The sequence below is a fragment of the Pinus tabuliformis genome, chromosome J (assembly GCF_031772625.1).
Source record: "Pinus tabuliformis cultivar Carrire ecotype Pingquan chromosome J, CPIR1, whole genome shotgun sequence".
In the NCBI taxonomy this organism is placed as follows: domain Eukaryota; kingdom Viridiplantae; phylum Streptophyta; class Pinopsida; order Pinales; family Pinaceae; genus Pinus; species Pinus tabuliformis.
The window spans coordinates 584,436,889-584,508,977 of record NC_142295.1 but is presented as its reverse complement, the minus strand read 5'-3'; positions in this window follow the sequence as shown (position 1 = coordinate 584,508,977).

Here is a 72,089-nt window from a genome sequence, read left to right as displayed (position 1 = left end):
CTCTGATATTATTATTATAAGTGAAAGTTCCATCCATACATACACCATTGATGACCACTAGCCCCAATAGTGGAACATTACAATCAAGAACACCTGCTCCTCCAAAGAAGTATACTCGCTCTATGCTATGGAGAAGCCAAGGCTCATCACAATACTCCCAAGCCTTTTCTAAGCCTAAGCCTAGCCAAAATATTGGCTCCCAAAAGCTCGTTCTATGAGTTATGAGGTTCTATTTATAACAAAGGGTGGGGTGACCCTTGACATTCCCCTTTGTGACTCTTTAACTTTCCTCATGACTCTTCAACTTATTTACAAATAACTCATTACATAACATGATGACCTTTCACATTCCACTAATGACACTTGGAATTTCACTTACAACATATTTACAAATAATATTACATTTTCCACATGTACCCATGTGAGACAAAATAGGCTAGAGACAACCTAACAAGACAAAACACTATGACTCTGAAGTTTAGGGAAATACCAACTTGGCAACCTCCACTTGGTGCTTCTCGGTCACATATTGATGCCAAGCTTGGTACTGCATGATGATGTCCCTAAACTGTTTGATTGTGTCTTTTTGATAACAAACTCTTGCCTTCATAGCATCCGGGTATATTGTCTTGGAACCTGTGTCCAACTCATTCTAAAGCATGTGCAACATGGTTCTTACCATGATGGGACCATCAATGTACTTCTGCATGTTATGTGCACTCAGCTCCAAGTCTTCCCTAGTGATCTCTCATCTTAGTTGCTCCATGTACTCATCGATCTCAGGCTAGACTTGGTTCTTGGGTTTAGACTTGGTGAGGGAACCGATTGATGGGATCCTGTTATTTCTCACCATGATATCCAGACTATTGTACAACCACACATATGAGGCATATATGTTGCTGATGAATGGGCCGAGCTGCTCATAGTTCTGGATCAACATTCAGACCTTCGCTTTCCCCAGCTCTACTGGTGGCTTCATCTTCTTCGCTAAGTCAAGAGGGACTCCTTTGTACCGCATTGTCCACTCTTTTACATGGGTGATGGAAAAATGTATGTTCTTGAGAGCTTGAAAAAACCCTTTGCTCTGTTGTTTTAGGCCATGCACACGAACAAATCCTTTATGCATGGTGACAAATCCATCATAGAGCTTCTGCATGGTATCACCAAGTGTTGATACTTCAACAAGTATCATTATCCTCATCTCTCCCAATGCGGAAAGTACATCCTGCTCTCATGCTCAGAGTTGCTCTGCCTCTTGCCTGGAAGACTACAAGTTCTTTGAGTTGTTCATTCTCGGCCATCAAGTGATGAAAATTTGAGCTTTTTTATCTTGCATTGTCCAAGATGGGTTTGGAAATGGGAGTTGGATGTTTCCTGGTGTTCAACTCTATCACCCTTTCCTTGATGAATGTCCTCCTCTACTTCTAGATGTTCCAAATATTCAACCTGTATGGGCGCTGTTTCCTCCGTCATCATGCCTTACCTTTGTTCTTCTTCCTGTTTTTGCTTCTCTTCTTGTTCTTTCTTCCTCAACTCCCGTTCTTCCTTCAGTTCTTGTTCTGCTTTCTGCGATCTCAGTTCTGCTACCTGCAAGCTTTGCTTTTCTCTCTTCCTCCACTCTATTGTCTGTGTCCTCTAATTCCATTTGCTTCTGCTGCCAAAGCCACCTACATGAATATTGAATCCACTTTCACTATGAAACTTTGTTCTCCCTCTATTATGTCATCAACTTCCTCTTTCCCTAATATTGTATTGGATTACTACTTTCTGCTATTGCTGTTGGACTTGCTGCCATGTTAGTGTTGACTCCTTTTCTATGAATAGTTGAGTGTTTACATATATTGGCAAGTTAATTGGCGCTTTCTAAACTACTTCCCCAGTACTTCTTTCAGTGGTATCTCTTGAAGCAACTCTATTTGGTGCCATGGTACAATTCATGCTGGAGAAAAGTGCTTCATGAGTGTGGTACCTGTGGGACAGAAAGGACACTCATGGAAATCAAACGTTATCTCTTACAAATTTAACTTCACAACATGATCAAGAAGTAATTAGGGAATCTAATGAGAGGGATTGCACAATTTTGACTGATAGGGGTGATTGACTGATTGTGGGAACTATGCACTGCGCAACCCCAACAGTCAGCGTGGAAGGTTGATGACTAGAACTATGCAATGTGCAGTTCAGTTTGGGCTAGGGCCTGGGAGAGAATAATCATTGCGCAATTTCAATGTCCAAGCTGGGAGACTACACAGTGCATAGTTGGAGCCATCCTAGGATAGGCTCGAACAATTCCAGAAGCCAAGGCAGAGTCCTTGAGCTCCCAGATTGCGCAGTGCATGCAATGAACTGTGAGATACGGGCAAGGGGACCCAGATCTGCCCATGGGGAGTGTGAAAAATAAGAATATCTAAAGGATGATGTGAGGTGGAGTATAGATCTGACTAAGTGTAGATGCATGCATGTGAAACAAGTCCAACATTTGATTAAACTGAAGGAAAGCTAAGCATGTGAAGAGAGTTGCCACAACGACGATCTTTGATGCAAAAACGGAAAAACTCATACGACACTTGGGAAAGGCAATCTATAACTTGAAACAACACTTATACAAGCTAAAAAAAATTAAAACACCATCATTCGTGCAACTAAACAAGTGAAACAACACTCACAAAAGCAAAACAACAAAAAGTGACATAAAAAGTGGCAAAAGTCGATAAAAGAAAAACTCACCTAGAAAAGAAACGACAATGTTTTGAAGTCTCCTTGATCTCCTTGGGAATGCTAGAGCTTGATGATCAAATGTAAAAATGAGCTCTAGAGGCATCCATTACATATAATTGAGAAAATTGGAATTTATGACACACATGCCTGAGATCAAGGACAAAAGCGACACTTGGCAGAAACTTCTAAGGATAGCAATGTGCCACCTTCGGGAAACTAATAATAGATCCCTACTTCCTAGGGATGCTTCTTTCCCTTTGGTTTTATTTATTTTCTGGGGGGAAACCTGTCGTGAATTTCCTATAAAGATTGCATAGTTTTGGGAAGGACTGGGCAACTCTCTGGCTCATGCACTGCGTAGTTTTTGAGCATAGTGGGTTCTGCGCAATTTCTAGGCTGAGTGGCTCTGGGTTGCCTCTCATGTTTGTGAAATTTCCTAGCTCAAGGCTAGATTCCATCCAGTGCTACGCAATTCCTGAGCTCAAGGCTCACTAATAGTCAAGACTGCGCAATTCCAGAGAGCAAGGCCAGTTTCCTTCAAGAATTACGCAGTTCTTTAAAGCAAGCCTATAACTGGATGAAAACCAAGTCAACATATCGGTTTGTGGGTTAGACAATAAACCAAGTAAGAAAACACAAGTCAATAAGAAAGGATGAGGCTCAATCAAAGCATAAGTACTTGAATCAGTGTAAGATGAGATACTGTGGTTTAAAAGGGAGGCTCCAAAACGAAGCACAGGCAAAATTTTAGAGGGTGGTTGTAGTCACTAAAATAGATTGCAAGGAGAAAGTTCTAATCATCCAAAAGGTAATGGTGGTGATGGGATAAAGCCTCCATCTCCACCTCCTCCTTCACCTCCATCTACACCTCCATCGTCACCTCCTTCATCTCATAGACGTACTCCTCCTCCATCTCCAAAAGGACATGCTAAGTCTCCTTTGATTAAACTTGATGTCAAGTTTGAATTTCTTATGTACAATGGGGAAGTAAATTATGAAAATTTGAATAATTAGGTTCATCAAATTGAAGTCTATTGGAGAATTCAAAATATTGATTATGATGTTACAAAGATCTAACTTGCTTCTATTGGTTTGGAAATTGCAAGCTTCATCTGTTGGGAGGCTAGAACCAAGAAGTTTTGAAGAAAAATGGTAAAATTATCTCTTCTTGGAATGATTTTATAGTTGCATTAAGAAGGAAATTTTATCCATTAGCTTACACACAAAAAGTAATTATGGATTGGAAAAATTTAAGACAAGCTAAAGTTCATAGTGTCCAAAGTTACACACAATAATTTAGAAGAAGAGCTTTAATCTTGGGTGTTGATTTGTCTTCACAAGATACTCTCCTTAAATACATAGGTGGATTACATAGTTATTTGAGACATACTATACTTATGTTTAATCCCACCAATCTATATGAAGTATGTGTTCAAGCAACTCATTTAGAATCAAGAGGCAATAATGTTCCTCAAGAGATTAGCAAGAAATCTTTCAAATTTGGAGACACAGGAAAGGAGAAGTTTAAGGTAAAGGCAAAAATAATGCTACATTCAAGAAAGAGGGAGAGAATATTACTTGTAAACATTGTTCAAAAGAAGGCCATGATGAAGACCATTGTTGGAAATTACATCCAAAAATGAGACCAAAGAAGTTCAATAACAAAGGGAAACAAAATACTACTGCTACAACTCAACAAGATATAGGATATGATTCAGGTGATAAAACCAAAATCAAAACCATGGGAATGAAAGATACAACTTATAATGCAAGTACCAGTTCTTCTAGCAAGCCCATTGAATCTCAAAATGATAAAGAAAGAAGTGATGTTTTTCATATCAGGGTCATTACAAAACATACAAAAGTTGATACATTATTTGGGAGTGGATCCCAAGTCAATCTTATCTCTAAAGAAACTGTCAAGAAACTAAATCTAGAAACTACACCTCATACTAAACCTTACCCTTTGGTTTGGGTATGTGATGATTCCAAATTACAAGTGACAAGAAAATGTAAACTTAAATTTTCCATCTCTGCTAACTTTATAGATGAGGTAGAGCTTGATGTACCACTTGATATTTGCGAAATTGTTCTAGGGAGTCCATACTTATATGACCGAAAATCCGTATTCTATCATCATGAGAACAAATATCATCTTTTTAAAGATGGAGTTGAGTATATTGTTAGAGCACATCGCAAGAAGATGAACTTATCTCTTGTTAGTGTTGGTAAGATGAAAAGGCTTGTAAATGCTAGTAAGAATTTTGTGTTGTTGATGATTAAAGCTAAAGATACTGCTGAATCTGAAGCTTTCACGGGGTGTGATTGAAACCTCAAGCATGAATTGGTTGAAGTTGTTAACACTTATGAGAATATGTTTAAGGAACCTGAAGGGTTGCCTCCTAAAAGAGGAATGCAACATGAGATTCAATTGCAGTAGGATGCACCACTTCAAAATATTGACATGTATACAATGTTAGTTTTGGAGAATGCAGAGATCAAGAAGCAAATTCAAGAGTTTCTTGACTAAGGAGTCATAAGGCCTAGAACATATCCTTGTGGGTCTCCTATTTCCTTGGTTCTAAATAAATATGGTACATTGCACATGTGTGTGGATTTGCGAGCTTTGAATAAGATCACGATAAAGAATGGCTATCCTCTTCCTCGTAGTGATGATTTGCTAGATCAGTTAAAGGAAATTGTTTACTTTACTAAGATAAATATGAGAATATGTTATCATCAGATAAGGATTTCCGAAGATGATATTTGGAATAATTCTTTCAAGAGAAAACAATGTTTGTTTGAATGGTTAGTTAGGTTGTTTGGGCTTTGCAATGCACCTGCAACATTCATGAGGGTTATGAATGATGTGTCATGACCATTCCTTGGTGATTATGTCATAATTTACTTAGATGATATTATTATCTTCAATAAGTCTCATGAAAAGCATGTGAAACAAGTTTTAAATGTCTTAAAAAAAGAAGAAGTTGTATTTGAAGATGTCTAAGTGTGAATTTGGGAAAACCTCTTTGGTTTATTTGGGTCATATTCTAGGAGGGGGTGAATTGAAGATTGATCCCTAAAAAGTTGATGTCATTGTGAACTGGCCTAAACCCAACAATGTAACATAGTTTAGGATATTTTGGGAGCAACCCAATATTGGAGAAAGTTTATCGCTAACTTCTCACTCATTGCAACACCATTACATTCTTTGACAAGTGTGAAACAAATCTTTCAGTGGGGAGGCAAGCAACATAAATCCTTTGACACATTGAAAGAGAAACCAATACAACGCCAGTTCAATAAATTCCTGATCTTAAGAAACCATTTGAGATTCAAGCCGATGCAAGTGATTATACTATGGGAGCAATTTTGATGTAACATGGTAAGCCAATTCGTTATCATTCTAAAACGTTTACCAATGTAGTAATTAAATATTCAACTTATGATAAAGAATTGTATGCTTTGGTACAAATCATGAAGAAATGGAAGCATTATTTGATGGGTAAAGAAATTATTATTCATATTGACCATCAACATTTGCAATATTTACAATCACAAACCAAGCTACAACAAGCTAGACATTTCATGTGGATGGGATTCCTACAACAATTTCATTGGTAATCAGGTATGAGAAAGGCATATACAACAAAGTTGGTAATATGTTATCAAGGCCTATTATTAATGCATCTTTCATTCTTAAGCATAACTCAATCATGCATGAAAGTTATATTGAACAATATGCTCAAGATGAAGATTTTAAAGATGTTTATGCAACTTTGAGTCAAGGAAATCATGTTGAAGAGTTGGATTATCATGTTCATAACAAGTTGTTGTATCATATTGGAAAGTTATGTGTTCCATAGGGTGAAAGAATCAATGTCATAAGGGAAGCCCACACTTATCTTATTGCTGGTCACTTTGGTGTAGGCAAAACAATTTCTCAAATTTAGAGGTATTGTTATTGGCCTCACATGAATGAAATTATTTCAAAATATGTAAGAGGATGTCCCATGTGTGCTACTAGCAAGCCAAACAATAGGAAATTGGGTTTGAATAATCCACTTCCTATTCCTTCTTGTCATTTGGAAAGTATTTCTATGGGTTTTTTTGGGGGACTACCAATGTCTAGGAAAGGTCATGATTATCTATATGTTTTTGTGGATCATTTTCGCAAAATGTATGTGTTTATGCCATGAAAGAAGCATGTTATAGTTGAACAGACTGCAAATATGTTCTTCCAAATTGTATTGGTTCACTTTGGGTTACCCACTTCTATTATTTATGATCGAGATTCTAGCTTTCCTAGGAAGTTTTGGTCAAGTTGATGGGAACTCATGGACACAAAGTTGAAGAAGAGCACTGCATTTCATCCACAAATCAACGACCAAACAAAAGTAGTAAATAGAACAATAGTGAATCTCCTTCGAGGATATTGTGGTAAGCATCCTAAAGTTTGGGATGATCATTTTCATTACATCCAGCATGCCTACAATCGTGCCAAGCACTTATCTACACAAGTATCTCCATTTGAAGCTTGTTTGGGTTATTTGCCAAAGTCTCCTTTGGATTTCATATTTGGTAAAGATATTGCAATATATGGACATGGTGATGTGGAAAAATCTAACCATTTAATTGAAAAAATTCAACTAGTACATCAAAGGGTAAAAGAACAACGAGTGAAAAGTGAAGCAAAGTACAAAGCAAGACATGACAAGCATCAGGTTGATCATGATTTCCAAGTGGGAGATCAAGTTTGGTCATACATAATCAAGGAAAGACTTCAAGGTGAAGGTAAAAAGCTCAAGCCAATCAGATATGGTCCTTCTAAAATCTTTGAGAAGATTGATAACAATGCTCTCTGATTATATTTGCCACCTTACATGCAAATTTATTCTGTTGTGAATTTGGAAAACTGAGCCCCCAATGATTGATGATCATGAAGAGAATGTTCAGATTCCATCTATAGAATATTTTTCTCCCGAATATTTAAATGAGTTGTAGGAAGACTCAATTCTTGACAGGAGGATAAGGAATTCATGCAGAGGTAATGTGGAGTATCTTCGAGTGGGGCTCAAAGGCACCAATCCAAGTAAATCAAGGTGGATTGAGATCAGGAAAGTGAGGGAGTTGTACCCTCACTTACTTTCTGAGTAAAAACAGAGTTTTGGTGGTCCAAAAGCTTCTAGTGGAGAGGAATGAACTAGAGGATAAAAAATATGCTCAAAAATTAAAGTGCTCAAATTCTCCCAAAATTAGTGCCAAATCATAGATCTTATCGTTTTGATTCCAACAACGCTTGAATTTCCTCAATTCGAAACTGTATGAGGAAGTTATCACGTTCTAAATTTTTGGCAAACAACTAAAAAGTCAATTTGCATGGTTGACTAGGTAGACCGTATGATGATGTGGCATTGACGTCAGCAGGTGACTATGTAGTATGGTTGTCAAATGAGCCAATCATGACGCGACACATGGAATGAACATACAAGTGCAGTTGGCGTGTTTTTATTGGTTGACAAGTTTGGTGTGGAGCCAATCAAAAGGTGCCATCTGGCCCTATGAGAGGGTGTAACGTGGCACTCAAAGTTTGTGTAATTTTTTTTTTATGGACCGATCGACTTTGGCAGGTTCAACCCTGCAATCTATGACAAGCTAACCATTCGCCTTACCACTACACCACACATTGTTCCTTGTTATATGTAGTGCATGAATTCTATTTAAAATTTAACAATTGGCAAGTTGGGGGGTGGGGGGGTGTGGGCTTGCAGGCTCGCTTGACCCACCTACCCCTAGTTCCATTAAATACAAAAAAATTGTTAGCAAAACCGATGGGAGGGGCGAGTGTGTTGCACCCTACCCGTGACCATATGCTACCTTACACGACCAGGAGTGAAGGGCTGGAGGGCGCATGGCCTCTAGCCTACGCCCCGGTCATATTGTATGTCATATTACTGACCTAGAGGTAGAGATTAAGGGACACAATTTCAAACTAAAGGTTCAACAATTTGCACCATTTTCAACAGATTTTTCGCCGAACCCACATGAATTTTTCGCTATGTAAGGCCAACAAAGATAGAATTCATTGCCAATTTTGAAAGAGGGTCACTTTTCTAGAACAATTAGTAGGGAAATGAAGAAGGAGGCCTAACTTGGCCATTTTCAGCCTTTTTGAGCCCAAGAAGAGCCTACACAGGGTAGAAAGTCAAGAATATAGTCATGGGACTAATTGGTTAATAGTTCAAATTGGTAGAGTAATTAGGGTTTCGTCTTTAACAATGTTGTTCACTGACAAATCATACTTATGATCACTGTGTGAAATGTTGTAGTAAATTTGAGAAGGTTTCCAACCAAGAGGTGATGAAGCAGATAGAACTCAATGATGTTTGAAAGACAAAACCTAATTTTAGAGTAGGTGTTTGAAGATAATTTAATTTCCTACGTCGAATAGGAGGCATTTGGAATATAAGTAGACATTTGGAAGACTATTCATTTCCTTTCTAAGCATTTGGTTATGCAAATGTCAATTCCAACTTTGAGTAAAAGACAATGATTTTATAAGAATATGAAACAAATGGATGTGAAGCATGAGAGAGAAACTTAATCACTTCAAATCCCTATGTTGGAATACAAAGAGACAATGAGTTATATAAAGATGATATTTTGAATGCAGAATAATTAGTTGATTGAATTGTTGTGGGAGGTGATTTGACATTTTACCTGGCAAGAGAGAGAAATACAAAGAAGAAGAGCAGATGTGAGATAGAGGAGCAAAGAAGATAAAGGCGAAGAGATAGAGTAAAAAATAGAGCCAAAGAAAAGGATTAACTTAGAATTCAAAGACCACGTAAAATAACACAGTGAATTTTTTTATTTTTATCAGGGGATTGGTGTCTCCTTTTAGGTAGTAGCCTGAAAAATAACAGGTTGAAGCCTGTAAGAAGGGTAAGTGGTTGATTTTAGCAAGTTGTAGCTTGCAAAAGAAAGGAGAGGTTGAAGCCTCTTATAGGAAGGAGTCTACAAAAATTGATGTAATAAATGAAAGTGGGTGCTTCTAGAAAGTTGTATCTTGCAAAAGAAAAGAGAGGTTGAAGCCACTTATAGGTATGAGCCTACAAAAAATGATATAAAAGAGGGAGTGGGTGCTTGCCTTTACATCATAACAAAATTCACAGTTTTCTCCTGTCGTGGGTTTCTACTTATATCTGGTGTCTACATGTGATGATCTTATGTGTTGCTTCACATGCTATAGTTTAATGTTGTTTATATGTTAGATCTACTATTCGTAGGATGTACTACTACTTATCTAATAGTTTAAATAACTATTTGAAAGAAAATTAAAAATGGGTAATTGATAACTGTGAATGCATTATACTGATTCACCCCCCTCTCAGTATAGTCAAGCTTCTATTATAGTCGGAGGTTCATACTTATGGAGGATGTTTCTCAATCAAATGGGGGGTGGTCCTTTTAAATTGTTCTCACTCTTCATTTGGAGAGACCCTCACGAGATCTCTTTGCTCATTCGATCTCCAACATATTGGAAGTTCCCATAAATTTGACTAGTGTAGAGTTCCCAAGTGATTGGAAGTTGAAATTTGATACTTTGTAGTAGGAAGTAAACTTCATAAACTTTAAACTCAATCAATTATGTGCCAACATGGATGTAATCATGGGGTTCATGACTATTTTTCTAGAGAAAAGTCAATGCTTGGAATACGAGGTTATTCATCTCAAACGTTCAATAGTAGATTTGGTATAAGAAAGAAATATGCAAGTAGAGTGGCCTGATGTGGAAGATTCAAATGACATCATGAAACCTTAGGACCAAAGAAAAATGAACCAACAACATGAGGAGTGGCTTCCAAATAAATAAATTTGAATGTTGTGATGAACTGCAAATTTTGTTTTTTGATAAGTGTCTTTTGGAGAGTATAATAGTGGATAAATTTTGAATAAATCTCTCTTCTCCAAGGGAGTGTATATGTCAAGAAATGATATATGATAGGTGGCTTCTGGATATTGGATCCATATCTTATGAAGAAACTCAATAAGATTGTAATTGATGTATATACAATGTGTCCTTTGCATAGTGGTTTTTAATCAATACAATATTCACGGTTAAGTTAAAAAAAAACAATAAGAATGAGGTTAAATGAAATTAAAAAGATTAAAAAAAAAACCAAAACCATAAATATAATAAGTAATAGATCCATCTACTTTATCATGTGTAATTCCAAATAAGAAAGGAATGTTAAGGAAAATATCCTTAAAATATGTCATAAATAAAATGGGAAAGTTCGTATCAAAAAATATAATTGAATAAGACTATTTAGATGGCTCTAGTTTTAGGGTTTGATGTTGTGGCCAATGGTGATTGACTCATTCCCAGATCTCTCCTCACAACCCACCTCTATGATAGAAAAAAATGGATGAAGAGTAGGTACATTTCTTAGATGATCCCTACGATGGGATAAGTATTTGGTCTTCTCCACATAAATTCCTCACTCTACCCCTATGCTTTTCAAACATGAAGGTTTAATGACTATCTAACAGTCTAAAGAATAATTCAATGATGGATATTAAAATCTTTCCTACTAAGATGACTCAGTCGATGACTGATTGTGGCAGAGACAACATGACAGGAAAGGATTTCAAGATCACGCTAGCTTCCCTTTCCATTTTAGGTGGATTCTAATATTTCCCCTCTCCCTCAACATCTACCACCTTATCATCACCCTGTTCCCCTCTGGATGCAATCCATACCATGTTGTGATTGTGGTCCCCCATTTTTCACCAATATATTTACCTCATCTCTCAAATCCCTCTTTCCAACTCAAGTTTGTAAATAACCTCCAAACATTAGACATGTTAACTAAAGGAAGTAACCTAGCACGAATGTCAACCTCCTCTCCCCTTTCTGACAAGGAACCTTCCAAGAAAAATAATAAATGTATCAAAAAGAAGGTGGAGGAACCAAGTCTCATACTTGGAAATGACATAAAACTCAATGACATACCCAAAATGGAAGAAGCAACAATAGTAGGTTAGTTTGCAAGAAAGAGAATGTCAATGGTGGTGCTTAGATCCTATTTTGAAGAAAAATGTATTCCTCTACTAGGCTACACACCTCGGTCCATGATATCGAAAAAATGTTAGCTAGGATGGATAGCCTCCTTCGATAGAATGCTTAGAAAATCCTTCATCAACACTACTAGTAAGGTACTCAGGCTCTATTTATCAAAAAATGGATTATAATTTTTTATGCTTGCCCTGAAAAACTCTTTATAGCTCTTATATGGGTTGGATTACTTGTATTTCCTCTCATTTTCTGGTATGTATAAGTATTAAGAGAAATATATAATATACTCACTTATTTTCTATGAGGTAAACTTGTCTTTCTAACAGATGAGGTATATGGGGATGGCTAGGTTCCTTGAAGGCTTGAATCGCTCCTCTAGAATATCTGATGTAATCTCAATTAAAACATTCCAGATTAATCATCATTAATCCTTAAATTATACGAGGATCGCTCTCAAATGTGAAATATGTCATGCTTAAGAACATTTAGGGAAAGACTGCCTCATGAGTAAGTCAAAGCAAAAATGGGTCAGAAAGGCACATGCAATGGTGGGGAAACCACATTCTCCTTCTCTACAACCTTAGGCTTCCTCCACAAAGTATGAGACAACTTTGGTTGCAGTGGATTACATCCTCTCCTATAGTGGAGGGCCCTCCCTCCACAGGTATGCATTTTATGCCCCAAATTTTTGATAATTCGCTTTATCCTTCTATGGATTCTCTTGTGATCTCTACTACAAGCACATATTTCTTCCTATATGAGTTCCTAGCCTCCCTCATGAGGCTATCTATGCCTTCTTCCTCACCCCTATTCCCTCTTGCCTCGTTGGAGTACCTTGCTCCCTCCTCCACCCCCTCTCTTCCCTAACCTTCCTCCTCGATTTTCACTTTTCCAAACCTCATCTGATTCCCCCCTCAACTCCTTACAATATTAGATTCTAATCATCTATGCCTCCCTTGTTGAAAATGAAGATCCATATCTTGTTGGTTCTAGATATAATGGGTGGTTTGGGGCCATTTGCAGAAGAAATCCCAAAAAACTCTAAATGGGAAAGAAAATCACTATTAGCCCTCACACAAAAATAAGCAAACACAAACATTATGAAGGGAAAAACAAAATCAATAGTTGGGGATCTTATAACATTTTCCCTTCTGAAGGGTTCCATATGAGACTCCTCTCATTAAATTACAAGGGCTTGGCCTCCACCTCAAAGAAAGTGACTATCAAAAGACTCATCAAGCTCTACTCTCCACACATACATTTTTTACAAGAAACCATGATGGAAGAAACCAAGACTATACTTTTACTAAAACCCAACCTTCTAGGATTGACTTTCCTCTCCATGGATGCCACTTGGAAAATTGGAGGAAATATTACTAATTGGAAGGATGATCATTTAAAATTATCTATTGTGTGGTCCGTTTGCTTGAGACTAGGCATTTTATGTGCTCATGGGTCTCAGAAAAACTCTTGATTTGCATAAAAAATTATGGGCCTTACTAAGATAAGAATCCTTTTCGGCTCAACGCTCTCCAGTTCCTGTGCACCTTCCCTAAAAAAATGGTCCTAAGAGATGATTTAAATTTTACTTTAGGGATCTTAAAAATTTTGGAGCCCTGTGCTTAAATAGATCCTCTAGCTAATTTTCTTATTGAAAAATTGGACATAACAAGTCTGATATAAATTTTACCTACAAAGTTGACTTCCACCTAGAGTAACAATCACATGAGGGAAGTGAGGACTAGGAAGAAACTAGATCATTTCCTTGTCTTTGAATCTGTACTCGACTAAAATATCAGTTCTCGTCAATGGGTGATGATAGGGGGTGATTTGAATCATCATTCTATCTTCTTGGATATTGACTCTCCTATTAGAAGACCATTTGGGCCCTTCAAGTTAAACACGCACTAGATTGAGGAACCTTCACTCTCGGAAGACATTAAGAAATTATGGCATCCTTACAACTTTTGCCTATGCAAATATCCCCCCATTCAATTTCAACAATCACTAAACAATCCAAAGATGCCATCATTACTGGGGTAAAATAAAAGGGAACAAGATAATAAAACGGAAGCTAAAGTTTAGATTCTTATGGAAAACTCCAACCTTGTCTTCACAAAGGACATGAAATCAGAGTTAAAAGTACTTGAAGGAAAAAACAACATTTCTCCTTGATAAGGAAAAAAATGGAGACTCAAAATCATAGCCCTTTGGCTTCAAGTTGAAGATGAAAACACAAAATACTTCCACTGTATTGCAAATTAGAGGAAACCCATGGACACCATCTGGGAAATCACAAAAGAGGATAGTAAAAAGGCAACTTCCTTTGAATATATTGGTAATGAAGGTTGCACTTACTTTGCCAAAATGTTCATTCAGAGCAATAGAGCCATAATAGATAATATCCTCTAGGTTGCAAATCACTTCCCTAGTTTTATTGATAGTGATAGAAATGAAGACCTCGTGGAAGAAGTGACCAAAACCAAACTGGAGAAAATTCTTCACATCTTTTAGAAAGGTACAATTCCAGGTCTCAGTGGTATTCCTATTGAGTTTTTCTTGGGATGCCTTGACCTTATTAGGGAGGACCTCATGGGGGTTATTTAATATTCTAAAACCTTTGGGAAAATTATGCCCCCTGTTGTAACATGCATTTTTTTTAATTGTTTATAACATCCATTTTCATTCAATAATCTCTTCAAAATACTTCAAAAAAGAGATAAAAGCAAAATAAAGGAGTAATAATGGTATATCAGGTATGTTTTCCTTGTAAAGGAACAAGTAAAATAGAAGAATCGACCCCGATATAGCCCAGGATGAAGCTAATGGTTATAAGGATGCATTCGTATATATATATATATATATATATATATATATATATATCGCAAATCATAAATACATTGAATTTACAAATAAAACAAGCATTAAAGTGTTAACACCGGACCTAAAAATATATGTTATATTTTAAAGTTTCGGCGGGGCCGCAGTATAACAGAGTGCCTTATTCATATATAGTTTGGGTTCCACCGATTGTGATTTGCGACGGGCGGAGCCGAAACGTATATATGCTATATTAGAAGCCCCGTCAGGTCCGCAATATCGTATAGCGCTTAATACTTATGTATAATACTAAGCCGATCGCGATTTGCGATTGTGGGCCAGACCCGAAATATATGCACTATATTTTAAAGTCCATCGGGTCCGCCTTTATGCATGTATGTTGGAAAAGCACCGATTGCGATTGCGATGGTCGGACCTGATATTTTATGTGCTATGTTTTATCCTATCGTCGGGTCCACCATATCGTAGAAGTATTAAGATTTAGGCTGATACACCGTTTAAGAGCGCTAATTTCTATTTATAATGGGAGGTCAACGCAGCGCTGAACAAGTGGATCTGATAGGTTTATTAAATCAGATTAATTCCTCTTCAGTTCGGCTTTATGTGTTTTGCATCAATTTTGCTGTGTAAATGGAAAATTAGTGTTAAAGATAATTTTAAAGGGAAAAGCAATCAGTTGGGTTTTTTCGTGTTTTGGTTAATTAAAATGTATCTGACACATGCGTAAGCCCAGGATTATAGAAGTCTAACACAATGCATTATTATTAAAGCAGATTAAGGCATTTACGGAGGAATTCAACAGCGGATTAGCAGAGCGAGTCAACCATTATTGTCTTCTTCTAAATTCAGTTGCTTTCTGTTATTTTATGTTCTTTGAGGTATCTTTAAACCTCTGTAAAATTCTGTAATATTTTATAATTCAGATAATTAGGAAAATAATTTAGTAGTTTGGCAGTTGCAGAGATCAACAATTGTTCCACAAATGCATAAAAGGAAGAAAATTTACAAAGAAATGGGGGCTGGTTTGAACTTTGGAGAACTCTAAGACGAGGCCACTGTATTCCTGGAGAACTCTAAGACGAGGCCACTGTATTCCTGATATCATCGTTGATTAATGAAAGAATCGGAAGTTTCCCTGAGTTGTTGCATATAATTTTGTAAGCTTCTCTGTCTTGTTTCATGTTATGTTTTCTTCTTTTCAAGTATAGTAATGAAGTAGCAGGTCTTTATTTTCCTATGTAAATAAGGTTAAAATTCCTTAAAGAGCGCTCCTATACTTGAAGTCCTCACTTCTTTTCTAAATTATAGTTTCTGTGAAAGATCAACATATTGTCCATGATTCAGTTTTCATCATCATAATTCCTCTAAGTTACAGATAGTAGTTTCTGTGAAAGATCAACATATTATATTTAACTTCCCCTTTGAACTTTCTGCATTCATCACTTATATCCAACAACAAATGGCATTCTGAGATGTTCTGGTCATACATGTATTAAGAGTTAAAGACCAAGTTTTCCAGGTCCTTCATTTGAGAACACAATAAACAATAAGTGACAGTAAGTAATATTTATTAATGTCTTAAGCACAATTTCTCCACAACCAGGAAATTGGTTTCTTAAGGAACAACACCCCCCTTCAATTCCACCTTCCTAGCACTTCTTCAAATTTTGAGAAGCCTTCCTCCTTTTATCTCTTTAGGTCCATCTCCCTCTGCAACACAATTTATCAAATCATTACAAAAATTATATCTTCCTGGCTAAAACCCTTCCTATCAGACTACATATCTCAAGAGAATTTCAGGTTTCTTTCGGTCATCAAATTCATGAGGCTGTTGGCTTGGCTCAAGAAAGACTCCACTTCATTCATACTCTCCATAAGAAATGTATCATCTTCAAAGTAAAACTCTCCAAGGCTTTTGATAAAGTAAAATAACTCTATATCGAGTCCTTGCTCCTACATCTAGCTTTTTGTCACTCTGTTACTTGGGTCCTAAATTTCATCAACACCTCCTCATTGGCTATCCTCATAAGTGGGTCAACATCCCCATTTTTTTTTCCCTCAGAGGAGATTAAGATAGGGCTGTCCCCTCTCCCCTCTTCTATTTCTTCTAGTTGCAGAAGGCCTTAGTCTCCTCATCTCACATCCAAAGCATCTATTTGTGCTGACTTGTATAACACTCTCTCCTTACTTTTTCTTGATGATGTCCTACTTTTAATAGAGGGGAACATGACCCAAATCTCAACCCTAAAAGATATCTTGGATCTCTTCTCTCTAGCCACTAATATGACCATCAAATTAAACAAGTCCTCTCTTTATGAATACAGACTATTGGAAGAAGAAATTGATCACATTACAAGACATATGACCATCCAACCAAAAAAATTGGGAGAAGACCTAAAATATAAATGTTTTTTCCTAAAACCAAACAATTAAATCAAAACTAATTAGAATTGGATGGTGGAAAAGATAGAAAAACAAACCAAATCTCGGGGAAACAAATGGTACCCTTGAGTAGGGAGACTAACACTATGCAAATCAATAATAGAAGTAATACTCGTATAATGGGCCTCCCTCTCATGGATTCAAATTTTCATCCTGCATGAAATCGCACAACTCTCCCTACAATTTTTGTGGGTAGGAAATTACAAAAAAAATCCCCTTTGCACTAACAACCTGGACATCCATCACTTTCCCCAAGTCACTTTGGGGTTGGGGGCTAAAAAACCTTCAATGATTCTTAAAATACATGGTTGCTAAGAGTGTCTAGAAACTAATTCAAGGATAATGTCTTTGGTCTCAGGTCATGCACCTCAAATATATATTTCCTCTATCGATCTTGGATTGGATTTGATCATTGGTAAAATCAACAAGGAGTGGATCAGTAATTTGGAAAGAATATTTTCATGCTTTTACTCTCATTGGAAAAGGACTAAGATGGAAGGTTGAAAATGGGATTAATATATTCACTTGGAAAGATCCTTGCACTGGGAGTCAAAAGTCCCATCCACTATCAAAAATTTTAATACAAAAAATCAACATTGAAGGTTATTAAACTTTAAACCAATTATCAGCTAGAACATCTATCAAGGAGCTCGTGGAGTGGCTCTCTCCAAATTATCTTTTGTTGGAGGGGCCTCTTGCTGAGGAATGGACTGCATATTCCTCATAATTAATGAAAACAATGGTGAATATCACCATGGAAGAAGACCTCTTAATTAGGGCCCCAAATCCTCAGGGAAATTACTCCCCTAAATTCAAATGTCTTTTTCAGGCACAAAAATTTATCCCTCCTAAGCCGCCTTGGTGAGGGAAAATATTATAGAATCTCAACATCCCCCTGGGAACAAAATAGTTCATGTGGCTGATCCTTCAAAACAAAGCACCAACATGGGATATACTTCAAAAAATATCATATAATGGACCAAGTAGATGCTCCTTATGCATATCGGATGTAAAATGTCCGTTTGCACAAGCGGTATGGCATGAAATAAAATATTGAGAAGGACGATCATATGGTTTGAAAGGATACACCATTAGGAATTCTTAAGGTCTTGGTTAGTTGTAAAAAATAAATCACAAAACAGAGTTCTTCCTCTGATTATAGCCTAGAAGATTTGGATAGAAAGGAACCACACTATCTTATATAACCAAGGTCACTCCTTCTGAAAAGTGGCACTAAATAGTTTGGTTTTACAAAATATCATGCTTTATCCACCTAACACATCCAATATTGTTCATTCCTTAAACACTTTGATTGAGAAGGATTGGGCCTCATATTTTTCAATGGTGCAAAAAAACTCTCACCCTCCATGGGAGGGGTAGGAGGGTTCATCTACTTGTTGAGCAAAGTTTTGTCATTGATGTAAAGTATAAAAAATTAGGGGGGTTTATTGAGAGTTTATTGTGATTATAACCTATATTTCAAGGAATTTTGTTTATAGATAAAGTGTTCAAACATAGATGCAAAGTGGTTAGATTTCCTCTAAGAGACCTTTCTAATGATATATGACACTCTGAAAAAATCCCAAGGGATCAGAGTTATGATAGTTTGAAGTTTGGCAGGGTTCTAGGGGAACATGGTTCCACACATTCAAACAAAAGGCGCAAATGGGTTGTTTCCTCTCAGTTAAAGTGAAATTTAGAATGCACCATGGAATTCTAGGTCAAGACACTTTGGCATGAAGAGCTATGGTCCCATGGTTGACAAAACCTACAGAACGAAAACTTTCTCGTCAATTGATGTCCATCATGCCATGAAGGTTTTGGATGAAGCACTTAATAAGGACGAGGCACAATGCTAAATATAAAGAATGAAACAAAGTAATTCTCCAACAAATAAGATTGGTAATTAATGTGAATTTAGTGCTTGACCCAAAAAATTTAATGATGGAAAACAAAAAAAATCCAATTACCTGTTAGGATATTCCGACACATAGGAAATAGTTAAGTACAACTTGGTCTAGTATAGAGTTAGGTAAAGTGTGTTTCTTTACTATGTACATTTTGTAACTTACAATCCGACGGTCACGATATGTAGTGATCCGACGGTTCATTCTCTCCTCGGTATTACCGACACTTGATCTGTGGCTTAACACCCGATTGGTCCATGATCTCTATTTAAAGAGCATGGAGGGTCATTTGTAGGGCAATCCGTCTATGAGAGAAGCATATGTAAATTTTCATTCTTTTATTAATAAATTGCCTGAAGTGGCCGCGTTGGCTCAGGCCGTGGACTGTTTCCCTCTTTGAGGGTTTTAACCACGTCAAAATATTGGTGTATTGATCTGTGATCTGTTTGTGAGCGGTGTCCTTTGGTGTTCTGTCTGAGGAAATTACCCTGTAAATTCCTACATGGTATCAGAGCTATTTGAGGGCCGCGTCCATTGGTGATCCAAATATGAAGCCGGTAGAACTACATCCGACAACCGTTTCCTAGATCTACTGTTTCTGACTGCTTTCGGGCCGAGAGGACTGCTCTTTTGTGTTGGGATCATCTGTTCCAGTGAGGAACCCCTTTCGTTTCATGTGAAAAGGTTTTCGGTAGCCCTAGCTGCGTCATTTTTAAGATCTGGAGGTATACAGTGTTTTGCAGTTTACAGTTATTTTCTCTCTGTTTATTTCGATTTTCGGTTTATTTAGATTTTTTTATTACCGGATCTATACCTTTCATTTCTACGTATGCTCTTTGCCTTGCGACTCTGTGCGATCTGGGCAAATTAGAAACAGAAAGGAAGGATTTTTCTCATGCGTATGGTCTTTTCCGCTGCGCCTTAGTGTGATCTTATAAAATCAAAAACATTGAGGAAAATATTTAGTTTCCGGCTAAAGCTAACTTCGAGCCGCAAGGTTCATTTTTTGAAAATATTTAGTTTCCGGCTAAAGCTAACTTCGAGCCGCAAGGTTCATTTTTTGAAAATATTTAGTTTCCGACTAAAGCTAACTTCAAGCCGCAAGGCTTGTTTTTTTTGTATTTCCCTGTTGGGTTTTGTTTTTTTTTGTTTTGTAGGGAAAAAGAGCTTTCTCAAAGCAAGCACAAAACCAAAAGCATCAACCCAACCCCCCTCTCTCTCTCTCAAACTTTCTCTCTCTCTCTCTCTCTCTCAAACTTTTTGTATAGCTCACTTGGTGCAAATCTAATTTATGAGAGTAGAGGTCTTGGGTTCAAATCTCCATTTTGTGGGGGTGGATTTTTCATTTCCGCACATTCCTGCACTTCGTCGGCGACTTCATCAAATTTTCTTCAAAAAGCCATAACTTCTTCATCCGGAAGCCGTTTTCAGAACTGTTTTTTTTGAAACAGCCTAATTTTTCAAGATCTTTCCATTGCAACACTTAGTTTCAGCATCTATAGCTTTAGTTTTTTTTTTTTTTAAACGGAAAGTCCATGCCAAGTTATTCTTGACAGCACCAACTACTTCCAAGGGTGGTCCTACATTATGGATTTACTTAGAAGTAAAGGTCTTTACAGAATAGCCACAGTCCAAGAGACCAAACCGAAAGATGAAGACAAGGCAGCTAAATGGGAAAATATACAAGACCAAGCACGTGGGTTGATAGGGATGTCTATTTCTCCAGATCTTAGATTCCATATTGCAGAACTTGATACTCCTGATGAAGCAATAAAACAGATTACTAAAGTCTTTGGAATTAAAAATGAACTTAAAGCCCATCAACTTCAAAATGAATTGCTTACATTGGACCCCAATAATTTTTCTTGCATTGAAGATTTTTTGTCCAAGTTCAAGACCCTTAGACTTCTCTTGGAAGGTGTTAAGGTTAAGAAAGAAGATAGTAGCCTTATCTACTCCATTCTTACTAAGTTGGGACCAACCTATTCTGTGTTTGTTTCCACCTTCCATTCTACAAGAGAAGCCTTCATTTCTCAAGGACAAACCTACAAGTCCCCTTCCTTTGATTCCTTTTGTGATTCTTTAATAAGAGAACAAGAAAAACTCTTACACCTTGGTCTTCTTCATCTTGGAAACTCTTCTAAGAAAGCGTTAGCCACCCGGCAGCAACCAAATCTAAAGAATCCTAAGAAGTTGTATCCTAAAAAGAATGGTCCTAAACCAAACAAGGGTCCTAAGCAATTTCAGCCTCAAAATGAAAAATCATTTCAACAAAATGATAAGACAAATAAAAACAAAAGGAAGAAGACTGGTAGACATTGCAACTTTTGTAATCGAGATGGCCACTTAGAATCCAAATGCTTTAAGAAGATGGAAGCCTTGGAAGCAGCAATGAAGAAGCATAACATCCATTTGGAGCACTCTTCAACTTCAACTTCATCTTCAGGAATGGAACTTTCTGCATGTGGTTGTCAAGCATCTCGGTCTGGCTATGCACTAAATGTATCTTCTTCTTCTCATTCTCATGAGTGGCTCATTGGTTATGGAGCTTCTTATCACATGGCCAAAAACAAAGCCATGTTTTCTTCTTTAAATGATTGTAACACCAAAAATATATATGTTGGTGATGATAGATCTCTTAGTGTTGTAGGGACTGGAACTGTTCATCTAGACAATGCTCAGTTTAATGATGTATTATGTGTTCCAACCTTATCTTGCAACCTTATATCTGTATATCATATAACCCATTCAGGTGAAGGTAAAATCGTTGAATTTTCACCTCACGATGTTGTAATTAAGGACCTAAGAGATCCTAGCCAGATTTTAGCTACTGGCATTGCTGATGATTCTACAAGGTTGTATAAGTTTCACAACTTTGGGTCATCAAATCTTCCCTCAGTATTTGTTGCTCATAATGATGAAGTGAGAAAACTTTGGCATGAGCGATTTGGTCACTTAAACTATCGCTCTCTTCAAAATCTATGTAAATAACATATGGTGACAGGTCTTCCAATGGTATCTTGCAGAGATGGTGTTTGTTCCGGATGTGTACTCAGAAAACATCATCGGGACAGTTTTGAAAAACGTGCCTCTTGGCACGCCTCAGCCCCTTTACAGCTCGCGCATAGTGATTTATGTTGTCCACTTCCAGTTGCTTCATTCTCTGGCTACAAGTATTTCTTAACTTTCATTGATGATTTCTCCAGACGCACTTGGGTATACTTCTTAAAACTCAAGAGTGAAGTATTTAACATGTTCTTGGCCTTTAAAGCCTTTGTTGAAAAACAATCTGGACATCAAATTCTTAAGCTAAGATCTGATAATGGTGGAGAATATGTTAAAAACACATTCATCAACTTTTGCACTAAGAATGGAATTCAAATGCAACATACTGTTCCATATACTCCACAACAAAATGGTGTAGCTGAAACGAAGAATCGCACCTTAAAGGAAATGGCTAATTGTATGCTTCAATCTAAAGGACTTAGTCTTAATTATTGGGCAGAAGCAATTAACTGTGCAAATTACATAATAAATCACACTCCTACTAAGGTTTTAAAGAATATCACTCCAGAAGAAGCATGGAGCTCAATCAAACCAGATGTAAGTCACTTTCGTGTTTTTGGAAGTGAAGCATGGGCCCATATTCCAGATGAGAAACATAAAGCTTTAGAACCTAAGAGTGAAAAATGTATTTTTGTTGGATATTCTGAAGATGTAAAAGGATATAGACTTTTTCCACTTAAGTCCAAAAATGTTATCATTAGAAGAGATGTAAAGTTTGCTGAAAATATATCGGCCTGCGAGCCTAGTTCGGCAGATGTGCCACCTCTCCCTATCTCTTCTACTTTTGAAAATATTTCTTCTTCAGATGATGAAAGCGAGGATGAAAATCCTCCCCACCTTCTCCGGATCCTCCTTCAGCTCCTCAGCTTCCAAAATGGGTCCGTGCTACTCGGGATGCAGCAGGTGATCTTGCCGGTGATCCTACAGATTAGCGACGTACACGTTCTCAGTTCGAGAGAGCCTCTTATTTATTGGCTCAAGCTTCAGTGAATTATGATCCTGACACCTTTGCAGAAGCTTCCGGCCATCTAGATTGGGAAGCAGCTATGAATGAAGAATATCATTCATTATTGGCAAATAATACATGGGATCTTGTTCCTCTACCAAAGGGACGAAAACTTGTTAGATGCAAATGGGTTTACAGAACCAAGTATGGACCAGATGGGAAAGTTGATAAGCATAAAGCTCATCTTGTTGCTAAGGTTTTTTCACAAGTTGAAGGCATTGACTACACTGAAACCTTCTCCCCTGTTGCCAAAATGAACTCTATCCGCCTTGTTCTTTCCCTTGCTGCTTCTTTCAAATGGGAAGTCCATCAGATGGATGTTAAATCCGCCTTCTTGCATGGGGACTTGCATGAAGAAATCTATATGGAACAACCTATTGGCTTTATACAAACAGACTCCAGCCTTGTATGTCGGCTTAAGAAATCCCTTTATGGTCTCAAGCAAGCTCCTCGAGCTTGGTATGCCAAAATGGATAACTTTCTTTTAGAATCTGGCTTCTCTAGGTGTCATTCTGACAATACTGTCTACACCAAGAAAGTGGGCAAGTCTCTTATCATTCTTGTTCTTTATGTTGATGATCTTATCCTGACTGGTAATGATCCAAACCTTATAAACCATGTGAAGTCTAGCCTTAAAAGGAAGTTTGAAATGGCAGACTTAGGAAACTTACATTATTTTCTCGGTCTTCAAGTCTTGCAATCCAAGGAAGGTATTTCCCTTTCTCAGTCCAAGTATGCCTGTGATATTCTACGCCATTTTCACATGGAAGACTGTAAGCCAGCCCCTTCTCCCTTTCAGTCTGGAGTCAAACTTTCAGTCACTTGTACTTCTCCTGAAGTTGATGCTACCTTATACCGTCAACTTGTAGGAAAACTTTTGTATCTAACCCATACTCGTCCTAAGCTTTCCTTTGCCGTTGGCCTTGTTGCTCGGTTTATGCAAAACCCATATGAAAGTCATTAGAAAGCAGCTAAAAGAATACTTCGTTATGTTCGAGGTACAGTTCAGTTTGGGATTCGTTACAGTGCCGAAGCAACTCCTCTATTGGTTGGTTTCACTGATTCCGATTGGGCTGGTGACCCTGATGATCGAAAGTCTACTGCAGGTTATGTGTTCACTCTTGGTTTAGGACCTATTACATGGGCTTGCAAGAAACAAGGTGCCATTTCTCTTTCTTCAGCAGAAGCAGAGTATCGTGGTGCCGTAGAAGCTAGTAAGGAAGCCTTGTGGCTTCGTCAGATCCTGTCAGAGTTTGGCTTTCAGCAGTAGCATCCGACTACACTTTGGTGTGATAATCAAAGTGCCATTCAGCTATGCAAAGATCCAGTCCAACATCAGCGCAGCAAACACATTGAACTGCACATGCACTTCATCAGAAAGCTCATTCACGACCATGTTCTTGAAGTGCAATATTGTTCAACAGATGATCAAGTTGCAGACATCTTTACAAAGGCTCTCACAGAGGCGAAGTTCACTAAACTTCGATTTATGGTTGGAGTTTAGGAAGTTGTCACTAAGGGGGGATAGGCTCTAGTGCCTCCTTCCTTCTCCTATTGTGTCATATTTGTAAATCCTTCAATCCTATCCCAAGTTGTTCTTAAGGGGGGATGTTAGGATATTCCGACACATAGGAAATAGTTAAGTACAACTTGGTCTAGTATAGAGTTAGGTAAAGTGTGTTTCTTTACTATGTACATTTTGTAACTTACAATCCGACGGTCACGATATGTAGTGATCCGACGGTTCATTCTCTCCTCGGTATTACCGACACTTGATCCATGGCTTAACACCCGATTGGTCCATGATCTCTATTTAAAGAGCATGGAGGGTCATTTGTAGGGCAATCCGTCTATGAGAGAAGCATATGTAAATTTTCATTCTTTTATTAATAAATTGCCTGAAGTGGCCGCGTTGTCTCAGGTAGTGGACTGTTTCCCTCTTTGAGGGTTTTAACCATGTCAAAATACTAGTGTATTGATTTGTGATCTGTTTGTGAGCGGTGTCCTTTGGTGTTCTGTCTGAGGAACTTACCCTGTAAATTCCTACATGACCTTGGGCCTTTCTTCCATACCAGGAGGATGTGGAGGCAGAGATACAAAAATACACGATTGGTAGAGGAAGGTGAGTTTGCATATAGGTGGCAACAACGTTAGCACAATGTGATGACATAGCATGGCACACCATTGCGTCGCAAAAGTAAACATGTACATGGAGTGGTGATGTATTTGACAAAGAAACATGACGAAGATATGTCATTACCAAACATGAAAATTTACGTCCCATCGTGGGAGGTTTAGAAGTCGCACACTATTGTGGCATATACTTTAGGAGACAGAGAAATCTTCATTAGACGACATGAATATTTATGTCTTATCGTAAAAATTTAAGAAGAGGCATAAATGAGGAGCACGTCGCGGTAGATACATGTAACACTGCCACCATACATTTACCCGATTTTTCAAGTCCTCCGGGTAAATGTGAAGTAGAGTGCCACTATGAAATGACTTGACCTCCAAGATTCAATGATGGAAGTGGGGTTGACAAATGAAAACTCACAAATATCCCTCAAGGATTACAGGACACTCAAGGGCCAAAGAACCACCCCAGGTGACCGAATATTGAGATGAAGCTATTTTTCTTTGACCTAACACCCCAACCACATGCACACGGCTAAAAGGGTGTGGTTATGACCCTCCAAATGCATGCACAACACTGCCTCCATGCGGTTGCAAGCCAAATCCTCTAGTTTAGAGGGTGCGGTCCTGAGATCTGAGCCACTTTTCTAGGCTAGCCTCCAAACCACTGCCCATAATTTTTGGTAACTTCTTAGAATGATAAATGACATAATGATGAATCAATTCATACAAAACTTGAACATGAATTGATTCAAAACATGCCCAATCCATAACAGACATTTCGTCAAACACATGGCTAACATAAGAGTTACAGGCCATGAATGCATATATGATCATAAGGGTTTGTGGTCCATATGATAATCATCAGTAAGGTCTAATTCCATCTCATATTAGCTGTAATAACACTTGTTAGTCCATGCATTCATCAACCATTCATATACTTATCAAATCTTGAACAAGTCACAGCTTGAGCACATTACAAATCCATGCTTATAACTAGCATATAACCATATTAATAACCATGCCAGAACATCCATCAAATCATCATAATAACAAGTACAAGTGCTCATATATGACAATAGGGAAATAACCCTGATTAACCTATACAAATTCCAACCAATTGAGGGACTTCCACATACCACCCAACCATAGATTGGGTTGAACAAAATTTTCTTTCAACCAATCACCCCTGTACCATATTCCAAGCATGAATATGGGATATCAAGACCTAAACAATCAGGGATTCCAAAAGATTAAACCACCTCCACCCTCAGGCTACTGCAATCACGCTAAAACTGATCAAGAGCTCACAAAGCCAAAACAAGCTTGGATGCCTCATAATTTCTTCACCATTACCTTGAGGAATTTTCCTGCCTCCACCCACTTGTCAAGGGATTCCCAAAGAAAACCATCTCCACCCCCAACCCTTGGGAATTTTCTTCACCATCTCCATCTTCACCATTACCTTGAGGAATTTTCCTGCCTCCACCCACTTGTCAAGGGATTCCCAAAGAAAACCATCTCCACCCCCAACCCTTGGGAATTTTCCCGAGACATCGTCACCCAATTCCAAAACCGTCTGATAATCCAAAGCGCAACCAAGAAATGAATCCCATCACACCATGGCTATCCAGGAAATGGCAATGCAAGGTTAAAACCACTGTAAAACCAGGGAAAACCCATGCCAATGATAACAAATGAACCAAATGAACAAATTCACGTACCATGCATTCACACCTCAACTAGGAAATCACACATGCAACCTATTACCTGAAAAATCCTCTTGCTAAAGCTACTTGATTGAACCTTCCTTTATTTTCCTTTTCTTTCCTTGTACTTCCTTTGCCTTCCTTTCTCTAATGCTAGAGTGCTCCAAGAATGCTCTATGTGTGCAAGAGTATGAGAGAATAGAAGATATCTCCAAAGATGATCTAATAAAAGATGTGAACTGATCCCCATAAACCTTTTTATCATTGAGGCCCCTATTTTATTCATTTTCATCTACTTTGTCTTCAATTTTCCTTCTCATGCAAATCTGTGACACTTCATCTCCCTTTTCTCCTATTTTCCTTAATTTTCATTAAGTAAATACCAATTAATACCTATTATCTTTCACAAAGCCTTTGGAAATTCCTTTGCCAATTTCCCTAGCCATAATAAACAAAAAATGATGCCAACTATATAGTTTTTCCAAAAATTAAACTTGGAATACTTGTCCCATGACCTTGGTCTTATTTAGTCATTATTATCCCTTTTTACATGAAATTTTAACTCGAGGCTATTACAAACCCCTCCTCCTTAGGGGAACACCATACTCAGTGTTCTATGACACCTATGACCAACAAAACCATTAAAAACCAAAACATACTTCCTATGGAGATTTATAACTTAGCTCGATGCAATGTTTACAATACTAACCTGTTGAAAAGCCAAAAAAAACATGACAAATGTGAAAAAATGACAATCATACTGCTTATTGGAGATTTATAACATAGCTCATCACAGTATCTACACTAACAACCATACATAGATATGTACATGTACCAAAACTCCTTTGCCTCAATTGACAAATAATGAAGGATACAAAGCCCATATCTGATCAACCATCTCCCATGTAGCTTCATCAGGCTGAAAGTGCTTCCACTGCACTTTAACTTGCTTGATTGCTCTATTCCAGAGCATGAGCTATTTCCATTACAATATGCACTGAGATTCCGGCTAGAATTCTGCTTCTGGTTCCACTTGTAATAAATACTGGTCAATCACATGATTAAAATCTTTCACATATCTCTTAAGTAATGAAACATGGAAAACATCATGGACTTTCACTGTCAGTGAAAGTGCAAGTTCGTAGGTCACGAGTCCAATCCTCTCAAGGATCTCAAAGGCCCGCAATACCGAGGTGCCAACTTGGCACATGACCCAATCCTCAAGGATCTCCTCTTGGGCTTGATGCGCAAGTACACATGCTCCTTAACTTAAAACTCCTTAAATGCTCTGTGCTAATATGCATAGCTCATTTCCTTGTCTTGTGCTATTTTTAGCTTCCTATTTATAACTTGCATTTCCTATTCCATCTCAACCAAAAAGTTTGGTCCAATCGACACCTTATTCACTAGATCACTCTAGCTGATGGGAGTATTACAAATCTGCCCATAAAGTGCCTCAAATGGAATCATCCTCAAGGAATTCTGACACCCATTATTGTATGCAAATTCTACCAGTGGAAGATACTCTTCCCACCTCCTTTGCTGATGCATGACATACATCCTCAACATGTCCTCAAGAATCCTGTTAAACCTCTCTTTCTACCCATATATATACATATGATAAGCTGTACTGAAATCCAACTCTATCCCCAATCCTACAAACAACTCCTTCCAAAACCTGGAAGTGAACTTGACATCTCTTTCTGATATGATCTTCTTAGGAACACCATGTAGTCTCATTACCTCCTAGATGAAGACTTGACCTACCTCACTAGATGAATTAGTATACTTAACGACAATGAAATGAGATACCTTACTTAACCTGTCAACCACAACCATAATGGAGTCATGCTTCTTTGATGCCCTCAGAAAACTTTTAATGAAGTCCATGGAAATGACATCCCATTTCCATTTTGGAATCAAAATCGATTGCAATAAACTACTTGCATGCTTGCACTCTGCTTTTACCTGTTGACAATCCAAATATCTAGCCACAAACTCAATCACTTCCTTTTTCAAGTTCAGCCAGTAGCAAAAATTCTTCATAGTTGTCCAAGTCTTTTGATATCCCAGATGACCTAAATACGAATTAACATAAAATTCCCTCAAGATAAGCTTCTTGAGTTCATTATCTGACACATAGATCCTATCCCTAAATCTCACCAAACCATCTGCCGTGAAATGATAATACACATCCTGATCACCTGTACTCTACTACTGTAACCTGTGCTTAAGCTATTGGTACCTGTCATCCTACTACCCCACATGAAAGATCTACTCCTGCAAATCTGTCCCATATGAACTCATAGCTGCAATGCGATTTACCTGCACTTTTATACTAATATCATCGCCAACACTGTTCTCTTTACCCTTAATGTAACTGATCTTAAATTCAAACTCACTAAGAGTGGCCAACCATCTAACTTGCCTAGAATTTAGATTAGGTTGGTCAAACAATATTCTCAACTCACTATGATCACTCATAAAAAAAAACCTCCTTCCAAGAAGATAATTCCTCCACATCTTCAATGCATGAAGGGTCACTTCCAACTCAAGATCACGAGTCACATAATTCTACTCGTGGTCATTTAGGTTCCTTGATTCGTAGCATACCACCTGTCCCTCTTGCATCAGGACCCCACCAAGTGCTCTCTTGCAAGCATATGTACACACCACAAACTCTTTATTTGGATCTACAATCTTTAGAACTGGAGCATTTGTAAGCAACTGCTTCAACTGCTCAAAACTAGCTGCACATTCCTCTGTCCATTCAAATTTATTTCCTTTTCTCTGTAAAGATATAATAGGATAGGAAATCCGTGAGAATTTCCTAATGAACTGCCTATAATAACTTGATAACCCATGAATGATTTGATCTCATCCACATTCCTAGGAGCTGCCCATTCCATGATAGCTATGATATTTTCCAGGTTCTCTCAGCAATCTTAACACTACTTCTAGGTGTTCTACACGCTCTTCATCATTCTTAGAATATATCAATATATCATCAATGAATACTATCACAAACTTGTCCAGATAAGGACGCAACAAATTAATCATCAAGCACATGAAAGTAGTTGGAGCATTAGTCAAACGAAAAGGAACCATAACAAACTCATAATGCCTATACCTGGTCCAAAAGATAGTCTTGTAAATGTCTTCTTCTTTGATGTCTACCTGGTGATATCCTGATCTCAAATCAATATTCAAGAACACTGTTGCTCCCTTTAACTAATCAAATAAATAATCAATCCTTAGTAACAAATACCTATTCTTGATCGTCACCATGTTCAACTGCCTGTAATCAATGTACAGCCTAAGAGTACCATCCTTATTCTTCACTAACAACATTGGTGCACCCCAAGGTGATACACTTGGCCTTATGTATCCCTTGTCAAGCATTTCCTTCAATTGCAACTTCAATTCCACTAAATTTGGAGTGATCATCTTGTAAGGTGTCTTTGATGCTAGTGCTGCTCCTGGTACCAACTCAATAGAGAAATCCAATTCTTTATGAGGAGGAAAATTTGAAATATCTACTGGAAATAAATCTTGAAACTGTTGCAAAATTGGATACCTCTTCAATACTTCTGCATCCTCAACATCCTTACTTTTTTCATTGGAAACATGCACTGCAAACAGTACACACCCTTTTCTGCAACTACTCTTTTCCTGCATAGTTGTAACAATTCTTACTAATGTAGGCTTCTTCTTTCCATACAAGATTCTCTTTTCTCCATCATCATCCAAACACACAATAGCCTTCTAGTAGAAATCTACCTTGGTCTTGTGAAGGTACAACCAATCCATTCCCAAAAGCATACTGTATGATCCAGAATTACATTTAGATGTGCTGATGTAGACATACCTTTCAACTCAATTGCACAAGCTCTCACCCAATGATGAACTATTTTCTTAGTACCTATAGCCAACTGCACCAACCAAGAATCTACATGCAGTTATTTTATCAAACCACACTTATCCAATAGCTTAGGATTAACATAACTATAATTATATCTAGGGTCAATCAAAATGGAAACAAATCGATCACATAGCTTACCTTCCATCTCAATAATGGTTGCTTGGTGAACCACCTGCTTGTTATCAAATGATGCATAGATCTGAGGAATGCTCTAGCCCACATCCCCGACTGTCTACGTCTCTTGAGCACTATAGATTTGAGGTCTTCCACCCTGATACAATGAACAATCCTTCTTGTGACGATCTTTTCCACAAATACAACACTGCAATGGTTCTTTGTCACTACCCTTATTCTGTTGCTCTCCAGGATAAGGTCCATGTCCCTTCTCTACCACATTAAACTTCTTGTATGGAGCAACATTTTCCTTCTCACCTGCATCGTGAGGTCTTGATCACTTTGGTGGTCACTTTCCTTTAGTCCTGTCATTCCCTTTCCAATTTTTCTTAGGCTCAAACTAACGCTTTGATTGCTCATAACAATGCTTCACGTTCCCAATGATTTCCTCCAATGACCAAGGCTCATCATACTTAATCTGATCCTTGAATGCTAATGTAAGTCCACTGATAAATCTACGAACCTTCTTATTCTCATCCTTAAGGTTAGGCACATACCTCAACAACTCCAGAAACTTAGTTGCGTACTCGTCTGTCATAGATCCCATCTTCAACTCATAGAACTCCTATTCCTTACTGTCATAGTATCATCTAACAAGTGCTTCTTTTGGAAGAGTCTTTTAAACTCATGCAAACTCAAATATTCTATCCTGATGCCCCTGACATGCTTTGCATCTTCCCACCAGGTGTTTGCATTTCCCTTGATACTAAAATTAACTATCCTAGCTTTCGTGTTATATATATAATCATGCAACTCAAAAAACTTCTTCATCCCAAGCAACCATGCCTCTGTATCTTCCGGTTTCTTCAACTCTCCATAATATCTAGGAGGGTTGGATTTCTTGAACTCATTCAATGAGTATCCCCTCTCACTCCTATTGTAAGGATGATAGCGATGATGACCATGATACCTATCTAAACCAGAACTAGAATATAACCCATAACACCATCTCATTTCAGGTGTATCCAAGAACCTACCATCTCCGACTATGTCATCCCTGTCCAACCTATGCCATCCATGAGACCTACTACCATATCCCCCATTATTCCTTTCCTCCTACCCATAACTGATCCATGGTTGTCCCTGTCTCTTCAAAGCTAATAAGCTCTAAAGGATAATTACATTGAGTTCTGCTTACTTTTCCTATGGCCTAGCAAGTATTTCTATTTTAATTAATTTCTAACAACTAGTATTAGATCCGAAGGTCTATTGATTGATAAAATCATAGGGAAGAAGGGTTCATGGTTCAAGTGGGAGCAATGGAGGAATATGGTAGGTTAAGGGTTGAAAAATTCAACGACTAAAACTACCAGCTATGGAAGATGCAAATGGAGGATTATTTGTATTAAAAAGATCTTTACCTACCATTGAGCAGAAAATCAAAGAAGTCGATGAGTATGATAGATGAAGAATGGGAGATTCTCGACAGAAAGGCACTTGGAAAAATATGGTTGTGTTTGAAAACGTCAGTGGCATCCAACATTTCAAAGGAAACGACAATAGAGGATTTAATGTCGGCATTGGCCAGATTATATGAAAAAATACTGGCCTCAAACAAGGTATTTCTTATGAAGAATTTATTTAATATGAAGATGTAAGAAGGTGGATATGTTGTTGATCATTTAAATGAATTTAACATGGTTACTAGTCATTTAGTTATGCAAGGGTGAATTTTAATGATGAATTTAGGGCTCTATTGTTTATGTGCTCATTTCTAGAAAGTTGGAATGGCTTAGTCATGGCTATTAGTAGCTCTTCCTCAGGATCTTGTACTTTAAAGTTTGATGATGTTTTTGGTGCCATCCTTAGTGAGGAAATGTGACGGAAAATATCCGGCGAGACATCTAATAATGGTTTGACTACAAAGACTAGGGGAAGAAAAATGGAAAGAGGAAGGAGCCCAAGAAATCGTAGTAAGTCAAGAAAAGGCAGATCCAAATCCATATTAGGGATAGTGTGTTGGAAACATGGGAAGAAGGGACACCTAAAGAAAGACTATAAGTCTTAGAAGGGAAACTAAAGAGACACACAACATGACAACAATCAGGAGGTGAATATAATAGGTGTTATGTTGCAAGATGCACTTATTCCTTCATTAGAAAATTGTTAGCAAATTATATATTACAGAGCAATGGAACACATAAAATATTACAGAAATATAAACATAAAAAATGCATAAAACAAGAGAGACACAGACATAAGTGGTTCACCCAGTTTGGGCTATGTCCACAGAGAAACAACCAGTCCTTCCTTTTATATTATCTAGCAAACTGAAGAGATACAGCCTACAACAGATCTGCTGTAATTCCCTCTTCGCTCTCAATCTCCTCTCTCTTCCTCACTCAAAATATAGATCTACATAGATGCAATACAATTCCCTCATATATAATGAAGGGTTTCCTTCTAGGGCAAAAAACCCTAAATTAAACATAACTTCTACTATCAGATCTCCGCCTAATGAACGACCCTGATCGACTATGAAATTACAACATTTTACAAGGCAATTTTACATCTATTTTTAGCTTCGGGGCGCTGCACCCGATCCCCCCACCACGAGGGGGCTCCTTAGAAAATTATATATTACAGAGCAATGGAACACACAATATTACAGAAATATAAACACAGAAAATGCATAAAACAAGAGAGACACAGATATATGTGGTTCACTCAGTTTGGGCTATGTCCACGGAGAAACAGCCAGTCCTTCCTTTTGTATTATCTAGCAAACTAAAGAGATACAACCTACAACAGATCCACTGTAATTCCCTCTTCGCTCTCAATCTCCTCTCTCTTCCTCACTCAGAATATAGATCTACGTAGATGCAATACAATTCCCTCATATATAGTGAGGGTTTTCCTTCTAGGGCAAAAAATTCTAAATTAAACATAACTTCTACCGTCAGATCTCCGCCTAATGAAGGACCCAAATTGACTACGAAATTACAACATTTTACAAGGTAATTTTACATCTATTTTTAGTTTCAGGGGCGCTGCCCTCGATCCGCCCACCAGGGGGGATCCCAAAGGTCGCAGTTGCCCCCCCGGACCCCTACTGCAGTGAATATTTTACGGGTGGCGTTGCCACCCCATTAAGCACTGGGGTCCAATGCGGCGATACATTTGGATATAGAAGATAATCAGGATCCACACCCAACAAAAATATTATTAATGTCTAGGTAGAAGATTCAAGGGCTTTATTCCATGCCACACTTGATAGAAAACATTTCCATGACTATGTTCAATGATATTTTGGACAAGTTGGTTTTGGTGATGATAAACCTTGTAAAGTTATTGGAATGTGTAAGGTTTTTATAAAACAACAGAATGGAAACCATATTGAAGGAGGTAAGGCATGTTTTAGATTTGATGAAAAATATAATTTCAACATGGTAGTTAGGAGGTGAAGGCTGTGTAACTACATTTACAAATAAACCCTGAAAGGTCACTAAAGGAGCCCTAATAATAGAAAAAGGAGAAAAGGTTGGTACATTGTATTTATGCAATGATATTTCTAATTCTGTTAATGATTTAACCTCCACAACAACATATACGACACCCTGGCATCATAGGTTCAGACACATGAGTGAGAAGGGGATGCATATTATTCACTCAAGGAATTTGTTGCCAGGTTTGAAGCATGTTGATTTGGATTTATGTGAGAATTGTGTTTATGGAAAACATAGGAGAGTAAGATTTCTCAGAGTTGGGAAAGAAAATAAGAATGAAAAATTAGATCTTGTGCATACAAATGTATGGGGATCTGCTCAGGTATCATCTCTCAGTGGCTCTTGTTATTATGTTACTTTTATTGATGATGCAGTCAGGAAAGCTTGGATATATTGTATTCAAAATAAATATGATGTCTTTGATACTTTTAAGAAATGGAAAGATTTGGTTGAGAATGAGACAAGAAAGAAGCTGAAGTGTCTCAGATCAGATAATGGAGGTGAATACTACAACAAGGATTTTGATAATTACTATTCAGAGCATGGAATTTGTAGAGAGAAGATAGTTCTCAGAAGACCACAAGAAAATGGCCTGTCAGAAAAGGATGAATAGGACAATCATAGAGCGTGCAAGGTGCATGAGATTGCATGTAGGATTTCCCTTACAATTTTGTGTAGATGCTGTAGATACTATTGTTTATCTAATAAATAGAGGGCCTTCAGGTTCCTTGGATGTGGCATTCTAGAGGAGGCATGGATAGGTAAAAAGGTAAACTACTCATTTCTAAATACTTTCATATGTGAAGACTTTGTCCACATTAATAAAGGAAATAGAACAAATCTTGAGGAAAAATAAAATAAATATACCTTTATTAGATATGGTGTTAATGATTTTGGTTATCGCTTATATGATTATGAAAATCACAAACTCATTAGGAGAAGAGATGTCATATTCAATGAAAAGGTCTTGTATAAGGATCAGATGCAAGGAAATAAACAAGAAAAGGAAAACAAAGCATACATAGTGCTTGATGAGATCACATAAAAGGTAAAGGTTCCTGGAAATCATAATGATAAAATACTACAACAATAATGACAACCACAACAACAACAAGAACCTCAAACACCTGAAAGTGGTGTTAGAAGATCTACTAGGATAAGTAGACCCCCGAACGATACTCTCCTTCATTATATTATGTATTGTTGGCTGGTTCTGGTGAACGAAAATGTTATGAAGAAGCAATGTAGGTGGAAGATAGGAAGAAGTGGGAGCAAGCCATGAAAGAAGATATGGACTTCTTGGTACATAATCAGGCTTGGGACTTAGTCAGGTTGTCTATAAGTTAAACTACATTGTAGAATAATGGGTTTACAAGTTGAACGAAGAAAATGAAGGAAAAATAAAGGTATAAGGCTAGACTTGTGGTGAAGGGGTTTGCACAAAAGAAAGGTATAGAATTTGATGAAATATTTTCTCCTATTGTTAAACTGACTTCAACAAGAACCATTTAAAGTTTAGTAGCAATAGAATATTTGCATCTTGAACAATTAGATGTAAAGACAATATTTATCCATGGGTATTTGGAGGAATATATTTATATGAAGAAACCACAAGGGTATAAGGTCAAAGGGAAGGAGAAATTAGTATGCAGGTTGAAGAAGAGCTTATATGGCTTAAAACAAGCTCCAAGGTAGTGGTATCTGAAATTTGACAGGTTTATGTTTGAACAAGGTTATACTAGATGTCACTCTGACTATTGTGTTTATCTTAAAAGAAAAATGATGGAAACTATAATATATTTCTATTGTATTTAGATGACATGCTTGTTGCAGGGTCTAACACGTGGAAAAAAATGTGCTCAAAGGAAAATTCATTTGCAATGAAGGATTTGGATGTTGCAAAAAAAAAATCCTTGGTATGAGAATAAATAGAGACAGGAAAATCACAAATTAAATTGTCTCAAAGTTAGAATTGAAAACCAGTTAATACACCTTTGGCTAGTCATTTCAAACGAAGCAAGGAGATGTGTCCCAAGACCTAGGAAGAGATGGATAACATGTATAAAGTTCCATACGCATCAATAGTTGGAAGCTTAATGTATGCAATGCTGTGCACAAGGCCTGATATTGCACATGCAATGGGAGTTGTGAGCAGGTATATGAACAATCCAGGAAAAGAGCATTGGATGGAAGTGAAGTGGATTCTCAGGTATTTGAGAGGTACCGCTAATTGAGCACTATGTTTTGGTGGTTCAAACATTTCTCTACAAGGATATGTTGATGAAAATATGGTTGATGATAGATGTAACAAGAGGAGAACCACAAGGAATGTGTTTACTGTAGGTGGAACAACTGTCAGTTGGGTTTCAAAAATGCAAAGTGTTGTTGTACTTTCAACAATGGAAGCAGAGTATGTTGCTCTTATAGAGGCCAATAAAGAAATGATTTGGTTGCAGAGGTTTATGGATGAACTGGGTAAGAAGTAGGAGATGGGTAGGTTATACAATGACAACCATAGTGCCATTCATCTTGCAAACAACTCAACATTTCATTCCAAGATTAAACATATACAACTCAAGTACCATTTCATACGGTCAATTTTGGAAGATGGACAATTGAAGTTGGAAAAGATACACACTGACCAAAATCCGAGAGATATGTTAACAAAGGTCGTAACTAGGAAGAAATTGAGATTCTACTAAGTTTCAATTGGTCTTCAAGTATGATGGTGAAGATGAGAAACAACTAGGTCCAAGTGGGAGATTATTGGGTGTGGAGCCTGATTATCTTCTTGATTCACAAATCTCAATTACATTGGACCATGGTTCCTAACGGGACAGCAACACTACCCATAGGATCATCATCAGGGGGGTCCAGGGGTGGTGGCAATGATTTAACGAGAACCCTCCTGACGAGGGGGTTGGGGGGTAGCGCCCCTTGAAGAAATTTTTGATAAAAATTGCCTTGAAAAATATTGTAATTTTGTAGTCAATTTGGGCCATTCATTAGGCGAAAGATCTAATGGTATAAGTTATGTTAATTTAGAGATTTTTACCCTAGAAGGAAAACCCTCAGTTTTAATGAGGGAATTGTATTGCGGTTGTGTATTATTATTATGTGTGAGAAAGAGAGAGGACACTGTGTGAGAGCGAAGAGGAAATTACAATGGATTTGCTGTAGGTTGTATCTCTTCATTTTGCTAGATAATATAAAAGGAAGGTCTGACTGTTTCTCCGTGGACATAGCCCAAATTGGGTGAACCAAGTATATATGTGTCTCTCTTGTTTTATACTTTTCCGTCTTTGTGTTTCCATAATATTTTATGTGTTCCATTGCTTTGTTAATTAATTTCTTAAAATCTATAAGGAAATTCACATGAATGTAATCCACCATTATGCTAGTCATTTCTAATCCTCTTCTTCCCGCAAACATACCATGTCAGATAACCAAATATAAACATGATCAACAGATCTCAGTGAAGTTCATGGGAGGCTATCTCATCTGAAAAATCAATCCAAACTAGCATATATATATATATATATATATATATATATATATATATATATATATATACATGATCATATCAATATGTTGACATCATGCTTGATAAAAATAACTACATACAATGACCTGATGCATGACATCCATAACCATGACAATGCATGCATAAAAACATACATCTATCCGATCGAGTCCAAGTATTTAAACCGTGCTTTGATACCAATCTGTAACACTTCCACCCCACATTTACCCACTTTTTCAAGCCCAACGGGTAAGTGTGAAGCAAATCTCCACTATGAGATGATCCAACCTCCAAGATTCAATTATGGAAGTCGGGTTGACAACTGAAAACTCACAGACATCCCTCAAGGATTAAATGACACTTAGGGGCCAAAGATCCACCCCAAGTGACCAAACCCTGAGCTAAAACTATTTTTCTCTAACCTAACACCCCAACCGCATGCACAAGCCTACAAGTGTATAATTATGACCCTCCAACCGCATGCACAACACTACCTCCATGCAGTTGCAGCCCAAATCCTCTAGTTCAAAGGGTGCGGTCCCAAGATTTGAGCCACTTTTCCAGGATAGCCTCTAGACCACTGCCCAAAACTGCCTGTAACTTCTTAGAATGATAAATGACATAATGACAAAGCCATTCATACAAAACTTGAACAAGAACTGACTCAAAACATGCCTAATCCATAACAAACATTTCATCAAACACATGGCTAACATAAGAGTTACAGGTCATGAATGCATATCTGATCATAAGGGTTTGTGGTCCATCTAATAATCATCAAGAATATCTAATGCCCTCTCGTATTAGATGCAATAAAACTTGTTAGTCCATGCATTCATCAACCATTCATATACTTATCAAATCCTTAACAAGTCATAACTAGAGCACATTACAAATCAATGGTTATAACCAACATATAACTAGATTAATAACCATGAAAAAACATCCATCAAATCATCATAATAACAAGTAATAGTGCTCATAGATTACAATATGGAAACAAATATTATTAAACTATGCAAAATCCAACCAAGTCAGGGACTTCCACGTACCACCCGACCAAAGATCTGGTTGAACCAAATCTTTCTTTTAGTCGATCACCCCCGTGCCATATTCAAAGCATAAATGTTGGATCTCAAGACATAATCAACTATAGCTTCCCAAATATTAAACCACCTCCACCCTCAAGCTACCGCGATCGCACCAAAACTGGCCAAGAGATCACAAAGCCAAAACAAGTTTGGAAGCCTCAAAATTTATTTACCATTACCTTGAGGAATTTTCTTGTCTCCACCTACCTGTCGAGGGCTTTGCAAAGAAAACTATCTCCAACCCCAACCCTTGGAAATTTTCTTGAAACCACCTCACCGAGTTCGAAAATCTTTTGGTAATCCAAATCTCTACCAAGAAATGAATCCTATCACACCATGGCTATCCATGAAATGGCAAGGCAAGTCTGAAACCACTGGCAAACCAAGAAAAACCCATGCGAATGACAACAAATGAACCAAATGAACAAATGCATGTACCATGCATTCAAACCTTAGCTAGGAAATCACACATGCAATCTGTTACCTACCAAATCCTCTTACTGAAGCTGCTTGATCTAACCTTCCTTGCTTGTCCTATGCTTTCCTTGTCCTTCCTTTGCCCTCCTTTCTCCAATGCTAGAGTGGTCCAAGAATTCTCTATGCTTGCAAAAGTATGAGAGAATGACATAATAGAAGAGAGCTCTAAAACTGAACTGACAAAATCCATGAATTGATCCTCAGAAGCCTTTTTATCATTGAGGCCTCTATTTTCTTCATTTTCCTCTACTTTCTCTTCAATTTTCCTTCTCATGCAAATATGTGATCCTTCATCTTCCTTTTCTCCCATTTCCCTTAATTTTCATTAATTAAATTCCAATTAATGCCTCTTTCCTTTTCCAATATCTTTGCTAATGCCTTTTCCAATTTCCTTAGCCATAATAAATAACAAGTGATGCCCAATATAGATTTTTTCCCAACATTCAACTTTGAATACATGTTCGGTATTATTTTGCCTTTATTATCATTTTTTACATGAAATTTTAACTTGGGGTTGTTACAATACAGTTGCTAGAAGAATACATTCCTGGCACGAGCATATAACATGAATCTGGGCCTTGGGCCACTTTTTGATTAAGAAAAAAAATGTTGCTAAACATGGGTTTGCGACCCCTTTCTGTACTAGAGATAGGTGGCAACAAGTGATGATGTGGCACACCGATAGAGTGACATGTGGCAAGCACAAATGATCCTTTTAGATGGCCAAGTGGGACTAATATGCATGACACATGGCACCATTAAGAAATTAACGCAGAAGAGATGATATGAGTTGTTGATGTGGCAATGCATTGAAATTTTTCTCAGGGTTCATGTTTTGTGAAGTTTTTTGTTTTAATGATTTTTCCAATTTGGGTGATGAAAGGAAAGTGGGCCTATTGATCAAGTGGCATCTAGATACATTTGGAAGTTCGAGCTTCTGGGCATTTTGCAAAGTGAAAAACAATAAAAATCTCAGATCATGGACTTGAATGGGTGATTAGCCCTCAATGAAAAAGATAAGGTCATAGCCCTTGGTTATACTGTAGAACAACCGCAATAGAAGCATTGTTTGGGGCATCCAGTGGTCCACCTTTAGGTTTAAAGCACTTAGGCCATGGTTCTAGCCTACACACATATGGAGTAGGGAGCCAAACAATGAAGACACATCCAAATTTAGAAGTTAATCTCTTGCAGAGTTAGGCTATTGTACTTAGCTCACATTTTTGAGGAAAAGGACATGGGTTCGGTGCCAAAAAGGAATTTTTTCATTCAAAAATTTGGTGTTTTAGCACCAAATTTAAACCAGATTGATAGACTTCGATCATAACATCTGTATAAAAAAGAATGAAGCATCGCTCCAACTGAAATAAACTAAAAATAACTCTCGATGTTGAAATATAAGTGAATAATTAGTTCAAATTGAGGAAAAGGGAATTCGAAAAATAATCAATTTAAATAATAGAATTGAATTAAAATAACTGTTAAACTCTGAAATTGGAAATCAACTGAATAAATAAGCAACTCAAAATCTATATAAACAACAACAATATTCTGGATTTAAGACTTCTGTGGTTCATTTTGCTTCAGAATATCCGCAACAATAATCAATATTTGTCAGCATTTCAAATCCCAACGGGGATCCATCATCAGGACCATTCTGAATGAAGATAATAGAAGAGCTTAATCATTATGATTATGCTCTTCTATTATCTTCATTCAGAATGGTCTTGATGATGGATGCCCATTGGGATTTGAAACGTTGACAAATATTGGTTATTACCGTGGATATTGCGAAGCTTAACTCAACAACAATATTACAATGAATATATTTGTAGAATCTGAATTTAAGGTATCAGAGGAGTGAGTATCTTGAGATAGAGCATGAGAAAAGCAAATAATTTATCTATGTATGTTTGACAGAGAAACCTTTTTTTATCTAAGTTTTAAAATTATATGAAAGAAGGATTTGAAGGGTTTTGTAGGTAAATAGTTGCACAACAGGGGGTTGGTGCTGATAAACAGGGAGTTGTTTCTTGCAGAGAGAAAGAAGGTTGAATCCTTTTGTAAGTTGTAGCCTATACAAAAATTGATGTTATTTGAAGTTGGATATTTATTGTGCATCATAATGAAAAAAATGTGGTTTTCCCAGTTGGGTTTTGACGTTATGAGCAACCAATAATTTCACATAATTCTTTGTTCTCAAATTCCTACTTAAAATTTCCTCCTTTCGAAATATAAGACAAATCCACATATATGGAGATTCATAGGTGGTCATAAACTGGATGAAAGAGAAATCTATGTTGAGGAACTACACTTTATTGCCTATCTTTCAACAAATCATGCATAGGCTAACAAATTTCTCTTCCATTTCTTTTAATCATATTTACTGGTCAATAAACACAGAAGCAGAAACCCTCTCAAAGGTTGGACTAGAAATGGACCAAGACATTTGGAAAATTGCAGAATATAAAGACGACTAGCTCTCAAAATATTTTCTTGACACTTAGGATAGATAAACCATATATTCTCTTTCTTTGCATTTTGAACCAACAAGTTTACATGATACTGAGAGTTTTTTTTCTTGTTGTTTATGCTATGTATATATGTAATAACACTTATATGTGGCTGACCAATTATATCACACAAATTTTTTATTGAGCACATAGCTCATTTCCTATGGGAAACACTAAAATTACATTGAACTTAGAAGAATATAGTGTTGATGGTCTATATTTCTAGGTTTTTGACAGTTGGATAAGAAATTTGTAATTTCAGACACCTTTTTTGGGTTGAAAACAACCACAAATATGCATAAATCTTGTACAAATGTAATTGTATATATGTTTTTTCAACAAGGAAAAAACTAACAACTTTGTATTAATAAAATCTATTTACATATAACATGAGTCAAGTTATCTAGCAAATAAAACCTAAAAACTAGATACATGGCACAAAAGCCAGTCAAAGAACCCCATAGGGAGTACTAAATGAAAATGGGTAGCCACACATTACTGTGGCAACGTCAAAAGATACTTTCACATGCAAGAAACACTTGGAGATTCTCTAACATGAATATAAAATATCTATAGAAAAATAAGACCCAAAAGGGCTGCATAAATTATACGCTGAAACCCAAAGAGGAGCATATGAGAATAAAAGGTCACAAGGACTCAAAAGTAGAATGATGAACACTAATGCCCGCACTAGTGGAAGGAGAAGTCACTGAGCAGAGGAAGATATAGGGGCATGGGGCCCAAAAACTTGCTCACGACAACCATCATGCAAAAACCATCGGGAAGCCACACTCGTACCCACGAAACTGCACTGCTGACATACATACCCCTGATGACAAGGAAAGGCCCTTGAGGCCAAAAATATGGTTCCGACGACAACCCTAGTGACTTGGGGAGAGTTGTGTTAGCACAAGACCATCAATGACGATGTGAAAGAGGATGGCGATGAGTGAATAACCCTAAGAAACCAGAAAAACTATAACACACCACGTAAAAAGCCAACGCTGATTAAAAACTGCAAAGATACGATTCCTGCCAAGAAAAAAAGAAAGAAATCAACCGACTCCATGAAGAGGGAGTCACGAAATAGGGGGCTAGGTCAGTTATGGTTCTAGCCACCTCACCCCCTGCTAGGGTTTATTTTTAGCTACCGCCACCCCCACTTTATAAGTGAGTACAAGTGTAATTATATTTACTCCATAAATAAAATTTTATCTCTTTTCCTTTCGGAAAAATAATAAAAACAAAATGGGGTAATTATTGATGATACCTACTATTTATTCTTATTGCATTAGAAAACTAAGCAAAAAAACATGTAGTGGTATGGTAAAGAAGTCAAATAACATAAAGAAACAATGGAATAACCATTACCAAAACCACAAAATTTTGCACATGTCCACTTCAAAAAGGAAGCAATAAAACAATTGTGTCAAGTGTGGTTATGTTGTAGTTGCTACAACCACCCTCCAAAAATTTTCCCATGCTTCTTTTTGGAGCCTCCCTTCTAAATCTCAGTAGCTCATCTCGCACTAATCCAGGTACATGTGCTTTGATTGAGCCTCAACCTTTGTATCATGGCTTGTGTTTTCTTACCTGATTTTCTGTCTAACCCACAAGCCGATCTCTTGAATTGGTTTTCATCCTATTCTAGGCTTTCCTTAGAGAACTGCACAATCCTTGAGGGAAACCAACCTTGCTCTCAGGAATTTCTTAGTCCAAGCTGATAGTGAGCCTTCAAATACAAAATTGTATAGATCTAGTTGACAACCAATCTTCAGTTGGGTAATTGCGTAGAGCATGAGAGGCAACCCAGAGCCACTCATCCCAGAAATTGCATAAAAGCCTCTTGCTCAGAAGCTGCTCAGTGCATGAACAAGTGAGTTGCCCAGTCCTTCCAGAACTGCACAATCTTTCTGCGAAATGCATGGCAACTTTTCCTGAAAAAGAAAAAAATCAAAAAGTGAAAAAGCATCCCTAGGAAATAGGGATCCATTTTTAGCAGTCCGAAGGAGGCACTTGAGTTATTTTGGAAACTCCAAGTGTCATTTTTTCCTTGATTTTTGGCCTTCGCGTCATAAACCGTGAACTGACCAAATCTATTTAATCAATGATGCTAGAGCTCATTTTCACATTCAATCTTGTAGCTTTTTCATTCCCAAGGAGATCAAGGAACCTTCGGTGCAATCGTTGTCGCTTTTCGGGGTAAGTTTTTCTTTTCTAGACTTTTATTGCTCTTTCTGTCGCTTTTTCTTGTTTAACCCTTGAGAGTGATGTTTCACTCATTTTGTTGAATGGATGCTAAAATTTTAACTTGTTTTAGATTGTAGAAGTGTTGTTTTAAGTTTTTCATTGCCTTTCCCAAGTGTCACATGCATTACCCTATTTTTGCACTAACATTCACTATTGCGGCGACTCTCTCCACATTCTTCATTTTCCTTCAGTTTGATCGATTCCCAAACTTGTTTCGTTTGCATGCATCATCACTCAGTTAGATCTACGCTCAACATCACACCATCCTTCACATATGCTCATTTTCAAACTTCCCTTGTGCATATCCGGGCTTCCCTTTCCCAGATCTCTCTTTCCCTTGCATGCACTGTGCATTTTGGGAGCTCAAGGCCTCTGCCTTGGCTTCTGGAACTGTGCAGAGGCTACCTTGGCCTAGCTCCAACTGCTCACTCCGTAGTTCCAGGAGCCAACCTCCAAATCCTGGCCACTAAGACTATGCAATGTGTAGTCTCTTCTGGCCTGTGCCCAGACTGAACTACACATTACGCAGTTCCAGTCAACAAGCCTCCCTTACTGATCTGTATGAACCAGAACTACACAATTTGTCTTAGCATTAGCTCGGTTTGCTGATTAATATTGTCTTGAAGTGCTTTTGGTTTTAAGCTAACATTTGCATGCCATGAGTGTCCTCTCTATCTCTAGGTACACCAGTGGTTGAGCATCTCTCTAGCAGTTACAGTTAACATGACCTCCAAGATAGTTGCACCAAAGGAAACTGTCGAGAGTAGTACTGCGGAGGCAGTTGAGAAAGTGTTAGTTAACTTGCCAGTTTATGCAGACACTTAGCTATTCATTGAGAAGGGCACCAAGTTGACATGGAAACAGATCAAGGATACTTTTGCTGAGGACTTCAAGGAATACTTAGACTACCGACAAGTTTATATCAATATCCAGTGGTCAGGCTTATACAAGGTTGCATGCAGGTACCCTGCCTTCCCATGTGTGAACATTATTAGCTAGATTATCTCACACATAGATCTAGAAACTATGAAACTGAGCAGTTCCAGTGGGATAGAGATTGCCACCTTTAGGGCGAAGAAATTTCATCAGATGTATCATTTACCTTAGTCGGTGAGGCACATGGACACACTTTTCTATGCCACCCACATCTAGGTGAACATGAGAGATATAGTCAAGTGCTCGGTGAAAGAGCCCTCAAATTTCAAACATACATCCAATCATGTTTACAAGAAAAAGTCTCTTAGGAAGGCCTACCAGTTCTTGATCATCTTTGCATCCCGAATTTACGATCAAGAAAGCAGAGAGACCTTTCCTGAAGGTTGGGTAGTTGTATTAGACTAGTTTGTGAGTGATGGAAGGCCATTCAAATGGTTAGACTTGTTGGCTCATCAGTTGAAATTCCATGTGACTAACGCCTGGAATTTGCCCAAGGATGCACAAGTGAGATTCTACATTTCTGCGTAATTATTGGATGCAATCTGTGCCCAACAATAGTTTCCTGGCGTGAGATGGACATGGACACCGAAAGAGACTTCCATCAAAATTTATTGCAAGTTTCTTTCCGACTACAATTACCGAGGAGTAATGGTAAGGCTGATTGACCATTCCATCATCCTGTTGTACAATCTTACCTTTGAGCAGGATCCACCTTGCATGTCCTAAGAAGCGATGGAGGCGATACTTAACATTGCAATTGGTATGCATCACCTGGTGGCACCTATATCAGAGTGTTTGGCAGAGAGAAGCCTTCGCATGTTCTACCAAGGTATGCCACAGGCAAATTGGTCATGTAAGAGGTCTCATATCACCTTTCCACGGGGTTATCAATAGGACTGCACAGGAAGAAGAAGGCACCGTGGCTCGCTCTTCCTTTGCGTATCGGGTTATACAAGATTAAGAGATTGAAAGATGCAGATGCCAAAGCTAAAGAGATAATGAAGTTTGAGTTCGGCACTAAAGACTTTAATCCATATGACCCCCACGTTATTTGCAAGAACCACTGTGAGAAGGTGTACTATCCATGGATCCACGAGACATTTCGTTGGCACGAGGAAGACCCTTAGATGTACTGTTACAATGAATCCAAGCTCCACGAGCTGGTCAGTATAGCCACAACTTGGAAGGCTGCGCTGTAAGAAGCAACAACGCAGGAATAAACAACAATAACAACAATAAGAAACAAGCCAACATAGGACAAGGGCAAGGGGAAGATTGCCGAGAACCCAAAGGTAGAGAAAAGATACAAGATGAGAGTAGATCCTATCACTGAGAAAGAAGATTTGGTAGCAGAGGCAAAGAGGGAGCAACGAGTAAAGAGAAAAGAGCGAATGAAGAAAGAAAAGAGGCTGTAGGAAGCAAAACTAAAGTTGTAGGAAACAAAGAAGATGTTGAAGGAAGAGCAAGAGCTGAGAAGGAGAGAAAGAGAAGAGAAGTAAAAACAATGGAAAAATAAAGGCAAGACGCAATGACAGAGAAAACAACGTCCATATAGGTTGAGGAGTTAGAACAACCAACAACTAAAGAAGAGGGTGAACAAAGATAGGATCGAGAGCTTGCTCAACAGATTGAGAAACTAATGGAAGTGACATACATGGAGTTGGGAAGGGAGAGAAAAAATTAATACACCGCCTTTATGCCGAGAGCACCCTAGGTCACCTCTCAATCTCCACAAACTTTAGTGTTGGAACTAGTCTCGAGCAAGCAAGGAGAGGATGTTCTCCTTGATGATGATCTGGTTATGGATGTGTACAATCTTTCGTTTGACGAGTTGCAGAAGAATACTGTACAGGTGTAGAGGAAGCACTTTCTGGGTAATCACGTGTCACCTACATTCATAAAGGAAAGGGTGATAGTGTCAGATGTTAGAAAGAATCCAAATCGATTTCTGATGCCAACTTGGCTTATGCAGGAGCAACGAGCTCAAATTTTAAGTTTTTGTTGGCTGAGAATGAACAAATGGCAAAGAACTTGTAGGTTTCCAGGCAAGAGGCAGAACAAATCAGAGAGAAGAGTGCAGTTTCCGCAATGGCAGAGATGAAGAAAGTGATACTTGCTGAAGTATCAACTCTTGAGATTACCGTGCAAAATATCTATGAAAGATTTCTCATCGGGAATAAAGCATTTTTCCGTGTGCATGGCCTACAACAGTGGAGCAAAGAGTTTGTTCAAACTCTCAGGAACATACATGCTTCCATCGCCCATGTGAAAGAGTGGATAATGCAGTACAAAGGGGCCTGCTTCACTTGCCCAAGATGATGAAGCCTTAAGAAGAGCTGAAGAAAGAAAAGGTCCGAATGTTGATCTAGAACTATTAGACAATCACGGCCCATTCATCAGCATCATATAGGCCTCATATGCATGGTTGTACAAGATTTTGGATGTCATGGTGAGAACGAATGAGATCCCATCAATCGGTTCCCTCACCGAAGCTAAACATAAGAACCAAGTCCGACTAGAGATCGATAGGTAATTGGAGAAGCTAAGGCGAGAGGCCACTAGGGATGAATTGGAGCTTAGTGCACATAACATGCAGAAGTACATTGGTGGTCCTATCATGGTCAACACCATGCTACACATGCTTCAGGATGAGTTGGATATAGGTTCAAAGACCATATACCCATATGCTATGGAGGTAAGTGTCCGCTATCAGAAAGACACCATCAAGCAGTTTGGGGACATCATCACACAATACCAAGCTTGGCATGAGTACGTGAACAAGAAGCACCAAGTGGAGGTTTCAAAGTTGGTTTTACCCAAACTTCAGAGTCATAGTGTTTTGTTTTGTTAGGCTATCTCTAGCCTATTTTGTCTCACATGGGTACATGTGGAATATGTAATATTATTTGTAAATATGTTGTATGTGAAATTCCAAGTGTCATTAGTGGAATGTGAAAGGTAATCATGATATGTAATGAGTTATTTGTAAAGAATTTGAAGAGTCATGAGGATAGTCAAAGAGTCACAAAGGGGAATGTTAAGGGTCACCCCACCCTTTGTTATAAATAAAACCTCATAACTCATAGAACTAGCTTTTGGGAGCCAAGCATTTGGCTAGGCTCAGGCTTAGAAAAGGCTTGGGATTATTGTGACGAGCCTTGGATTCTCCACAACTTAGAGCAAGTATACTTCTTTGGAGGAGAAGGTGTTCTTGACTGTAATGTTCCACTATTGGGGCTAATGGTGGTCATTGGTGTATGTATGGATGTAACTTTCACTTATAATAATAATAACAGAGCCAACACGATTTCATGCATATGTTGTTATTGTAGTTGGACTATTCTAGTTTCTTTAGAAATGTATGTTGTTTAACTTACACATTTTCTTATGAAATACTTTGTATGCAATTATATGAATCTTGTTGAATGTGTGTTGTTGGATTAACCCGTCACTTTAATTTGTGGACTATTCTACATTTCAGCTTGTGATGTCATTTCGCTTGCATGTTCCTTTCAAGCTGCGTAATATTACATGATTCTAAGGGGCACACTTCCTTTTTCCTTCCGTATGTTAGAACCCCCATGCATCGCACTTGATTCACTGCAAGGTCACACACTTGCTTCAACCCAAAGTTATCATACTCATCTCTATGCACTATCGCGGTCAAGGCATTACATTACCACCCACTACTGGGACTCCTACTCCAAACGGTTCGAGGTCTAGTTGAGACTTCTTATTGGGGAGATCCCCTGAATGTTGGCGGGTCCAACACCATCAACATTTTTGGCACTAGAAGGAGTGCCAAATGACAAGCTGAGCCCTTGAAGTCTGTTTTGAATTTCTGCACGTCTTTCATGGGTCATTTCCAAATGAGAACTTCGACATGTTTACCTCATGCTGCTGATTTTGATGTGTCGGTGGATGTTATAGATGACTTGTCGAAGTATAAGTTTAATGGCGATAATGGAACACCCTTGTTCAGGCACGCAATTGCCTTTGCTGGCTTCTGTGGCAAGCATGATGTCCCCTTAGATGACAATACATGTGGGTTGTTCTCTTTCACATTCAAAGGACATGCAAAGCAATGGTGCCACACATTTCCCGCAACCTCTATACACTCTTTCGATCACATGATTAGAGAATTAGGACATGCTTTCATTTTTTATGACCGCAAAGCACTCCATAATTTTTTTTTAAAATTGTGAAAAGTACCTGACAAATCTCTTGAGCACTTTTATGATCACTTTCTTCATTATTATTTTGAATTTCCTGAAGATGAAGTTGACAAGATTTTTTTGGAGGGAATATTTCAATATCTTGTTCACATCTCTGAGAATCAACACGAGTTAGAAACTTCCAAATCTCTCCCAATATACCTCGGCGTTAGAGCTTAAAAATATGAGACAAACAAAGTTGATATCCCAATTGACCCTCTCTCCCTTCCCAAAAAAAATCTCTAGCTCCGCAGGTCGAGGTGGGAGAAGTTGTGTTCCACCTGTTGAACTGTCACCATGGGCCTCCTACCCCACTTTCTTAGGATTTCTGTGCAGATTTGGACAACAAGCATGATGGTTGTCACGTGGTCTCATCCGCTCAACCTACGTCCTTTGGTTCCTTTGATCCTCTAGATTTTGGTGTGTTGTGTTCATCCATTCCAGATTTCACAAGTGATGTTCACGAGGATCAATTTTTGGACGGAGTCGATGTTTAACAACCAAACTGCGCTATCATTTTGATGAGTATGTGTGGGAGTGTGAAAAAGAATCTACGGTGAAGGATGACCTCCTTCTGTCCGCACCTTGTCAACTTTATCCTGGCATCTTCCACGATTCTTCCATTTCTATTCCATTTTGTGAAAATTCATCTTCGGATGTCTCCACTTCTGATTATTCAAAAAACATGTCGGATGCCAATATTTCAATTGATTGTGGAGAGGACACATATTTCTTCCCAAATCCACCCAATCTCTCATCTTACATTTCCAGAAAATTAGAGGGAGAAAATTATTGTTTTTCATCAAACCCTTTCTATGATTCGTTAGATCATGAGGATGTCGTAGTCCATCTTGAATTTTTTGGTTGTGGCTATCGTGATCTTTTCACTCATTCATCCGATCATGATTCTGATTCGCCTACTTTTGATATTTCTAAGCCATTAGTCTTTGATGATACATCTTTTGATGAAGTGGAAACCCCTCAAGTTGCCGAGGCTCTTCAGACCAAGTTGATGGTTATATCAAGTTCTTGTAGCCTTGAGGTTAGTTCCACTTCTGATCAGAAATCTATTGAATATGTCCAAGCTCCTCATCACTCTATTTTTCACGTTGAAAATCAATCCATTTCAAAGTTTTCACATCCTCCACCATAATCAAATGATCCTATTGATCATGCATTAGAGGAGTAATACGTAGAAAGCACTGTTGCAAAACATAATTTTTCTTCTTTCTTCATGTTTGCCCGTTTCTCAAGTTTGAAGGTGTGTACATTCTTGTATTCCACACATACTGTGACAAGACACCATGATACATCTGCATAGCGCCTTTCATGTGATTTCATTTTTTTCTTTGCTGTGGATGCATTCAAGCTTCGAACGATTTGGTTAGAATTGTTTTATATTTCTTGTATGTTGTTTTTCTTGAATACCTTTCTTGTCAATCATGTTGTCGCCTACATGGGCCAATCAATGCGTCGACGACTGCATTGGAAATATCACTTCATGTGAGTTGGCCCATGCTCTACTTAGCGTAGGAGTAGGAGTAGTGTTTTCTTTCTTGATATGCTTACTTTGTTTCATCTTACTTCTTTCCTTTGCTTGTTTGCTTGTGCACCCTATTGAACCCCAAAATTGCTTCTTTTTGACACTCCTTTTCCACTTTAATCCTTCCTTTTTGACCTTCATAAGTTACAATCTAGGTATCAATTTACAAGGTTGAAGCATAACGGGTATATAATCATCATACATTTCATAAGTTAATTTTTATTTATTATTTGACGTAATATCTACCTAAGATACATAATTACGGTGATTTTTCAGCTGATAAAAGTTTCTGCAGCTAGATCCAAGGTTTGATTGGTTGTGGAGCTCCATCCGAGAAACAGGGCACATGGGTAGCTGGAAAATAATGAGGACAACGATTCATTCCTATTTATAGAATCTGGATGGATGAAAAATGCACCTCATGAGTTTGGTCAAAGGATAAGTGTAAATATAGCTGATGTTGATTAGAATAGGTGCAAATATCTGAAAACATTTATTGCATAAGGGTTTTATAAATATGCCTCTCAACATAACTAAACAGGATGAGAATTGTATTTGAGAAGTACTATGTTTTGATATAAAAAATCTGTTTGAACTCCATTGGTTGATTTGTGTTCCAATGCGTGAATAATCATTTCGTGAAAGATTTATAACATTGCCTGCTTCTCGTAGGAGGGCCCCCTCAAGACAGTAAGGATTTTTTTTATTTACAGTTAGTATTTCCGCACAAATTTCCTTTAGATTTTGTCGATTCATTCAAGTATTCAGGTTCTGATTTTTAGATTTGAAATTATTTTACTAATCATTTTATTGATCAGGAAAGGAGAGATCTCAGATGCATATGGATAGAGCTTAATTCAAAATAGCAATAGGAATTTAAGCTTTATATTGCAGTAGTTTTTAATCACAATTTTCATAGAGATAGATTTATTTATGAGTACGATTTGAAGAGTGATTTTATTTAAGTACATGTGTGTTTCTCATTTAAACAAGTGTGGGTTATGATCTTTATTTGAAGTAAGTATGATTTCCATTTGAATGAATGTAATTTTCAAGAATGATTTTCATTTAAGAAAGTGTGTTTTATTTTCATTACAATAGGTGTGATTTTACTTTAAACAAGTGTGTGAGTGATTTTATTTCAAACAAGTGTGAGTGTGATCTTATGAAGCAAGTTTTAAGTTTCTTTTAAGTAGGATGAAATTGTTATTTAAGCAAGGAGAGAATAATTGATTTCATTTGATATAAGCAATTTGTTTATTTATATAGCCATAGAGAAACATGTGCATCTTGATCACTCAAATTGATTTAGGCATTTAATAAGTGACAGACTTCTAGCACATACAATGCACATACATTTCATCAGTTTACTAGACCTGGTTGATAATTTTACATAAGTAATTTAACAACAATTAAATTACCAAACATTTTGGCACCGTTGCTCGAGAGGTATACATAGGTGTTAGCTTTTAATTGCATCTCATTCTTAGTTGCATCCATTTAGTTGCATAAAACTAATTTTATTTTAGTATGTCATAGAAGTAGATTCATTATAAAAAAAATCCAATCACCTACGACCCCCACTATATCATGTGGTGTAGTAAGAGCCACATCATATTCCACATCATGAATTCTTATTTTTGCAGGTAGATGAAGAGGTAAAAAAAATAGGTTGAAGAAATGGATGGAGATGATGACAATGAGGAATATCCTTTTGGATTTCCCATTCAAGAAACTAATGTTAATGTTCATATTAAGAACATCCCTCCATTCGTACTTCCTAACTTCAAAGGTATGAGATCAGAAGACACGAAAACCTTTCTTTTTGAATTTGAAATAATTTGTAGATCTTATGGCTACTCATTACACATTCAAAGATTGAATTTGTTTCCGGCGACATTGAAGGATAGAGCTCTTAAATGGTTCATGACTTTAGGAGCAAAATCTATAAGGACATGGGATGATATGAAAATAGTATTTTTGGAAAAATATAAAGATTATTGCATACACCATGACCTTAGAAATCAAGTCCTTAAGATGAACCAAAAAGGGGATGAAAGCTTAGAAGATTTAGTGGAGAGATTTACTTATAATGTCAAAAGATATAAATTGCATAATTTAGGATCATACACATTAAAAAATGTCCTACTAAATGCTATAAAGGATGAATGTATTGATATTCTTAACATGGTGGGAAAAGGAGATGTCTCTCAATTTTCATTTCAAGAGATTTGTGAACTGTGCATACACATTTCAAGAGGTAAAACAAGAATTGAGAAAAATCCGAGAGACCCTATCATGTCTAGGATTAATAACTCTGTAGCTGAGAAAGTAAGTAGGGATGAATTAGGCAATTTGCTTGAAAATTTTAAAACATATATTTTGGGGAGTCTTAGTGAGCAAATAGATACCCTTAAAGTACAAAACAAGAAAAAGGCTGAAAAGGTTGCATTATCTATCTTTTGTCCAAAATGTTGAAAGAAACATGCTTTGAGAGAATGCCCTCTTGACTTAAAAAGTGTATAAACCTATGTTATATGTGTAGAAAATCATGATACAAAGGAATGTCCTTCAATACCAGGTCTTAAAGTTGTCTATCAAGATGAAGTAATAACAAATCAAGTAGAACCCCTCTGTTTTATTGCTAGGAGACCACGACAAAATTCACAACCAAATATGACCCAGGGTTTTAACACTCAAACGTTTTCATAACCATCAGAAAGCAATTGGAATGCACCCATGCCTTGGAAATCTTGGCCTCAACCTTGGGCACAAGGATGGAAAAATCCTTATGGCAAGTACCCTCAATATCCTCAATATCAATAACCCTACTCTGTTTTTCCACCACAATATTTTCCTCAGCCTGTTCAACCAACCAAACTTGAGAATCCAAATCCACAACTTTCATTACCATTTCCTCAAAGACCAAATCAACTACCTGCTCAACCACTTCCAAACCTGAATAATAATAAAAATTCACAACTTGTTTACAATGTGGAAGGACAAAATTTCCAAACCTACATGATAACTCCATTAGATCTAAACAATGTCCAACTTAGATCTGGTAGAGTATTGGAAAAGAAGTCACCATCAATTGTTATTCAAGAATCTGAAAAAGAAAATCTCTTTGAGGAAGAGAAATCTCTTCATCAAGAGGAAAAATATAAAAAAAAAACCACCCCTACACATTCTGATGATATCCCAATAAAATCAACTCCCATCATAGAACAACCTTTAGTTTTTGTTCAAACACCACCTTTTCCTGAAAGATTGAAAATTGATAAAGGGGTAGAAAAACAGATTATGTTACCTGATTATGATATGATAGATGATCCAAAGAATGTTTTCATACAAATTGCTTTGTTACAAGCTATCAAAGAAATACCAATATTTGCAAAGACAATTATGGAGTTAAGTATTAAAAGAACAGGAAGAAAGAGGAAAGAAGTCAAAATAATTCAGTTAGTTGGAAAAATTACAGATATCATGATGGGAAAAACAACAATTCAAAAATATCTTGATCCAGGAAGTCCCATTGTGAAAACACACATCAATGGTATTGAAATTCCAAATACATTGATTGATTTAGGAGCATCTATAAACATCATGAGTAAACAAACTATGAATCAATTGAAACTTCATAATCTTCAATATACACCTACATTATTGCACTTAGCAGATAGATCTGTTATAAAACATGATGGTCTATTAGAATATGTATTTGTGTCCTTAGATTGTTGGGAATATCCTATTGAATTTATAATTTTGACACCCAAGAATAATTTAGGAGGACATCCATTAATTCTAGGAAGACCATGATTAGCTACAACTGATGCTTTTATAAGTTGTAGATCTGGTGATATGTTTATTTTTTATGGAAGTTCAACAAATAAATTCACATTATATCCTCCTGCAAAAACAACAATAGAGGTAGAAAGTGAAGAATGGATAAATGATGATATTGATATATGACCAATCTTTTTTACTTCACAAATAGATGAAGAAGATCAGATTTTGAATTTAATAGAAAATAATGAATCTCACTCATATTGTGAACCTAATCAACGTTTTCAAGAACAATGTAATATTTAATATCTATCATCTCGTCAATTGTCTTTACATTCTATGGAAAATTTTGGCATTTTTTTAATAGAAATATTTATAGAAAAAACTTTGAACATCAATAATAATCTAGAAGAATTTCAAAAGAAAGAATTAATAAAGATGTTACAAGAACATTCTTTTGCTTATGCATGGAATACATTGACATGAAAGGAATTGATCCCAATACTTGTATACATCATATCTATATTGAAGAAAATTCCAAACCAATCTGACAACCTCAGAGAAGAATGAATCCAAATTTAAGGGAGATTGTTAAAGAGGAACTACAAAAATTGTTAAATGTGAATTTCATTTATCCAATATCAGATAGCCAGTGGGTTTCACCATTGGTAATTGTTCCTAAAAAGAATGCAAAATGGAGAGTATGCATTGACTATATGGAATTGAATAAAGCTACTTTAAAAGATCATTTTCCACTTCCTTTTACTAATCAAGTTTTAGATACATTGGCAAGAAATAAATATTTTTCATTCTTGGATGGTTTTAGTGGATATAACCAGATCCAAGTAGCTCCAGAAGATCAAGATAAAACCACTTTTACCTATCCATGGGGAACCTATGCCTACCAAGTACTTCCTTTTGGGTTATGTAATGCACCTGCAACATTCCAAAGGGCAGTTTTAGGCATTTTCTCTGATCTAATTCATGATTGTGTAGAAGTTTATATGGATGATTTTACTGTCTATGGAAATTCTTTTGAAGAAGCTCTTAAAAATTTGGAAAAAGTTCTCATTAGATGTAAAGAAGCAAATCTCTCATTAAGTCATGAAATTTTTTTATGATGTTTACTAAGGGAATTGTTTTAGGACACCATATTTCAGGAAATGGAATTAGAGTGGATACATCTAAAGTAGAAGTTATTTCTAAATTATCAATTCCAACTTGTCAAAGAGATGTTAGAAGTTTTCTTGGTTTTACTGGCTATTATAGAAGATTCATAGAAAATTTTACAAAAATAGCCTCTCCACTTTTCAAATTACTCACAAAATATTGTGAATTCATTTGGAATTTTGATTGCCAAAAAGATTTTGAAACATTGAAAGAAAATATTTCTGAAGCACCCATTCTAAGAGGACCAAATTGGAAACTACCTTTTCACATTTCAACTGATGCCTCTGATACAAATTTAGGACTGTATTAGGACAAAAGGATTTAACTCCTTATGCCATTTATTACACTAGTGAAAATTTGACTCTTGCAGAGTTAAATTACACTGTAATAGAAAAAGAGTTTTTAGCTGTTGTCCATGCAATCAATAAATTAGGCATTACATCACTGGTTATGAAACCTTCATACACACAGATCATTCTGTAATTAGACATTTAATGAATAAACCAATCACTAAGGACAGAATTCTTTGTTGCTCTTCTGCTCATCATCATTCTCATATCCTGATGATGGATCCCATTTGGGATTCGAAACGTTGATACAAAAATCTTAAAACTGTGGATTCTCCGGTCATGAATTCAAATGGTTATTGTTGTTACAAGAATTCAATATCACTATTTTGGATAGACATGGAAAAAAAATACAGTTACTGATTTTCTATCTAGGATTCAAAATGATAATAATGATGTTCCTATAGAAGATAATTTTCCTGATGAATATATTTTTGTAGTATCTATTAAATCCCCTTGGTTTGCAGATATTGCTAATTACTTGGCTACAAGGAAGTTACCACCGTATTTGTCTCCTTGAGAGAAAAGAAAGGTTATTCAAACTAGTGCATCTTATTCATCGATAAATGAATAATTGTAAAAAACATGACCTGATTTAATCATTCAAAGATGTGTTAGAGAAGATGAAGTACTGGAGATATTGAAGGCTTGTCATGATGAGCCATGTGGAGGACATTTCACTAATAAAAGAACTACTTATAAGTTCCTTCTCTTAGGATATTATTGGCCTTCCTTGTTTAAGGATGCCAAGGAATATGTTAAGAGATGTGATAGCTGTAAGAGAATGGGAAAACTTGTTCCTTCAGATGAAATGCCTTTACAGCCTCAGGTACTTATTGAACCCTTTGAAAAATGGTCTTTAGATTTTGTTGGTCCAATCAATCCACCATTAAGATAAAAAAGTGTATATTCTTATTTGTACAGATTATGTCACAAAATGGATAGAAACTAAAGCACTTTCTTCTGCTACTGGAAATGCTGTAGTTTCATTTTTTTTGAGGATATTTTCACTCGTTTTGGTGTCCCAAGGGGAATTGTGACAGATCAAGGCACTCAATTTACATCCAAGATGGTAAAAAAGATAATGGAGGAATACAAAATCAAACATAGATGGTCAATCCATACCATCCATAAGCCAACAAACAAGTTGAATCTAACAACAAATTAATTGAAGCAATTCTTACCAAAACTATGCATTTGCAGATTGGGTAGAAAAGCTTCTAGAAAATTTGTGGGCATATCGTACCACATGGAGAAATACAACTAGCCATACTCCTTAAGAACTTGTTTATGGGAAACAAGTCCTATTTCCTACTGAGTTCTAGATAAAGGTTTTTAAAACAACAACCAAATTGGGTCTTAATTTATTAGAAGCCCAAAGACAAAGAATAGAACAATTGAATGAACTTGATGAGATGTGATAAGATGCTATTCAAATAACTAATATAGTCTAGCAACAAAGATATAGGTGGCATGATAATTTTATCAAAGAAAGGAAATTTCAGCTTGGTGATTGGACATTGCTTTGTGATTCAAAATTTAAGGATTTTTAAGGGAAATTTCAAAGTCATTGACTTCGTCCATATGAGATTGAAACTTTCTTTGATATTGGAGCAATTAGAATCAGAATTACTGATGAAGAGAAGGTGACCTTCCTTGTAAATGGTCATATATTACGAGTATATCATAAACTATTAACAAAGGAGGAATTCATAAAGGATCTGCAAGGCAATTTTGATTTAAAGTTGGTTAAGGAAGACTCTTCTTTCTCTCCAACTTAGTCTTTTATATTTATATATATATATATATATATATATATATATATATATATATATATATATATATATATATATATATATATATATATATATATATATATATATATATATATATATATATATAATATAAAAAGAATATAAAAAAACAAATAAAAAACAAATAAAAATAAAATTGTATAAACATGAAAACCAACATTGTTGGCATGTTTATACAGAAAATCCAAGTTGAAAACCAAGAATTCTTGGCAGCTTAGATTTTCTTTTCCCTATTCTAGTCCCATTTTCTTTTTATTCCTCTTTTTCTGTTTTGAAATAATACAACTACAGAATTGTCAACAATCTGTAGCTCTAACAAAATTCTGCAGTTGGACTGACAGATTATGACCAGAGCAAATGGATGGTAAATACAAAATTTCAATGAAGATTGGAGCTAAAGCAACTTGACGACCTGCAGAAGATAACTCAAAATAAGTAAGACAAGGGAGAAAATGTATGTAAATATTGAGTTATATAATAAAGGAAAAACATTTGAAATATGAAATTAAATGATGGATAATCATTGTTACTGCCATGCCGAGTAATGTTTACCCTTAATTGATTCAACATGACTTTGATTCTAACAAAAATATCAATGTCTTATTGACTGAGGAAGACTTAAAATCCTGATATCATTCAAAAATCACCTCACTTCTCTGCTCATCATTCCTCTGCATGCTGAACGCCTCCATCTCATTTAGCAATGTTCTAGTGCCGAGACTAACTTCACTTAAAAATTTGTTTTCCTGACTCGTCTCATACTCAAATTCCTTCCCATTCCTTGAACTTGTCAAAAAGAGCGATTGTGGGTTAAAATTCCTCTGCCATGGAAGTCATTGTGAGGTTAGAGCCGAATGGAATTAGGTTTTTGGAGGGTTACCCATAGGTCAACAACAAGCTCGATGGTTGAAATTTGTGGAGAAATTCGATGGCCATGAAAAGGAGGTAACAAAATCTTTTGCTAGGGTGTATGACGACATTGAAGCAGAAATCAAGGACATAAAGTTGGTATTGACATAATCCTTCATAGTAGAAGCCACATAATTTCCAAGAATTGGAGAAAGTTGGTTTAAGAATAGAAGAATTGAAGAAAGAGAATGGAGGGTTTTTCTAAAAAATCTAGGTATGAACATTTCTAAATTTAAAAATGGAATTCTAGTTACGACTTTGAAAAATAAATGGAGAAACCTATTGTTGATCATCCAAAATTTTATAACTTGTGAAGGAAGATTTGGAAATATGTTCTTTTATCATGCAAGATTAATGATGAATTTTCTAGATGGAAATGAAATTAACTTAACATATTTTCTGCTTCAAAGTTTAAGAAAAATGGCTAAAAGAATTCAAAGGAAAATTCAATCTATAGATAGTGCTTTATATCACCATGGTTTAGTGAAAATCTTGATTGAAGCACACCTAAGAAACACTGGAGACAATTGGGAAGATTTCCTAGTTAGGAATCATTTCAAGGAAGCATAAATAGAAGAGCTTGGTGATAAAACAAAGAAAAGTAGAAGGAAGCTGACCATAAAAGAGAACTCACAGGAACAACACTCAGAAGATGAAACTCCTCTTGCATAAATGCTAGTAAATATTAAGAAGAAAAATGTTGGAAGAACAGAAGTCAACACTCAAGAAGAAAATTCATCTAAAGAGAAAACAAAGCAGAAAAAGGTTAAGGAGTAGTCCCTTACTACTAAGCCATCATCTTCTGTAAGGAGGAGTGCAAGGCTCAATAAAGAAATGCATGAACAACCTCGAAAATCCCTATAATTTGTTGATTTAGAAATGGAAACTACAGTTCCATCACTGATTCCATCACCAATTGCTAATGTAGTAAGGAAAAATCCAGAGATTGATCCAGTACAACAGGAAATTTATGACTATATAGAGTCCTTGGAAAGGAAAGCTACATGCAAATTTATTGCACCATATTCAACTCAAAGTGAAAATGAAGCACTCAATTCAAATATTTCAAGGGACCTTCAGGTTGAAGAAACCCTCAAACAAGAAATTTATGAGTTAGAAGTATTGAATAGACATTTAAAACAGGAAAATGAAGCAGTGAAGGCACATAATGAAATCCACAAAACCCAAAATGACAATATACTATTACACCTTGGTATGTGGCACAAGAAAAATAAGAAATTGACTGCTCAGAACAAATTTCTTAAGAGGAAGATTATGGGCCTGAAACACAAAATTATGATGAAGAAGCCAAGGATGACAATCACTGCTAAGGAATCAAGGAGAAGTAATTTGGATGTCCTTGCTCAAGTATCTGAGGCAGTTCAGTAACAAAGAGGACTTACAAATTTTGAAATTTTTCATGAGGACATGCAATGTCTTCTGTGTGGGGGAATGTTGAACCCCAAAATTGCTTCTTTTTTACACTCCTTTTTCCACCTTAATCCTTCCTTTTTGACCTTCATAAGTTACAATCTGGGTATCAATTTACAAGGTTGAAGCATAACAGGTATATAATCATCATATATTTCATAAGTGTCATTTGTATTTATTATTTGACTTAATATCTACCTAAGCTACCAAATTACAATGATTCTACAGCTGATAAAAGTTTCTGTAGCTAGATCCAAGGTTCGATAGGTTGCAGAGCTCCATCCGAGAAACATGGCACATGGGTAGATGGAAAATAATGAGGACAACGATTCATTCCTATTTTTAGAAGTTGGATCGATGAAAAAGGCACCTTATCAATCCAGTCAAAGGATAAGTCAAACGACGTGGAAGGCGCAGATCAAGCGAGCGAGATGCAAATTTTCCATTTCATGATTTTCTATGTTGTTAGCAAATCATAAATAAGATTACGATATCTTATCTCTTAGGATAATTATAGTTGATTTTGATTAGCATAGGCATAAAGCTCTAAAAACATTTATTGCGTAAGGGTTTTATAAATATGCCTCTCAGCATAGCTAAAAAGGACGAGAATTGTATTTGAGAAGTACTATGTTTTGATATAAAAACTTTGTTTCAACTCCATTGCTTGCTATGCATTCCAATGTGTGAATAATTATTTCATGAAAGATTTATAACGTTGCCTGCTTCTCGTAGGAGGGCCCCCTCGAGACAGTAAGGATTTTGTTTATTTACAGTTAGTATTTCTGCACAGGTTTCCTTTAGATTTTGTTGATTCATTGAAGTATTCGGGTTCCGATTTTTAGATTTGAAATTGTTTTACTAATCATTTTATTGATTAGGAAAGGAGAGATCTCAAATGCACATGGATAGATTTTAATTCAAAATAGTAGTAGGAATTTAAGCTTTATATTGCAGTAGTTTTTAATCACAATTTTCATAGAGATAGATTTATTTATGAGTATGATTTGAAGAGTGATTTTATTTAAGTACATGTGTGATTCTCATTCAAACAAGTGTGGGTTATGATTCTTATTCAAGCAAGTATGATTTCCATTTGAATGAATGTAATTTTCAAGAATGATTTTCATTTAAGCAAGTGTGTTTGATTTTCATTACAACAGGTGTGATTTTACTTTAAGCAAGTGTGTGAGTGATTTTATTTCAAACAAGTGTGAGTGTGATCTTATGAAGCAAGTTTGAAGTTTCTTTTAAGTAGGATGAAATTGTTATTTAAGCAAGGAGAGAAGAATTGATTTCATTTGATATAAGCAATTTGTTTATTTATATAGCCATAGAGAAACATGTGCATCTTGATAACTCAAATTGATTTAGGCATTTAATAAGTGACAAAGACTTCTAGCACATATAGTGCACATACATTTCATCAATTTATTAGCCCTCATTGATAATTTTATGTAAGTAATTTAACAACAGTTAAATTACCAAACATTTTGATAAATTGGAGCAAAAAAAAAAAAAAAAAAAACTTGAGATTCTTGGTTTTCTCAGAATATGGTAAATTGAGTAAGACGTGGAAATAATTAAAAAAGAGCAATTTTTAAGGGCATTTCAAGTGGGGTGTTAAGGCAAATTTTCAATTTTTATCACTCTGCACAAATTACGACAAAATTTGGTATTTTTGCACAATATCTCCTTTTCGTCATCAAAAGTGGATTATGAAGGCATGTAGTGGCAAAAAAGGTAAAAATACACCATTTCCCTTTTGAAACACTCAATTTGGCCTTAAAATGAGTTCGTGGCATATGTTTTTGTTGCAACATTGGGCAGCGTGAAGGGTGAAAGAGGACATAAATTGATTTGATCATAAATTGAAAATTGTGAATCCATTGGTCCTAAATTTTTTATGGTAAATGCATTGAGGTAGGTTAAATAAATACATGAAATTTCAGGAAATTCCAGTGTATTTTTCAAGAAATTGGACACTGTCACCTACAACATTTTCTCATTTTTCTTGAGATTCGTGCACCCGTTGGCCGAGATATTTTGTGGGAAGATGAATAATATTAATAGTAACAACCTCAAAAAATTTCAAGAGAATCTGATTTACCATTTGAGAGAAATTGGAAAAACAAGTTTGCTACATGAAAAAGATACATTTTGTGGAGCAAGATCAAAGTGGTGGTCAATGCATCATGGAGAAGAGTATCTAAGCCGAGTCAACACCAAATCAACCTTCAGATCATGTTCTCTTCTCCAATTACAAAAGGTAAACTTCAGGTAAAACTAGCTTTAAACTTTTTAATTTGTTAAAAATTCTAGAAATTTTTATGAAAAGCTATTGTAAACATGTAGTTCCAATTTATCTCCCATTATATTTTGTCATACCCTTTAACAACCAATCCCACAAACTATGATTGATTATTTATCAAAAAAGTCCTGCCACCTTTGCAATCATCTCATTGTTTTCCATGGTCATAATGATGTTCTTCTACGATTTCACCGTCTCTTGTTTAAGCTTTCTCTTCTTGTTAATCCACGCTTTCCTTAATGGTCCATCAACATGATGTTCTTGAGAAAAAGAATTATTTTACAAATAGAAAAACTTGACTTCATGGTACATGTTTGTAGCACATGATCAAAAGGTACATGGAGCACTTAAATTAATTTTCAATTTGTTCATTTTCAAATTTTTAGTGGAAGCCAAGAAATGATGAGTACAAAGCCACAAGAAGAAGAAGGTTGCAACAAAGCTTTGTTAACACACTCCTGAAATCACTTGGAAGCATATTTTAGGAATTGATAAGTTGTATAACCCTCATCAACAACTCTTATTTTGTGTTATGTGCAATTCATCTTGTCAAAGCTTCACATAAGGAAGTCTTCTTCATTCATTAGTTCGTGAGTCCTTGAGGAAACTATTTGATAACATTGTTGAAATAGGATTGGTTTCTATGCATGGATAACAATAAGACAAATCATTATGGGCTGCAATCTATGATCATTTCCAACCATACTAATGGGATGAACTTCACAAGGATGGAAAGAACATTCTATAGATGGAGTAAAAGTCTTGATGTGTTCTTCACAATACGGTATTCTACCAAGGCTTGAACAATTTGAGCACAATTAAGTAGTGACAAGAAACTTGTAAGTTGTTTCCAAGTTATTGAAAGAGTTATATTTGCAAAGGCTTAAAATAGTGACAAGTACTTGGATATGCTACTATGTGGGCATCCTTTCCTTTCACACAAGTTGCATATAATAAATAATGAAGGGTTGTTTTTATTAAGAAAAGAACAAATCAACAGGTATCACTTCTACCTCTATAGCATCCATGAGCAGCCTCGTATGTGAAGACTTCAAGTTGTTTGACTTTCAAAGGAGGATGGGTAACTCTTCTTTCTTACTCTAATGACACAACAAGCAAGTGTAGAAACAAAGAGTTATGCTACCAAATTAGTAATCTTGAAAAATAGAGAGAGAAAAGTGCATCTTATTGAGATAGAGGGTCAATATTTCTCTCTTGGAGCTTTGGTCAAGGATTTAGTTGAAATGATAGAATAAAGGAACACAAGGAACCGGTTGGATTATGAAACTTTGCAATGCTTTGTTTGCATGAGGACATGCAAAATCTCCGGTGTGGGGGAATGTTGGGCCTCCAATTTGTCATAATTTTGTTGATGAAACCATCCATTTTCGCATCATTCCATTCACCCATTGTCATCATTTTTAACCACATTTCTTCATAAATGCACCAAATTCCCACATACATGTTTACATGGTTTATTATTATTATTTCCATTATTTTTAATGAATTAAGAAGAATTTTGCATGGTTTTACTAATGACAGTTTAGCAAGTTCAAGTTGCTACAGTTTTGTCAAGTTTTCGTAGCTATCTCCATGGTTGAGGTAGTAGCACCACTCTAGAAGGAAATCCGACACTTGGAATTGGTTTCTAGAAGCTCCAATATGGATTTGTATTGGTCAAATTCCACCCAACTTGCACATGTGGACCTCCAGCAAAAGATCAAGGGAAAAACGCAACAATTTTGACCAGTCAACTTCAAACGCATTTTCTGAGCAAATGAATGCGAATTTCAGAAAAAATAAAAAAAAAAAAGAAAAAAAAAAGAAAAAAGAAAAGAAAAAAAAAAAAAAAAAAGAAAAAGAAAAAAAAACAACAACAACAACAAAAACAAACATAGGTTTTTTTCATCACGGGCCCAATTAGGATGTCGACAAGCAGTTTTGTCAAATTCGTTACCATTTGAGATATTTTCAAAGTTTTTTGGAGCCATATTTTATAGATTACGTGAATATAAAATTTTTCAATTAGTGCATAGTGAACAAAAATGCCTGAACGAGCTGTTCTTTAGAAAATTTGTGGCATAGAGATAAGTTTGATCAAATCTCGGCTGATCTTTGATAAGAAAATCCATGAAATTTTATTTGATTTGATCTCATGACCAAAACTTAATCAACAAAATTCCAAGTTTGTAATTATCTTAAAATTCTATAAATTGCAGTCTCTTTGATGAGAGGAGGGATCAAAGATGTCAAGGATGATCTTAATTTGTAATTGTTTCTGCTTATTGAAGGAGAATAACTCTATTTTTTTCATTGAATGTAATTTTTTTAATATGGCACAACTCTGAATGAAATTGGTGATTTAAATCTCTTCTCTTGATCTGAGTTTTCAACACCTTGCAGTCCTTAGGAGGCCCCCCTAGAGATCTGTGAGAATAGTATAGATGCTTTCCATTTATTTCATATTCTCATGAATGGTTTGTTTTACATAGATTAATTGTTTATGCTTATCATAGATTAAAAACTCATGCTTTCCATAGATTAAATGTTTATGATTTCTTAGATTAAAATGTTCATGATTCCATAGATTAAAGTTTGTAAGTTTTAGAACAAAATCTCCATGCTTTCATAGGGTAAAATCTCATGTTTTCTTAGATCAATAATCTTTATGTTTTCTTTTCTAGTTTAACATTAATTTCCTTTCCAAAAACTTAGTACTTTCATAATTTATATTAAAGAATCTAATTTCTTTTTGAAGTTTCCAATTCATTTCAGTTATGCATAAATATTGAAAGCTAATCTCCTAGCACATACGGTGTAGTGTACTTCGCAAGCTCACGTACCCAGATTGACATATAAATGCAAGTAATTTAACAATCAATTAAATTACCCAACGCACCCATAGGTTAGTTTCTGCATGAAACCATGTTTGACCCTTAGACAAGTAGGGTGAAATCCAAGAGGAACTTGTACAACTATCAACACTTAGTTATTTGTCTATTCCCTCTCTTTATGAGAATCTTGCGTTTCTTCTAGTCGGTAATACCCTAATGGAAAATATTTTCCTTTTAGAGAGAATCATGGTGAAACCATGATGCTTGCACTCTTAACTAGTATCACCTACTCTAATCGGTTTTCTATATTCAGTTAACCCTTGTCAACTCAGTCAAGTAGAGTAAGGAGAGGGGAAAACCTTAACAAGTATGTTAGAGGTATATATAAACATCCTTCTCTGAAGGGACAACCTCTTCTTTTCTCAATAAGTCAGGATCCTTCTTCTGCCTCATGAAATAAATAAGTGCCTATGCAAAATTATTTGAAAAATGAAAAGATGTAAAAATAAAATAAAGGTGAAAGAATAGAAAGGCTTCCTGTGCAGAGGGGTGAAGCAAGTAACTCCACCGGGGTATTGTCCAAGCTCGCTGGTAGCAGAGCAAAGCTTGTGTTCTTAAAGTGACTCCGTCAGAGTACTGTCCAGGCCTGCTGGCAGTGGAGAAACACCAGAGATGAAATTAAAACTTTGGAAATCTATATTACTTGTGTATTTATATACCCCTCATCACCAATCAAAACAACTTGGTTTGACTTGGCTTGGTATGTGTGTTGCTGATAAAGAGATTTGTGGAGACTGCATCTTTAACCTAAGCTAGTGAATGAGCTATGCCAATCGAATAATCGAACAATACTTCCGAAAGAGTTAGACTCTCTTTACATGAGACAAGGTCCATATAGAGAGTTGGAGTTCTACCAGTGTGTCGCCAATGTTGTAGCGGCTACAACCACCCTCCAAAAATTTTCCCATGCTTCGTTTTCAAGCCTCCCTTCTAAATCTCAACAACTCATCTTGCACTTATCCAGGTACTTGTGCTTTGATTGATCCTCATCCTTTGTATAATGGCTTGTGTTTTCTTACTTGATTTGATGTCTCACCCATAAGCCACTCTCTTGACTTGGTTTTCATCCTGTTCCAGGCTTTCCTTAGAGAACTACGTAATCCTTAAGGGCAACCAACCTTGCTCTCAGGAATTGTGCAGTCCAAGCTCACATTGAGCCTTCAACTCCAAAATCATGCAGAGCTAGTTGACAACAAACCTTCAGCTGGGAATTGCGCAGAGCATGAGAGGCAACTTAGACCCACTTAGCCAGAAATTGCACAAAAGCCTTTTGTTTAGAAGCTGCTCAATGCATGAGCCAGTGAGTTGCCTAGCCCTTCTCATAACTATGCAATCTCTCCAGGAAATGCATGGAAAATTTTCCCGAAAAAAGAAAAAAAGTAAGCTTCTCTAGGAAATAGGGATTTATTTTTCGCAGTTCGAAGGAGGCACTTGAGTTATTTTGGAAATTGCTGCCAAGTGTCGCTTTTTCCTTGATTTTTGGCCTTCACGTCATAAACCCTAAATTGACCAAATATATTTAATCGATGCTGTCAGATCTCATTTTGACATTCAATCTTGGAGCTCTAACATTCCTGAGGAGATCAAGGAACCTTCGGTGCGATCATCGTCGCTTTTCCGGGTAAGTTTTTCTTTTCTAGTCTTTTACTACTTTTTATGTCGCTTTTGATTATTTAGCTTGTGAGAGTGTTGTTTCACTCATTTTTTTGGATGAATGCTAGCATTTTAACTTGTTTTAGCTTGTAGAAGTGTTGTTTTAAGTTTTGCATTGCCTTTCCCAAGTGTCGCATGCATTACCCCGATTTTGCACTAATGATCACCGTTGCAGCAACTCTCCACATGCTTCATTTTCCTTCAATTGATCAATTCCTACACTTGTTTCATTTGCATACATCATCACTTAGTCAAATATTCACCCAACATCACACCATTGTTCATATTTGCTCATTTTCACACTCCCCTTGGGAAGATCTGGGCTTCCCTTACCTGGATCTCACTTTCCCTTGCATGCACTGCACATTATGGGAGCTCAAGTCTTGGCTTCTGGAACTACACAGAGGCTACCTTGGCCTGGAACCAACTATGTACTATGCAGTTCCAGGATCCAACTTCCTAGTCCTAGCCACTAAGACTGCACAATGTGTAGTATTTTCTGGCCTATGCCTAGACTGAACTACGGATTTCGTATTTCTAATCAACAAGCCTCCCCCACTTACTACTGGGACTGTGCAGTGTGGAGTTCTACTAGGAAACTAGTCACCTCTATGAACCAGAATTGCGCAATCTATCCCAACATTAGCGAAGTTTGTTGCTTAATCTTGTCTTGAAGTGTTTTTGGTTTTAAGCTAACATTTGCATGCCATCAGTGTCCTCTCTATCTCAAGGTACAACGGTTTTTGAGAATATCTCTAGTAGTTACAGTTAAAACGGCCTCCAAGAGAGTTTCACCAAAGGAAACTATCGAGAGTAGTACTGGGAAAGCAGTTGAGCAGGTGTCAGTTAACTTGCAAGTTTATGCAGACACTCAACTGTTCATTGAGAAGGGCACCAAGTTGACATGGAAGCAGATCAATGATAATTTTATAGAGGACTTCAAGGGAGAATTAGAGGACCAATAAGTTTATATCAGTATCCAACGGTCAGGCTTATACAAGTTTACATGCAAGTACCCCTCCTTCCCATGTGCGGACATTATTCACTGGATTGTCTCACACATAGATCCAAAAACTATGACATCGAGCAGTGCTAGCGGGATAGATCTTTCCACCTTCAGGGCAGAGAACTTTGATCAGATGTATCATTTACCTCAGCCAACGAGGCACATGGACACACTTTTCTATGCCACCCATAGCCAGGTGAAATGAGATATATAGTCAAACGCTGGGTGAAAGAGCTGTTAAAGTTCAAACAGACACCCAATCATGTTTACAAGACAAATTCTCTCAGGAAGGCCTACCATTTCTTGATCATCTTTGCATGCCGAATATATGGTCAAGAAAGCACAAAGACCTTTCTTGAAGGTTGGGTAGTTGTATTGGACCAATTGGTGAGTGATGGAAGGCCATTCAACTGGTCAGACTTGTTGGCTTATCAGTTGAAATTCCATGTGACTAACGCATGAAATCCGCCCAAGGATGAGCAAGCGAGATTCTACATGTCTGCATACTTACTGGATGTAATCTATGCCCAACAATAGTTTCTTGCATGAGCTTGACATGGATACCGAAAGAGATTACGTCAACATTTATTGCAAGTTGTTTTCTGACTGCAACTACTGAGGAGTAATGGAAAGGCTAACTGACCATTCCGTAATCCCACTGTACAAGTTGATATTTGAGCAAGAACCACCTTGCATGTCCCAAAAAGTGATGGAGGTGATACTTAACATTGTATATTGGTATGCCTCACCCGATGGCACCTTCATTAGAGTGTTTGGCGGAGAGAAGCCTCCACATGTTCTACCAAGGTATGCCACAGACAAGTTGGTCATGCAAGAGGTCTCATATCACCTTTCCACAGGGTTATCAATAGGACTACACAAGAAGAAGAAGGCACCATGGCTCGCTCTTCCTTTGCGGATTAGATTATATGAGATTAAGAGCTCAAAAGATGCAGATGACAAAGCTAAGGAGATATTGAAGTTCGACTTCGACACCAAAGACTTTAATCCATATGACCCCCATGGTATTTGCAAGAACCACTGTGCGAAGGTGTACTATCCATGGATCCATGAAACATTTCACTGGAATGAGGAGGAACTTTGGAGGTACTGTTACAATGAATCCAAGTTCCATGAGCCGGTCAGTATAGCCACAACTTGGAAGGCTGCTATGTAGGCAGAAACAACGCAGGACCCAACAATAACAACAGTTATAAGTAGCAAGCTAACACAAGACAAGGGCAACATGAATATTTCTGAGAACCCAGAGGTAGAGAAAAGCTACAATATGAGAGAAAATCCTATCACTAAGAAAGTAGCTTTAGCAGCGAAGGAAAAGAGGGAGTAGCGGCTAAAGAGATAAGAGCGAAGTAGAAAGAAAAGAAAACACTACAAGAAGTAGAACTAAAGCTATAGGAAACAAAGAATAATTTGAAGGAAGAGAAAGAGCTGAGAAGGAGAGAAAGAGAAGAGAAGCAAAAATAGGTGGAAGAAGAAAGGCAAGGCGCGATGACAGAAAAAACAATGCCCATATAGGTTGAGGAGTTAGAACAGCCAACAATTGAAGAAGAGGGTGAACAAATGAAGTATCGGGAGCTTGCTCAATAGATTGAGCAACTGATGGAAGTGACAGGCATGGAGCTGGGGTAAGGGCCATAGAATGAAGACATTGACCTTATGCTGAGAGCACCCGACAATGATCCAGTTATGGATGTCTACAAAATTTCGTTTGACGAGTTGCAGAAGAAGATTATATAGGCATGGAGGAATCTGTTAGGCCCCTATACTACTAGTGTAACCCCTTATTGTTATTAGTAAAACCCACTTATTATATTCATGTACCCATGTAGTGCCCATAGTGTTACTATTGTGCCCCATAGAAGTCCACTATTATTATTATTGTGCCCTTACATTATTATTGTTATGTCGGCTCTGATTATGTCATGACCCCTTAGACTCCGATATATAGAAAGGAGGTCTTTTCATTTGTATCATCCAAGAATTGTTCATTTATGTAATGTAAAGGAGGTTTCCCCCTCAAAGAGGCTAAATTCTAAGGTGTTGATCTATCTTTTCTATCTTTTCTTGAGCTGGTTTCATAACATTTGGTTTCAAAGCTTTGGATTCTAGGGTTTTGCTGCTCCAAATAGGTCATCGTGGAATTTTTGCTATAACTTTGTTTCTACGACGTTTCAGAAGCTAAAAAAAAAACTCATTTGAGAAGAAATCACACTGAATCACGGGTCCAAATTTCAGAGCCTTTCGCACTATATTTGTGGAGATATGATCTGAGGAAGTTGGTCCTTTTTGCAGACTCCTGAATTACATTCCAAACAGGTGACCTAGGGAAAATCGTCATAAATTTCTCTCTGAGCATCGGATTGAAATTTCGTTAGAAGGTACAGAAAGAGGACGGACTGTAGTTTTTTTTAGATATTTTTTAAAGCCAAAGGTCGAAACAGTGACACGTGGCACTTCATACAAGTTCGATCTACTGAACTAGTCTATAATCAAGTCACTGTGGGAGATTTCGCATAACTCTTCCTTGGAGAATCCAATTTGGATCAGACTGGTGGCATTGGAAAGAGGACACAGAGGGCTACTACAAGTCGCAATTTCAGAAATTAAAGATCTGAAAGTATAGAGTTACAGTCGTTTCAAGTTCGAGCTCCTAAAATCAAGAAAAAGCAAGATGAGGAAGTTTGATGGCAAGGATCCGGTAAATTGGATACTTCAGATGGAGAAATATTTTGATCTACATGGTGTACCACTGTTACAAAAGGTATGTATTGCATCTTCATATTTAGAATCGGATCAATTTTTATGGTATGAAGGGCTTTGTTCTTGTAAACAGCTTGTTACGTGGTCAATTTTCACGGAGGAAATGATAGCACATTATGAGGATACAAAGAGCAACACCTTCTTTAGAGCGACACCACAACAATTGGAAAGAGTAAAATGGCTTTGTGACATAGTGGAAAGTAAAATTATGGAAACCAGGAAGCATACCCCTCACAACTATAAAGATGGAAGTGTTGTTTCTCCTAGCCTTCCACAACCTACAAGGGTTACACCACAACAATTGGAAGAAAAAAGAGAAAAAGGGCTTTGTTACAATTGTGATAGAAAATGCACTAAAGGTCATAAGTGTGCTGAGAAGAAATTATTTTACATAGAATATGAAGAGGAGGAAGAAAAGGATCAAGAAACATCAAAAGAAGAAGATATACGCCAGGACCCCACCCCAGAGAAAGAAGAAATGAATCAGACCATATCTTGTAAAGAATTGGCAAGAATTACCACTCCTCAAACTCTCAAGATAGAAGGACATATCAAGAAGAAAAAGGTGCAAGAAGTGAAAGATCACATCAAAAAAGAAGAAATGAATCCAACCATATCTTGTAATTCATTGGTCGAAATTACCACTCCTCAACCTATCAAGATAGAAGGACATATCAAGAAGAAAAATGTTCAAGAAGTGAAAGATCACATCGAGCATCAAGAAATGAATCCGACCATATCTTGTAAAGGATTGGAAGAAATTACCACTCCTCAAACTCTAGAGATAGAAGGACATATCAAGAAGAAAAAGGTTCAAGCAGTGAAAGATCACATCGAGCATCAACAACAAGTTCTCCAAATTTTAAAGGATAACGCCACTTCGGTGCAAAATCAAACGAAACAACAGGTAGATCAACATCATAGTGAAAAATGTTTTGATGTAGGTGATTGGGTATTTTTACAACTACATCTCAAGCAAGCTAATTATGAT